Source organism: Oenanthe melanoleuca, chromosome 3 (assembly GCF_029582105.1).
Source record: "Oenanthe melanoleuca isolate GR-GAL-2019-014 chromosome 3, OMel1.0, whole genome shotgun sequence".
Classification (NCBI taxonomy): Eukaryota; Metazoa; Chordata; class Aves; order Passeriformes; family Muscicapidae; genus Oenanthe; species Oenanthe melanoleuca.
Genome location: NC_079336.1, coordinates 103,399,527 through 103,466,795, shown reverse-complemented (window position 1 = coordinate 103,466,795; position 67,269 = coordinate 103,399,527). Strand labels below are relative to the sequence as shown.

Below are 67,269 nucleotides of genomic sequence, written 5' to 3'. Positions count from 1 at the left end.
CTGAAATTATAAAGGAAGGGGGAGCAAGTGAAATACATAGAAATAAAATTTGAGTACTGTTGATTTTTTTACTCAAACACACAATTACATGTCCTAGAGGATTTTGTAGCAGACAGGTTGGTGCCAGGGTAGTCCTATTCAGTCTTCAGCCATAATAAATTTTCTTGCCTAAAGTTTCTAATAGGCTAAATCAAATTTGATACATAACCCATTTTTTGTCTTACTTTGCTCCTGTGCCTTTACAGCATGAGCCTGCAATGAGTTATTTTCAAAGGGCTCCAGCTGAGCAAGTTGTGGAAGACAGGCTTGTTACACTAAAAAAACTTGAGAGGAGATTTGAATTCAAGTGGCAGAGGTTTGGGGATGTTATTTTGTTGGTTGGTTTGGGGTTTTTTAAATTAAAACTCTTTACAGTTTTTATATTCTGTACATATGAAGACTGTTCTTTTCTGCTTGTGAATTAACCTCTGGAAATGCTGTGGCATATGGGAGATTTGAATAAATTGGAGGGAGGAGAGGACCTGATTTAGGGAAGCTGCACCATTCACCTGTAAAGGACAGCACAGAAGGTGCTGTGAAAGGAAGGAAGCCTAAAAGAATACAAAGCTGGTAATAAATCTAGGGTTGCTAAAAAGACTGGGGTAACTGCTGTTGCTACTTAAAATGTGAATTAAAATCAGAATATAGGAAAAGTAAAGGAATTGGTGGTTATGGCATTACGAGTACAATATTTCACAGTGGTATGTGGTAGTTGTGGGACTGGAAAGTCTTTGAATGATGCAGGATTAGATGGGAAGCTCTCAAGTGTGCATTTACATCCTTGTTAAAATGAAGGCTTGCAATTTAATGATTTTTCTTCCACTTGTCATGTGAGTTGTTTACTTAGAGTCAGTGAGATATATCAAGAGTTCTGTTTTCATTGCTAGCAGGATTTATCTGTTGGAAGACACTGAATTACATGGCAGTTTTTATAGTGTTGTGTGTGCAAATAACTGCATCTCTTCATTCTCAGGTTTGCCACTCTAACAGAATTTGGATCAGTGTAATTCTGGGTCACTGACATCCCACCATCTTAGCAGAGAGTCACTTTTTCATATTAAAAATGACTTAGGCAAAGAACCTGGTTTTCAGGTTAGCTTGGTGGAGAGGAGAGGGTTTAGGAGAGAATTGAAGAGTTGAAGGGGAAGTTTATTCTGTAGCTGGGTAGGGAAATAAACTCCTGTTAGCAGAGTATACAGAATAAATTTGCCAACAGGGGAGAACAGAAATCAATGGAAAGTGGTAGAGGGAAAACAGAATTATTTTGAAGGAAAAAAAGAATAAGAGGCAGTAACCAAGAAACCTGGGTTTTCAAAGAATTGATCTATCCTTACATAGGTCTTGTCTTCCAAGGGATATTTGAAGAGACAAAGTATGAACTGCTCCCTTACACTTGGTTTTCACATCAAAGACTTGTTTTGGTTTACAGCAAAGTAAAGACAAACACAGAATTTCTGTGGCTTTTAGCCTCCATGGAGTGCCAGCAGAGGTTTTGTAGATTCCTTGCAGGAGGGTTGGGAAAGGGCCACTGCCTCCTACCAGAGGCCAGATCTGCCAAGGAATGCTGAGAACCTGTAACTTGCAGGAAATTGAGATTTTTATATGGAAGCTTGTGGCAAAGGACTCCTGTAGTGTGTCTCAAGACAGCATTACTGATTAATAAAAGTTACCTCTTTATGCTCATTTTTTACAGGAAAGCTTGTGGGAGGTTTTGCTGCTGTAGGAGCCCTGTGCTTGATTATTTACTCCATTGGGAGATAACACAGAGATAAGGAGCACTTGTACACTGACTTTTATTGTTTTAGGTTCTACAGTGACACTGATTAGATTGTGCACATTCCACAAAACCTGTGGCTTAAATCCCTGTGAAGACCATTAGCATCACTTGATAGTGATTTAAACATAACAAATGTGTCTTGTTGCCCACTGCTGTGTGCCTAATGAAGCAAATAAAGTGTGTTAGCATGAGCAGCAGGTAGGGTGAGACCTGCTTTCCCTTGGCCTTGTGCCTAAACCATTGTACCCTCCCTTACCTCCAAGGTCTCAGGGATAATGTTGGATTGCAAACACCCACTAAGGCATAGAGATAGAGACCTGCTGAGCTCATCTTTCTGAAACAAAAAGCCTTTCAAAGGGAAATGCCATTTTCAGAAAGGATCACATGAAGGCAAGTGTCTGAGGTGGGATCCTGTCCCCAGTGAGGTCACTTGGAGCTCAGCCAACAGCTTCAGTGGAGCCAGGATGTCATCCTTGGAGGTATTTATCTTAGAGGACTCAAACTTTATGAGTCCCTTAATGCCAGTACTGGAGGCTTCAGAAATGAGGTGGTGTGAGATGTTTTGATGACTCATACTTATTTTTTGGATTATCTGGGAATATATGTTGGGTGTGTAGGGCTCCAGCAAGCCAAGAGGAAGAGCCAAACCACAGACTCCTCTGGGCAAATAATCTGCTGTAGCCAAGCAATGACTGTGCTAAAAGGAGCTAAAGGGCTCTCAGCACTATTTTATAGTGTACAAATTTTCCTAAGGATGATAATTTCTGCAGCCCAGGTTTCACTTCAGGTACATGGATGTGAATTTTATCAACAATCAGCCATCAGAGCACAACCTTAGGCAAGTATTTTTGTGGTACAACTCACCTGTGGCAAACCACTGTGTCCCAGGTAAATGCCTGTCTGGATTATAACATCATCTACATGTACTGTAACTGTGATAGAAATCCTACTGAACATAGTTTTTAGAATTTTCTTCCTTAAAATGTGAGTTGACTGAAAACAGCCACACAATGCAATTCTGTGCTGGAGATCTCCCGGTCCTGCTGCCTGTCAGCTTGAGATTTGGTTTAAAGTTGAGATCAAATTGTCCATGCTTGAAAATACTGCTGCTTTTTGCAGCTAAGAGTAAACTCTTTTGTCTCTGGTGTGTACTGTGGACAGGTGTCAAGGCCCTGGCTGTGAGGAGCAGGATGGATATCAAAGAGTGAGAATAAAAAAAAAATGAGACACAGCCCCAGAAGCTCTTTTAGCAGGAGAGGCTGCAGGATTTATGGATGAGAGAGTAACACTGAGCCTGGGAAGCAGGATATGGGGGAAGGTGGTGTTTTAATTTGCCTTTTTAATTTGCCTTTAATTTGCCTTTGTCTATCCTATTTTAATTAGCCATGCATTAAATTAACTTTCCCCTAGTTGAGTTTGGTTTACCCATGATGGCACCAGTATCAGTTACATCTGCAGCCACAATTCTCTTCAGGACTATAGTCAAATAGTAAAATTTTGCAGAAAATATTCTTCTGGTAGGTTAATTTTCTCTTGGGCCAGGGGGAAGATGTTTTTGGGCCCTGCAGCTTACATGACTTTGTAAAGGAAACAAAGGAATGCATGGCTGGAAGAAGGGATGGGGAAGACAGAGACTTGATTTTAGCTGATGTTAAACTGGGTATAAAATGAAGCTGCTCCTATCATCCCACTCACTGTGATTCTTCTTCTTGGATGTAGCTCTTACTGCTTTCAGTCCATCCCTGGAAGTAGCTGCTAAAATGCACCATGGATCTTGTTGGGAAAATTTGAATTTGTGGCTGATTTTATAGGCATCCATCCTAGGGAAGTACAATTCTTGATCTGATGAAAAAAATAGTTTCTAAAGTTTGGATCCAGTGAGCTCCTCTGGGGAGGAAAGAACAGACTGAGGCTTGAGGTGATTAATGGCCAGTGTTGTGCCATGATGGCCTTTGAAACTAATTGTGGGTCTGTGGAGAGGAGGGATATTGTTTCAAACCCCATTTTATTCTATCAATATGTCATTTAATGTCCAAGAAAGAAAATTTATCCAACCAAAAGACAGCACCATGGCACAGCAGAGAATGCTGTATGATAGATGAATTGCAAACTGTTGCAATCAGATGACTGCAATTCCATTAATTCCTCAGGGAAAAGGAGAAATATATAGAAAATCATTATTTTGAGTATCTTCTTTGCACATCAAAAGAATAGTTATTCCCAGATAACTTTCAAGAATCTTGACCAGCATTTGTGATTACAGAACAGCTTCATTCACAAATGAGAATCTTTTAAGCTGACGCAACAGTTTTGAATTTTTATTTCTATTTATTTTCACCAATTTTTTTGCCTATTTAATTTCTCAGATTTTTAACTTCTCAGATTTTTTACAACTGGTAAAAATAACCTGCAGAGTAATGTAGTGCCAGTCTTACACTAAATATCACCTGAAGAAGGCCCTGCAACCCTACTGGGGAGTTGGTGAAGGGGGCAAAGGAGCCATGCCTGCTTTTTGTACTTTCTGGTGAGTTTATTTTTTCTTCCCTGAAAATTCTCCATCAAAGATTTTGCTTCGTGCAGTCCTTTTGCAAAGACCAATACACTGTTCATGTAATTTTGCCATGAAAAAATCCTCTATTCATGACCTAAAAGTAGATACAGTGAGCTTGTAAGACAAAAGACCACATAAACTTTTGCATCTCCTTTGCTGAAAACCTTTCATGTGGCTGGAAAGAAGACATAAGCCCTTTTCCCTTCCTGGTAACTAATTCTCCTTATCTGAAAATAACAAAAAGGAAAAATTCTTTCAAATGAGAGCTGACATCTCCTCCTCATCCTAAATATTCTAATTATTTCTATCTCCCATTCAGATAGGCTGCAAGACCTTGTTTTTGTTAGTCATGTGCCAGTGAGGATACCAAGTACATTTTGTTTAAGTCCATCTTGTCAGGAAAAAAAAATGCACCAACTTGACAGCAGACTTTTAAGTTTATAAGTTTAGCTACACAGGATAATTTTATTTCTTAGTGAAACAATGCTGGTCTCAAATTCCCTGTCTGTGCATACAAGTCCAAAAAGGGTCACCTGCTGTTGACACTTTCCTCTTTCTGTCCTCCTGATAGCCTGTTGCTCCTGCATCCCTGTTTTCCTGGCTGCTGGTGAGCTCTGGAGTCTTCCTAGTGTGCTTGTGGCCTCGGGTTAGGGAAGAGGCCTTAGCTGAGAACTTTGATCCAACTCCAAGGAGATGATGGGTGGAAGCTCTGTGCCATGCTGTCGTGTCCAGGCTTTGAAGTCTGGGATTAGGCTGGGGGAAGGAAGAAGTCCTGCACGATATATCCTTTTGATGTGAGGCTCTGGTGAGTGGATGATGTGAGTTCAGCTCAGGACTTTGAGGCTCCAGCCTGTGCTGAAGGGCTGTGATGAGCCCTTCCTCTCTCCTGGGACAGAACATCCTCACATGAAGGGATGGAGAAATCCTGGGATTCCCCCATTCTGTGCTATAGCTTTGTTGACAGACTTATTTTTCACTCGAGCATAGTAAATAAAGTTTGTCTCCTGCTTGGAGATGATTCATCTCTCATTATGCTTAATAATTCGAATTCCATGCGCGGCTGCTGCTTCCCCTGTGCTCTGCCAAAGCGAGCGGTCTCTGCTCTGCACAGCTCCATCTGTTGGCACTGCTTTGCCATACCGGCAAAAAAAGGCTAAAAACACAATCATCCTTCTCTTCCCCCCATCTCCAACCAGAGCAGCCCTTTTGCTTGGAATGTGAAGGACATGATACCCAGGGGGCATGGGGTACCATTTGCTGGGATCTCAAACCAGTCGGGAAAGTTCCTGCATCCCTGGGCTCCCCGGCATCTTCAGCATCCTTCAAAATCAGGAGTGCCCAGTGCCTGCACAGCAGGCTGCAGACCTGGGCAGTGATGAGGACCCAGTGTCCCCACAGCATTTATTTTGCTTTTCCAGCCCAAACTCACCCCACCAGGTGCAGCAGCAGCTGCCTGCCAAGGGCTGGGAAGGGCTGTTCTTGCTGGAAGCAGAGAAAGCAGCGGTGGCTGGGGATGTGGAACGGCTGTGGGAGCTCTGAGTCCTGCCCTTGCACACAGACAGCTGGAAGGGAGCTGCAGGAGCAGCGGGATCATGAGAGAAAGGAGGCAGAAGCCATGCCTGGGAGCTGCAGAAGGGCAGCTCCACTCCTCTGGGCACAGACAGAGCAGGAGCTGCTGAGCCTGTGCCAGAGCACCTCCAGACCCTCGGGAGCTGCATCCTCACGGAGGGCTGTGCTCCAAAAACAGGGACCGGGGGGGCGTGGGGGGCATTGCTGGGCAGCAAGTGAGTGCCTTGGAGGTTGCTCTGGTAGAGCACAAGGGATGGTGGTCACTCACCTGGGGTGAGGTTTTGCGGGGCCGGGCAGTCACACGGTGAAACCTGCTGGAACACGGGCACGGGTGGTGGGTTGCCCATCCCTGGACACGTTCACGGTGAGGCTGGAGGGGCTCTGAGCAGCCTGGTGTGGTGGAAGGTGTCCCTGCTCCTGGCAGGGGGTTGGACCAGGGGGCTGTGAAGGTGCCTCCCAAACCCAGGCGCTCCCCATTCTCCAGCCGGGAGCGCACGGAGAGGAGCGCGGCAGGTGTGGGGATGCTGCTATGTCAGACCTGGCCACAGGAGGGTACCACAGGCAGGGACACGCTCGGCACTGCCGCTCACACACGGAGGGATGAGTAAAGCCGAGTAAAGCCACGTCTTGCTGCTCCACTGCCTCCCCTGCCCCGCCGCAAGTTTGGGAGCGACGCTGTGAGCGGGGCCCGTGTCCCAGCCGGGCAGAGCATCAGCCTGGGGTGGCTCCGCACAGGAACCCCTGGCAGAGCTCTGTCCCCCGAGCTCTTCGGGAATTGCAAACCTGGTTTTGGGGTGTGTCCTGGTTTGAAGGACAGGTGTCTGCCAATAAATGCAAAAGCTTCTCTTTGAAATGGGAATGTAGTCCCCCTTCCTCCAGTTATTATTATTATTATAATTTTGAAATTAAGGGGCTCTTAGGCAAAGATATGGGAATTAGGAATAACAGTTCTTTACTAGGAAAATTAAAATTGAAATACAGCATTACAAAGAACAATCCCAACCCTGCCAGAGTCAGAATCCAAGCTGACACCCATCAGTCAGTCAGGGTGTTGGCACAGTCCCATTCAATGGTGGCTGCATCCTCCTGCAGTGGCAGATGTGGTTCAGCTGGAGCAGTGCTCCTGGAGAAGGTGCAGTTTCCTCTGAAGGTCCAGGGATGATGTGGAAAGGTCTGGTTTTCCTCTGGAATCCAGTGGAAAGAAGGTTCCTTGGTGTCCAAAATCTCAGTTTTTATCTAGGCAGGAAAGGCTTGGCTCCTCCCCTGGCTGGAGCATCTCCCAGTGGGATGATGGAATTTTATCAGTCATGCAGTGGGACTGAATGGGCCAGCAGCAGATGATATCTTCCTGGAGGGAGGATGGGCTGTGGGAAAGATAAAGATGATTGCCCCAGCTGGTTTAAAGATGCCCATTAGCAGATAATATGTGCCAGGAGATAAGGGTCACTGCCCCACCCAGTTCAGCAGCTGGTGATAGAATACACATTTCTGGCCACATCCTGTATGGCAACCCAAGACAGGCTGTAAGGCAGGAGTTGGCACAGCAGCCATGGGAGAGATGCTCCTGGGGAAGAGCCGAGAGAGAAGCGCTCTGTGCGAAACCCGGGCTGAGCTCGGGCGGCTTCACTTGCCTGGAATTGTCCGAAAGGAACAATTAAAAAAATGAAGGTACAAACATGATCACAAGCAAATAGTTTTCCTTTGTATGGTTTATATGAGTCTCTGCTTAAAAAAAAAAAAAAAAAAAAATTATCTGCCCTCCTGGAAGTGTTGGCTTCTTCCAGCTACTTGTGGTGTAGGTATGAATTTGCTTTGACATCAAATACTGAATGTTTTCAGTATGGATACTTCATATGTGGCTGGTCCTGAAGCAAGAATGGGGCTTTATTATCTTTATTCTTTATATCTATATCTATATCTATATCTATATCTATATCTATATCTATATCTATATCTATATCTATATCTATATCTATATCTATATATCTGTATATCTGTATCATCTATATCTATATCTATCTATATATATCTGATATATATATTTTATCTAAATATTCATTTATCCTTTAGTCATGCTTATTATTTGATTTTATAAGAATCTTACTCTTTAAGATCCATCAGATGTTTAGAATGTCCAAAATCAGTACTCTTTATGATGAGAGTAAGTATTCTGATTTTTTGATCAAGGCTTTTTTCCCCTCCATAAAAGGAGAAAGCAATCTGCCAGCTAAATAAATGCAAACATTTTGTTTCTCATGCTATCAAAAAGGAGCACGTAATATGATCCAGCCTCATTTGTGAAGGAACAGTTCTAGTTACACAGATGAAAAATACTTATACTTAAAAGGCAAAATCAAACAGAACTGTGTAGCTTGTTTGTTTATCTTCAGCTGTGATTGTCCTTTGGAGACTGAAGCCTGGCTGAAGCTGTCATAACACAAGATAGATTGCTTCCATGGGTTTCAGTGGGAGTTTGGACTGGATAATGTGAGATTGCAAGATTATAAATGCCTCTCAGAAGGACATTAGTATAATTTAATTCATGATGGAAAAAGTGGGATATGAACATTGCAGTGACCGCTTCAGCTTCCCAGATTTCTCTGCCTAGAAAAGAAGTTCTGCAGATCCAGAGGAGGGTGTGCAGCAGGATTTGGGGTTTTCCCAAATAAGGAGACCAGCTCTGGGTGCTCCATGATCACAAAATCATGGAATGGTTTGGGTTGGAAAGACCAGCTAGTCCAAACCCCTCTGCACTACATCAGGTTGCTCAAAACCCCATCCAACCTGACCTTAAATGTTTCCAGGGATGGAGACATAGCTTCTCATGTATGTGTTTCACTGTCCCCACTGTAAAAAATTTCTTCCTAATACCTACTCTAAATCAACCCTCCTTCAGTTTAAAATATACTTTGTCCTGTTCCCAACAGGACCTGCTACAAAATTTATCCCAAACTTTTTAAAAAATCCCCTTTAGGTACTGGAAGGGGCTTGAAGGCTTCCCTGGAGCCACAAATAGCCCCAAATTCTGCTTCTTTGCTGAGCTGTCCCAACCAATTTGCAGCAGCCTTGAGATGTCTTCACTGTTTGAAGAAAAGCTGCTACCATGGCTTGGGAAATGTGAGTGAGCCTGGCTTCAGTTATGGAAAACCTACAAGGCAAAAGTATGGAAAGCTTGCTGGTAAATAATTTACAAGAAAATATCTTGCTCAGCATGGGGTTTGCAGTGAGGGGGTCATTTTAATGACCTGCTTCAAATGTTAATATAAATCATTACTTCCTCAGCAGCTAAATCACAGCTGCCTCGTGCTCTGTGTGCTCTCCCCTAGGAATGTCACTGACTCGTGGATATGGAGTTTGGAGCCACGTGGCACCCAGGGATGGACAGAAGGGCAGGGGGATGGATGCCCATCCCTGGCTCAGCTGTGCAACTCCCAGGTTTCCACACCACTGTCCACCTCTGCAAATTGCAGGAATTTTGGGAACCTTTTGACAGGCTGCTAAACTTCAGTAACCCAAATGACCCCATAGCCCTGGTGCAGAAGCAGGGACAGTGTTTAGGAGGGTATGGAAGGCAAAGTTTGGCTTTGGTTGAATGATGCCTGTGAGTTATGCAGGGAAACTTCTCTCAAACTGCATAGCAGGGCTCAGACTCACCTGGGTCAGCCAGCAGAGCTTCCCAATGGAGACACCTCAGGCAGAATCTCCACAACCTACATCAGCAAGAGGTACCTTTGGATCCTAACTTTACAAACCAAAAAATGCTGGCATACTCTTTGTCTTTGTTGCCTGTGTGAGAATGTCAGTCCTGTAGGTTTTATAATAACAATATGCAAGTGAAAGCAGTTATTGCTTTTGATGGATATGTTTAACACAATGATACTTCTACACTTTTAAAAAATCAGAAGAAAACTTTAATCTCTTAAGTACAAAAAGCAAAGTCAAAGCATACTTAAGGTGTTACCTTTTCTTAACAGAACTATCTTAGCCAAGGAGAGGAAGTAGTAGTTGGCTTCAAAGCAAATGGACAATTTTGGATTCATGGTGAAGATGGACTAAGAAGGTGTGGAATATTATGTGAATGGGAAAACAAAATCTGTAGCAGAAGCACAACTACCATAAATATAGCTGTAAGATTGCCCAGAAAGGGACTTACCCTGGCTGGGCTGTCCTAATCCCAATACAGAAACCAAGACTGGTGTTTGCCAAGTCTGTGTACATCATGTTTTCCTCAGCCTCCTTTCTTTTCCTCCTTTATGCATGAGTAAGGTTTTAATTTTAGCAGAAATTCTGCTAGGCTTTTGTGGGCAGGTTAGGGAAAGGAACCAGAGGATGATATTTTTATTTCTTCATACAAATGCAGGGAAGTTTGTCTGAGCTCTGCTGGCAAGGCCACCATCAGAGAGGTGTCACAAGTCTGGTTCACATTTGATTTCCCAGGGAAGTTATTGAGAATGTTTGAAGTCACCAGGCATGGGCAGGCACAGAGCTCAAACCATTCATACAGAGTAGTCTGCATGTCATTTTTACACTGGTAGAACCCACCCTGGCTTGTCTGACCATGCACAGAGGTTGTACAGGAGGGTGCCCAGCTCCTGCTGGGATGTGGCTCCATGCAAGCAATGCAGGTTAAGAATTATAAACTCTGCTCATACATTCTGCAGCTTTGATGGGCTGGCATCTGCCTGCTTTGTAAAGGAATCTCACTGACCAGATTAATTAATCCAGAGGCTAATATCCTCTATGCTGTGCTCCTTCAATAGCACTGCAAGGGGCTCCTCCATGAGTGGAATGATGTTTTGATGGGTCTGACCACAGGGAAACAGGAAACTGAGCTGATCTCACCAGTCCAGACAGGGACCCCAGGCACCCGTACCAGTGTCTGGTGTGAAAGCAGAGAGAAAATAGCTCAGGGTTTCTCTTCACTCCCACACCACTGACCCATGCTGGAGCCCAAAAAGCCACCCCTGCCTGCTCTGTTTATTTGTTTGTTCAGCCCTTGTACACCCCTGTTTACTCACCAGCACAAGGGACAGGGGCTCATTTGGCAGCCTCTAATGACAGCTTTAGGTTCACCACCCTGTACTAATTCTGTGTTGTTAAAAATACACTTTTTTTTTTTCCAAATGAGAAATGGCAGCAAGCAGAGGCAGGGAATGACTCTTCTCTAGTTCACAGTGTGTTTGCTTTGTCCCACACCTTTGTTTTGGGAGATGCTGTTTTTGTAGAAAATGAGTCCAGAGCTGCATAAGTCTAACTCAGCTCTTTCTAAGTATGTTTTCTGGGGATTATCATGCTGGCTGAGAAACAAGCTACTTCTCACAGCCAAAAATGTAAAATGAAAATGAGCTCAAGAGCCATTGATTGCAAGATAAGCAAAAGCCTTTCAACTGAGATTGGCCACAGTGCTGTAGGATGACTATTACTGGTTGGACACCTCCTGAAATGCAGAGATTACTAACATTTCTGTGGGGTTTTGAAAGTAATTCTTATTCTGATCCATCAGCCACTGTAACAGTGGTGATGACCAATATTTTTCCCTATTGTACCCATTGGTACAAGAGGAAATAACCAGAAGAATAGTCAATGAGCTATTTATAAAGATGTAATGCAATGCACAGTCATCTGCTTCTGATGAGTGGGTCTGGCCATCAGCAAAACCATGAGGGATTAGAGGAGAAAATGGTTTTGTGTTTCTTCCTGTACTTTTTACTGTTAATCTCCAGCATTTGGGCTGATGCTGTTCCAACATCTGAGCCTCAAAGCATTGGTGAGGTGAGACTCTCCTTGGCTGCTCTCACCTGACTGCTGAGGTGGAATGAATGGATGGAAAGGTACTGCATGACAAACTGAAAAATCACATTCCCCATGTCCACTCACAAGCAAAATATCTTTTATTTAGCAAAGGATTTTGTGTGCCATTCCCTTTAACATCCCTGCAACTGAACAGTATGCATTATTCATTTTCTGTGGGCTGCAGAAGTAGTGATCATTAATCACTAATCTCACATTTTCAGTTGATGTCTGCTCTATTGGTGGCCTTGTAACACTTCGAAAAAAAATGGGAATATTTAGTAAGTTGGTTTTTAAAAAATGGAAATCGGTATTGAATTCAGTGGGAATAGACAGCTCTTTGTGCTCTCTGAAGTGATAATCCTTTCCTATGCTAAACTAACAGGATTTGAACTCCCCTCCCTGGTTTATCCAAGACAATAATTCCATGTTGCACCCATGTTGGATAGTTCAATCTGCACCCATCTTTAAAAGTAACTCTTTTATCCATTCAGGTAGGAATTGGTTAAACCAGGTAGATGCTGCCATTGTGGTGATAAAAAAGCAGTGGGGATTTTCCTAGTGAGGGCCCTGCTGTGCTCTCTGTTTATGCACACTCAGATTTTTCAAAGAGCAATTCAAAGTGCCTTCTGGCCTTCAGGTTGTAGCATTTTTTCACGTTGGAGAGGCTTGATGGTTTTTGGGATTTGCCTGGTGCCCATAATTATCCCTGTACACAGTACAAAGCCTCATCTTGTGTCTACAATCAGGACATAACCAGGACTGCCTGTTGTCTCTGCTCTTAGGGAATGCAGGAGCAGCCCAAGCAGTTGTGATGGACACCCCAAACCAGGTCCCCCTGTCTCACCCACTCATCCTCAGCTGGGACATGGGGCTTTGCACGCTGCAGAGTGAGCAGGAGCTGCTGCTCTGGGAGGCCACTAATCATGTATGCACACATGTCAGCTCTATGGTGATCCAGATGCCCTCCTCCAGACAGCCTTCTGAACAAAATGACTTCATATAGGAAAGACGTGTTTTTCACGTCTGGCTCTTGAACATTGTTTTTCAGTTACATGGTATTTTCTGGAATTAGCAACAAAAATTCAGGCACAGGAATATAGTGTGTGTTTGTTCCATGAAGAGCTGGGACCATTTTGATATTTTGCAAAAAAAAAAAAACCCCAAAAAAATGAAAAGCTCATTTAATACCAGCCCAGCTATTTATACCTCTTGCACAAACTTAAACATAACAAAAAGTGCAACATAACTCATGAAGCAAAGGAGCGTCTCTGCCAAGCGTAATATTTGTATTTGGAAACATGGTCTATATTGTATGAAGCAGTAGCCTTCTAACTGCCTCCAAGGTTTCTTTTGGCTGGTGTTTATGCAAACAGCAGTGCTCTTCATTCATTTGGATGGCTGGGAGGGAGCTGAGTGTTTTCACTCGGTGGGACTGGCAGGGCTCAGCCTGTGCCCTGCTCCATCCCGCGCTGGCAAAGCCTCCTCTCTGCCTTGGGTCTGCCCTGTTTCCTGCAGCTCTGCCACCATGGGGTGGGTCACAGCACCCTTGTGTGAAGGAGACACTGCCCTTTGCTGTCATGGCCATGGGTGGCTTGGGCAAACCCACTGGATGTGGAGCCACCAGGGAGTCTGGAGCTGGGGAACGTCCGTGGGCTCCTGCTCTGAGCACAACAGGGCTCAGGTAGACAGCAGGAATTGTGCTCTCCTTGTGTTTTTAATTCCCCATTTTGTAATATATGGGTGCTGCAATATCTCACAGGTGAGGCTGATGTCCTTGTCATTCTTTAGAAGAGGTTCACACATTCACAAAATACTCTGAGTTGGAAGGGACCCACAAGGATCACGGGTCCAGTTCTTACTCACAACCCTCATGGCACAAACACCACGCTCCAACCAGCTGAGCTAATCTCAGGTTAGGAAATACTCCCCAGCTCTTTATTCCCCCTTTTGAGCTATTTTTAAAAAAAATAGTAATAACAATAAAATAAAAGTAACAACAACAACAACAACAATAATAATTCATCATCATCATCATCATCATTGTCCATCCATCATCATCATCATCATCATTGTAATCATCATCACAATACAGCTATCTGAACTACCAGGCTGCACTTAAGCTATGCCCCTTGGGTAAGCTGAATTAATTTAGGGACATACAGATTAAGTTAAATTTATAACTAAATGATGAAGCACAAGCTTTCCAAATCTATGCCCTGAAGAGCCCAAGACATCAGGATTTATTTCAAGAAGATTCTTAAGCACAAGGTAACAAAACTTCTGAGAAAGGTGAAGTTAGGAACAAGGTACAGTTGCTACACAAAGCAGTGGAAGCAGGGAGCAGGGAAGATGCAAGTCATTCAAATGTGAGTCAAAGGAGCTTATTAATAATGGAATATTAGGAACAAACAAAGACCAAGCCTTTTTTTTCCCTATTTTCCCCATCTGTCAGTTATATAGCACATTACCATTGCCTCACTGTTCAGAACACTATCACACCAGCCATTTTTTCATGTGGATGAGTTGTTCCTGAAAAATGCAATTGGCAAAGACCACTCTTATTTTTCACACAAGGAATGTAGGTCTTCCTGTTCCACATATTTTTCTTCAATGAGCGTAGTTATTGTTGTCACTGGGAGGAAAATCCTCTGTCTGTCTGCTAAAATACTTGAGAGGGGGAGATAAAGCATGAAATCTTTTTGTTGTGGCTGAGGATTTCCTACTGCAAGGCTCCACTTCAGTGATTCATGGCTCTTCTCCAAAAGAAATGCAAAGCTGGGATGGGTAGTAATTATGATTTGCAGTGTGGAGCTACATCCATGGTGTAACACAAATATCCACCTATGGAGGAGATTTAAGCCAGGCTGTGATCTGGAGTAAGAGATTTGGATTAAGTGCTACCTCCTTATTCTGCTCTGGGCTCAGGGATGGCTGCTGGATGCCATTGGTGCTGAGAGGCATTGCCAGGCATGGGACACAATTTGGGCCTTTCCTTTCAGGGTTTCCAGGGCAAAGCTCAAACCATTACCTGGAAAATTCTCTTCAAAAGTTACCTCCCCATCCATATCACATCATGGAGTCTGCTCCTGTGTTTTAGTGCATGAAAAGATGTGCTTTTTCCACTGATGGAATGATAATGATAAATTTTGGCAGTTTTGAAACAAGAGAATAAAGGCAAGTGTTCTGATTTTTCTCCGAAGTTAGAGCTATTGTTCATCTGGGCAATTTTTGTGTATGAAATGAAGTCAGAGATCTGTGTTTTGGGGGAGAGCCACACTGTGGATAAGTGCAAAGGAATTCTGCCACAGCTTTGCCATGAATTATATGTTGTCTGAGGGATTGAACAATATCACCAAGTTCATAGAGAACAGGAACACTCATTTTCCTATCTTTTCCTGCCAGCAAAATGAACAAGTGATCGAGCTTCCTTAAAGAAATTCCACCCAGTGGCTGTGCCAGCTCTGTCTTCCTCATGTTCGTGTGCCTTTGCTTTGTTCCCCAGCCCCAGATGGATTTCTGAGAATGGCACAGGGTTGCCAAAACGCATCTGAAGACACATATCATCAGTATGCACAAATTGTAAAGAATGCAGCCCTTGGAGCGATGGGTGATTTCATCAAAAGTGACTTTCCAGCTACGCCGAAACCTTTCATGTCTCTTGTGCAATCTGCAGCGCTAAAGCAAACAATTCCAGTGCCAGATTGCCATAAGGATATGAATACTTCAGCTTATTAAAGGGCCACAATCTTATCAAAGCAGAGAAGAAATGAAATCTCAAAGAAGGTTTAGCTGCTGTGAATGCAACCAGGTAGATGCAATTGATTTCTCTCCCTACAAATAAAATCCCCAAACACCCAAACACTTTTAAACCATTAAAGGATTTTTAGTGAAAGCACCAAGATCTACTCACCAAACCTTTGGTTTTCTGGAGCCCTTGAGCCACATTTTTGGTGCAGGGCTGTGCTTCAGGTGGTGCCAGGGGAGTTTTTCAGTGTCTCACCTGGGAGAGGGTGGGGAGATTTGGGATTTTTGATACAGCCATACCGTATTTGATTTTTTTGATTTGTTTTGTTTTGGATATGGAAATCTGTGTAGTCTTAGGCTATGGCAATAATAACAGAGGCAAATTGATTCTGAATGAGTTGTGGATAGTTTTCCAAAGGGTGGGTTGCCAGGTGTGCACTGAACCTGAAATAAGTGCAGGAGTGTGTTGGAGCTGTGGTGCATTGGGACAAAACCATGTCCACAAAAAGAAAGTCCCATGGGTTTGGGCTCCACATTTTGTGGAAAGCAAGTAAAAATGGGGAAGTGAGAAGAGAGCAAGAGAGAAAGTGCAAGGAGCTACAAGATTAAAGGCTTGGAATAGTGGATAGTGAACAGCATTCAGCTCCAGTGGATGGAGAGAGGGAAGGTGCTGCTCACTGTGTCTGTCACCTGCAGAAAAGAAGAAAGGGAAGAAGAAAGGGAAGAAGAAAGGGAGAAGGACTCTGCAAAAACTTAGTGGAGAGGAAGACAGCTTGCTGAGGCGTGGAGTAAAACCTCCATCAGTGGAAACTTGTCAAGGTATATGGAACAAACCTCTGCTAGAAACAGCATCTGACCTGCTTTAAGTCAGGATGATGACTGGACCTCCTTGTGAGGACCACTGGAGCCCAGTTGTTCTCCCACATGCAGCACTGATGCAGCCACTGACTCCTGTAGTGTCTGAAAGAAAGCAGCATCTCAGCACAGGGATTTGGATTTGGTGCCTGCATTTCCCCCACTTCTCTCATTTTCCAGGCTTTGGGAACAAATCTTAAATGCTCATCAAGTTTCAAGACAACAAATTAAGTAGGTCACGTCACAACTTTGCCAGCTGATTTATTTTAAAAGAGTAAAGCAGTGATGAATTCCATACAGCTTCTTTTGGTAAAGGCACCATCTCCTCTACCACTCAATTTACGGTGTTAGAAGGTTGGTATTTTTATGGCACTTCTCTTCAACTTAAAAGGAAATTTTTATGAAGACACTTCAATCACTTTCTTTCTTCTATTTTTTTTTTTCAAAAAACAAATTAGGAAGGTTTTTTTTTTTGTTTTTTTTTTTTGTTTTTTTTTGGTGTGTGTGTTCAAAGACACTGCTTATATTCTGGTTGGAAACTTTTTTTTCCCCTTGCTGAGGATTTCAGCTGGATCAGCTTCCTGAATTGAATTGCTGAATGAACACCAGGGTGAAAGCAAAGGCTGGTAGGAGAGAGGCAGTGAGCACATCTGGCTGGAGGCAGGGGGTAAGGAAAGGAGACAGTCTGAGTGAGGAGAACAAAAGGGATCTGACCCCTGGTTGCTTTTCTGAGGGTCTACCTACACCACCAAAGGCAGCCACAGCCGTGGGATGGGAACTTGTGAGCCATGGTGATGTAAAGGAACAGCTGGCCCTGGAGCTGATTTTAAGTTGTAGCTTTTGTTTTCCTTCCAGACCCTGTGGGGATAGAGCAGGTTCCTCTCTGAGGTCAGGACATCTCTGCCCCAGCAGCACCCGCAGGTGTTTGCTCCCCCTTTCCTCTCCCCTGCTGCTGCTCCATGAGCATCCTTGTTTTTCCCAAGCCCAGTGCAGGGGAGAGGCAGGAACCTGTCCTGGCAAGCAGCCCCCTGTCCCACTGTGGCTCCCATGGCCAGGCAGGTGTTTAATCCCAGGGAGGCTTTGGGGGTCAGGAGAGCACTGCCCAGCTGGAGCCAGGACGTGCTGCAGCCTCGCTGCCATGGGCTCTGCATCCCACTGCCAGCTCTGCTTGCAGGCTGCATCTGCAGAGGTGTCCTGTGCCAGCAGCTTCTCCTGGGGGAGCTTCAGAAGCACTCATCCCCCTTCCCCTCCCTAATTTATCTTTTGGAAGGGGCTGGAGCACAGACTGCTGTCTGGCACCGGGTGGGAGGTGATGGCTGGGGCTGTGCCCCAACCTGTGCCCATCCTAAGGACCCAAGCAATCCCCTCTGATGGAATACATGTCCTGTGTGCTTCCATCACCTGTGCTCACATATCTGCCTTTGGGACTCACCCTTTTGGCTTCTGCAATTGCATTTAGTAAACTGAAGGCTGAGGTTTCTCCCCAGAGAGAACAAAGCCCTTGTGGATGCAGGACAGTGTCATCTGTGAGTGGCATATTGCAGAGGGGCACTGAGAGCAAATCCTGTCTGCATCCACCCATTCCTAATTCTTTGAAGAATTTGTCTGTGTGCTGCTTGGAGGTGTGGACAGTGTTTAACATGGGCACATACCTGTTCTTGCCACAGCCTGGTGGCTGCTCAGTTTCTGTCTAAACCACTGGTGAATATGAGACACAATTACTGGAATCTTCAGAAATATCAGCAATAATACCACTTGTGTTTCAGTGATCTTTCATAACAGTGCCTATGATTTTACAAGTAAGATGGAGCCCTTTGGGAAAAGGGATTTGCAGTCAGGTCCCAGTTTAGCCACAGACCTTCCTCTCTGACATCAGTCAGGTTAATTCTCTTGACACCATGCATTTTCCTAATACTACTTTCAGGCTTTAAAAGCTATGGGGAAATTAGGTAAAAAATATTTGTTGAGCTGAGATCCCCAAGAGGGACTTAGCATAGAAACATTCTGAGTGTGGTTGTGATCCTGCTTAAGCCTGTCCTCTGTAGGGGCTGACTATGGATCATAAGAAGCCTTGGTAGATCACTGATTTTGGTTTTAACTTATTGAGAAAGTCTGTATTAGTAGAAAGGCCTCAACTCCTTCCCCATTTTGACTGGAAATCCTGCCAGTGGTGGAGGATATGGCTTGGTGGACATGGATTCAGCTGAAGATTGGACTTGATGATCTTGGAGATCTTTTCCAACCTTAATGATTCCAGGATTCTGTGAATGATCTCAGGAAGGGCTCTGCTCTAAGCACACAGTTAAGCCAACCCTGTAAACATGTGGCTATATTCTGATAACATAAGGAGTCTGAGTTACCATGGCCTATGGCTGCAGGCAAGTTCCTCTGCATGGAAGCACAAAAACCTCACCCATATGTGTGTGGGATCCCCAAAACCTCCTGTCTGCTCAGGCTTTGAGCCCTTTGTCTGCAGAGCTGGTCACAACTGGCTCTTGCAGCAGGGCTGCTTGTCCACAAGGATGGAACTGGGACCCTCAAATGGTCCCAGTTAGCTCTGGTCTGCTCAGCAGTGATGCCAAGGCAGCTGATGCTGTTTTCTTCCCAGGAAGAATCTGGAATCCCACAAAATGTTCTGTGTCTCCCTTCCTGTGCTCTCCTCCCTCAATGAACCCATCTCATCTTTCTTTCTGCATTTCTCTCATTGCCAGGGTGCAGTGCAGATGGGGAGCTCCAGCTCCAGGTGAGGAGGTCTGGTGGGATGTCAGCAGACATCTGCCCAAGGAGGGCACGGGATCAGGGAGCCCAGATACTGGGATGCTGCTTTGGTTTTGTTACAGCCTCCTCTGTGACCACCAACAGCTCTGCAAACTGCCCTCTATTTCCAGTTCATTGCTTCCTAAACCATCTGCTCTGCAAAAGCATTGCAGAGGTGGATTCACAGAAGTGCTCTGAGGCCTTGGCTGTGAAATCTGGTGACAAAAGAAGGCATTCCAGCTCTTTATTGCATCGCACACTTTAAATCATGGAAAATTGGACTAAAATACAGTAAATTTAGCATAAAAAGGACTGCTTTCCAGTTGCCTGTCAGGATCCCTTCAGCCTCATAATTGTTTTCGTGTGAAGCAATGAGTGTAATGCCTGTTGATAGTTGTTTGTTCCCTTGTTGTCTCGAAGTTGCTGGAAGCAATTTACAAGTTACTCTTGCCTAACGTCTAGGAAGAGAAGAGGATGGAAAATGTTTACTTGTTTCTTCTTGGTAAGGAGCTGATTCTTGAAACAACAGGCTGGGCTATGGATGATTTGAGCCTTGCTGCTGGCTTTGGGGGTGGAAGGATCTGGCCCTGAGCAGAAATATGGGTGTTCAAGTTCCCTTTGCTGTGCCTGCTGTTTCCATGCCATTTGTGCCACTCCCATCACAGAAAAGGTTGCTGTTGAAAGAAACATTACCTGAAGGACAGGTTCATTTTTTCTTTGATACCATGTGTGGGTACAGAGTGGTTTTTTTCCCCTCCAGTGTTTGGTGCAGTCCCACTCACTGGATCTGCTCTCCTGCTCATGGTGCCACTATCCCCTTACTGCCAATCCCACCGTTTTGCTCACCTTGTGCAAATTTCAAGATGATGTCCAAAGGCTTATAGATCAGCCAGGGCTGTTTTCACACCTTGTCTTCCTGCCTGCATGTTCTGGGGGTGCCATCCCTGCCCATGGCAGGAGGGGTGAGGCTGGGTCATCTCTGAAGTCCCTCCCTAACCAAACCTCCCTGTGATTCTGGGACTGAGGAATGGCATTTGGAACTGCAATGCAGTGAAAGAGTTTCTGAGGGTTTTCTAAACCACAGTGTCCCTTCACAACCTGTTCAGGGATGGCAGCTGATGCTGTGGGGAGGATGTGATCATCTCCTGGGACTGCACAGCTCCCACAGCTCTGAAAGCATCACAGTTTGTTCCCTTTGACTTCCGGCAGACGGTCTAATTATATGACAGAACATTGCTCTCCATTTGGTCAGAAGATGTATTCTGAGCTAAGTTCACCTAATGCTTTCCTGATTTGTGTGGTTTTTGCTCTTTTTTTTCTCTCTCCCTTGAGCTGGACAACAATGTGGTCTTAGTCCAGCAATCAGACATGAAAGAGAGCCCATATGTATGAAGTACCCTCCTCATGCTGGAACTCATCCAGAAGAGACAAATTGTCTTCATACAGGAGGTCTGGATTTGTCTCTCTTCCCATCAAAAAAAGAAAACTCTGGCATGAGAAGTGTCTGGGGATAGGGGCAATGCAGTGGCCATTGCCAGTGATGCAGAGCTGTGCTGCCAGACTTGAGAGCCCAGGGATGCAGTGAGACCTTTGCAAAGCCAAGGGCAAGCTCATGGTAGGAGTGGGGCTGTCACTTGTCCCCTGTGCCCCAGGTTTAGCAGCAAACATGTTGATTAGAGGAGCCTTTCAAGCCTTTTCTTTGAAGTCCACACCTGGCTTGACCTGAAAAACTGAGCCAGTGGGCAGGAAGGCTGGGAGTGCTGGTTCAAAAGGGGCCTGGCAGCTCTTGGCATTTTTGGGGGTGAAATGTCATGGTGGTGACTGAGCTACGGGGGGGTCACATTGCTGCTGTTGTTTCCCTTTTATGAACCTTTCAGGGCTGGGTTAGATGGGGCTCTGAGCAACCCAGTGCAGTGGTGGGTGGAACTAGGTGAGCTTTGAGCTCCCTCCCAACCCAAACTGGGGTTCTCTCTAGAGGGCTCTGGATTTGAAGATGTTGGAGAGCAGCTCTACATCTGCTGAAAGCTTTGTAAAGTCTTGAAGAAGGCAGTCTGTGGGAGAAATAGGTGGCTATTCTATTAAATTTGCTCCACCCTGTTCAAGCTCTGTTCAAAAGGTAGAATTGCCAGCCTGGAGGTGTCAGATGGAGCAGATGGTCCTGTGGGATTCCCTGGCCTTGCAGATCTCCTCTTCTAAAGCTGGAATTATCTGTCCTCAGTGGCTTAGACATCAGAACTGGGCTCTCTTCCCTGTGCTCCTTCAGCCCCTCTGTGGCTGCTGGGTGCTGCTCCCATCCCAGGGTGAGATTCAGATTGGCAGTGCTGGCTCCTGTACACAGCTGGATCAGAAAGCACACAGCTCTCAGGGCTGCCCACCTTCCTCCTCCCCAGAGTGCTGGGCAGCCAGACAGGCCAGGGCAGTGCTTTCCCTGTGGCTCACAGGCTGAGCTGCACAAACAGCCCTGCCTTTCCAGCCAGCCCACCCAACCCAGCACTGATGGATTGTGTTTGAGGTTGAGCCAGCTTCCTCCCCACCTCCAGCCTGTGCTGCTCCCGTGGCTTTGTGCCTCCTGGGAAGGAAGAGGAGGCCAGGTCCCCCCTTTCCTTGTGGGAAAAGAGCCCCCAGCCAGACCCCTATTGTGGTGCTGGGGCAGAACCCCAGGTGCCTGGTATGGGGCTGGGAGGAATTGGGATTGACCTCTGGAGCAGAAGCTGCACCAAATCACAGGAGCACTGAGGGCTGTGCCACTATGGGCAAGGGCAAAACACAGATATTTGTCAAGGTTAAGCAGTTACCCACTGCCATGGAGGCAGCTGGAAGCTGTGGTACAGCCACAGCCATGACCTCTCCCAGCACGTGTTATCCAGGGAAACAGCTCAGGAATTGCACCTCCCCTCACACCTGCCAGCTGTGCCTTGTAGTTTGGCTTTTCTGGGATTGTGTACCTAGTGGTGATTTAATATTTGGGGAATGGTTCTGTCAGTGGACAGCCAGGCAAGGGAAATCCTTAGCCTGCTTTGGACATAGACACTGTGTTTTCTCTGCTCAGCTCCTTTTCAGGATTTGCTTTGTTCCTTCTGACTTCCCCCTCTCTGAGACCACTCTCCTTCAGGATATCATTGCCCACACCCTGATTTACATTGGGATGACCCTTAATGAGGCCACACTTAACTCAATGCACTGTTCTTTCCTCCCCACACTGGCCAGAGGTTCTCCATTCCTGTTACTGCATCCTCTCAACCCAAAGAGACTCCTCCTGTTTCCACACTCTTTCTTGGTGTTTCCCAGGCAGGCTGGAAGATGAGGGATGTGTAGGAGAACTGATGGACTGAATTCAGGGTGTTCAGATGTGGTTACTGCTGCAGGGCAGTGGTGGCAGACCTTGATGCTTCTCCAAGTTGTCACTTGCTGTTTGTACTGGAACAGCTGGGACATTTGCACATGAGATGGAGCTGTGCTTCTGCCTCCTGGTGGGAGCTGGCTCCTGGGTGGAGCTGTCATGCCAGCTGGATCCCCTGCCCTTTTTGGGGTAACGGGAACTGCAGCAGGGCTGAACACTGCTCCAGATTTGCCCCCATGGTTTTTGGCAGTGGGACACAGGAATCCCTGTGTCTGCATGGTCCAGCTCATTTGCACTTCTGCCATTTCCTCACCCAGCTCAGGGAGCCCTACTCAGGCAGATGGGGCTTTTCCAAGGCCAGCTGTGTCCTAGTTCTGTGCTTCATGGCTGAGCAACACCCCCTCAAGAGCTGCCCCTGGCAACTGTGGAAAGGGGAATGGCAGCAGCTTGGGTTTGGGGACAAAGGAATGGGCTAAGCACAGCAAATGGGTTAAGCACAGCTGGCAGAGGCAGGAGCCAGCCTGGAATATGGTGCCTGGAGTGGAAACTGGTTCCCAAGCCTTCTCTGCTCCCCAAACTTTCTGACTCACATCCTGTATCCACCACCATGGTGTGCACATGCTGTCCCTTGCTTCAGGCACGTTTCAGAGTCTTACCAGAGTCCTCCTGAAATCCATAAGTGAAGCACTGTTCCACTTCAAGCAAAGCATTGGTCAGACCCATAATAAACAGCCAGCTCTGACATTTAACACATGTAACACTGTTTGCCCAGTTTTAAAAAGGAAATATTATCTAAGCTCTCCTCTGAAGACTAGAGCCACCCACACTTAGCTGTGTTAGGTTTGGCCAGTTTGACCTGTGCAATATTGCTATCACTTCCAGAATATAACATTCTGAACCCCCTTAAAAACTGTGCAATGTACTGAATGAAAAGTTTCTCTGTATGTTTAAACCCCCCCACCCACCCCCAGATCCTTCTTGAGATAGAGAATAAATAAGGAAAAACTTTATAACTCTGATAGAAAATTAGCAGAGTCATAAAAGGCATCTGTGGCTTCAGCAGCGCAGCTGAAAAGGAAAAATGAATAAACCTGCCACTCATAAAGTAGGAGGCAGAGCTGAAGAGTGAGTGCTGCCATTTTAGCCTCCTGGCCCTTCTCCCCCCTGGGCAAGTGCAAAAATAGCCCCATGCCTGTGCAGGAGGCAAGGAAGTGCTCTGCTGTGGGACTGTCCCTGCAGGCACTGCTTGGCAGCGAGCTGCTGTACAGCACATGACTAGAGGATATCCTAAATTAATTTACATAGGCATATAAATATGTGCATGTGTGTGTTTTCTGTATGAAATATGAAACCAGCCATTTCTTAGCCAACCCCTTAATTTGTCTGAAACAGCACAGGCATAATGGAAACTGCCCACACATTTTTCCATTAAAAGTTACAAAGGGAAAGAAGCAGGGAATTGGTGATAGAAAAACACATAGTCTCTCAGCTGGAATGCCACAGAGCCAGGTGGCAACAACTCACTCCAGCTTGCTCCATCTTTATTCTGGTGGTCTTCCTGCTGATGCTGTCCCTCCTCAGTGTGTTTGGAGGGGAGGGATGTGGCTGTGCTGGTGCCTGTGCAGGTGGATGCGGCGAACACGAAGAAATCCGAATTTGCCCGGACCTGTTCTGCAGGTTTCCTCCTCTGGGTGAGAGCCTTGCCATGCCCCTGCCCCTTGTGAGGTGCTGCATGGTGCTGTGGGTGACAGGGGAGCTGCAGAGCAGCTGTGCCTGGGTGGGCTCTGAGCAGGGACTTTCTCCAGGGATGGGCGAGCGTGTGACTCTGCTGCTGCAAGCCAAAGCCAAAGCGCTGTGAGGCACGTTGGTGTCCTGATGGAGAAGGAAGGAAGGGCACAAAGGGAAGGCCTGGGGGGCACTGGTGGCTGCTCAGAAGAGGCAGCTCCCTGGGCCATCACTCAGCTCTCCCTCACTGCCTTCCCACCTTCCAACCAGGGAGACACCACAAGTGAGACACTGCAACATTAAGGTCCCACCATTCAGGCAGGGCAGATTCTCCAATGGGAAAAGGTAAATTCCCCCTTTCCTGCCTTCAGCTGGCCTCAGATGCAATGTCAGGTGCCCCAGCAGCTCACTGCAGCCAGCCCTACAAGCTCACCTGGCTGATGGCTGTATCTGGAACAGCCCCACGAGCTCACCTGGCTGATGGCTGTATCTGGAACAGCCCCACAAGCTCAGCTGGCTGATGGCTGTATCTGGAACAGCCCCACGAGCTCACCTGGCTGATGGCTGTATCTGGAACAGCCCCACACGCTCACCTGGCTGATGGCTGTATCTGGAACAGCCCCACAAGCTCAGCTGGCTGATGGCTGTATCTGGAACAGCCCCATGAGCCCACCTGGCTGATGGCTGTATCTGGAACAGCCCTACAAGCTCACCTGGCTGATGGCTGTATCTGGAACAGCCCCATGAGCTCACCTGGCCGATGGCTGTATCTGGAACAGCCCCAGGAGCTCACCTGGCCGATGGCTGTATCTGGAACAGCCCCAGGAGCTCACCTGGCTGATGGCTGTATCTGGAACAGCCCCAGGAGCTCACCTGGCTGATGGCTGTATCTGGAACAGCCCCACAAGCTCAGCTGGCTGATGGCTGTATCTGGAACAGCCCCATGAGCCCACCTGGCTGATGGCTGTATCTGGAACAGCCCCATGAGCTCACCTGGCCGATGGCTGTATCTGGAACAGCCCCACGAGCTCAGCTGGCTGATGGCTGTATCTGGAACAGTCCCAGGAGCTCACCTGGCTGATGGCTGTATCTGGAACAGCCCCACAAGCTCAGCTGGCTGATGGCTGTATCTGGAACAGCCCCATGAGCCCACCTGGCTGATGGCTGTATCTGGAACAGCCCCACAAGCTCAGCTGGCTGATGGCTGTATCTGGAACAGCCCCAGGAGCTCACCTGGCTGATGGCTGTATCTGGAACAGCCCCATGAGCCCACCTGGCTGATGGCTGTATCTGGAACAGCCCCACAAGCTCAGCTGGCTGATGGCTGTATCTGGAACAGCCCCATGAGCCCACCTGGCTGATGGCTGTATCTGGAACAGCCCCACAAGCTCAGCTGGCTGATGGCTGTATCTGGAACAGCCCCACGAGCTCACCTGGCTGATGGCTGTATCTGGAACAGCCCCAGGAGCTCACCTGGCTGATGGCTGTATCTGGAACAGCCCCACAAGCTCAGCTGGCTGATGGCTGTATCTGGAACAGCCCCAGGAGCTCAGCTGGCTGATGGCTGTATCTGGAACAGCCCCACGAGCTCACCTGGCTGATGGCTGTATCTGGAACAGCCCCAGGAGCTCACCTGGCTGATGGCTGTATCTGGAACAGCCCCACGAGCTCAGCTGGCTGATGGCTGTATCTGGAACAGCCCCATGAGCCCACCTGGCTGATGGCTGTATCTGGAACAGCCCCACAAGCTCACCTGGCCGATGGCTGTATCTGGAACAGCCCCAGGAGCTCAGCTGGCTGATGGCTGTATCTGGAACAGCCCCACGAGCTCACCTGGCTGATGGCTGTATCTGGAACAGCCCCACAAGCTCACCTGGCTGATGGCTGTATCTGGAACAGCCCCAGGAGCTCACCAGCGTTTTCCAAAAAAATGCCTTGTGTTGACAGTGCTAACCAGCCTGCACAGCAGGAAGGGAGAAAAGCAGCTGGTAACTAATGCAGGGCTGTGGGGATTCGTGGATGTGTGCATGGTTCTGGTTTTTGCTATATTGTCCCATAACCCATATGCACCACTGTGGGTTGTGTTAGTGGAATTTTGCTGCTCAGCAGCTGTCTGGGCATTGTGAAGCCAGGCCCACTCATCCTTTTAACCATCAAAGGTACGATTCAATCCATTTATGGCTGCCTCAGGGCACTGCTCCACACATCTTTCACAGCAGCTGTGCCAGCTTAATGCATTCCCACCAGCTTGACTCAGAATCTGTATTTGTTGATTGACTGGGGGTTAAAAATAAGCTGGATGACTTGACTGGTTCCTTGTTTCAGTTTCCCTGTTCAGTTAGGCTTGTTTCAATCTTTGGTTGAGTGTTCCAATATGCCTGTTCTGTGGTAGCTTCTCCTAACCTCTGACCTGTGCCTGGGAATGGGAGCCACAAACCCTTCCCTGGGCCTTGTTCCAATATGAAGAGTTCCATACTTCAAAGATGGAGCCAAATTTGGCTGTGGTAAACTCCTGCACCTTGCTAAAGTCTACTACACAAAGTCATTTCATGTAGTTTTGGTCACTGGAAAGGAGATAAAGAAAACAGAAAATAAAATAAAATAAGCAGCCCAGCTCTGAATGGATCATAATTTATTATGAAACAGGACAGATTTTGATTTTAATAAGGACTGTTTCTTAGGAGAACAGACTATCTCAATCTGTGCTCCAGGACTCATCCCATGAAACACCTGGTAGGTCCTATCAGAAGTTATTTGGCTCCCTCAGAGTTTCCAGCTTGGCAAATTATGAGCGGTAAGACTTGAAACTTTGTGCGTCATTTCATTTATTAGAATAATTTTTCCTCCTCCCTGACACTTTATGTGCTATGTTCTGCATTAATAGTGTAGTAGCATTTCTCAATAGCACCATGATTTACTAACCCACAAAGGGCAGGGATGTGTTTTGTATTTCAAGAATTGTGACCAGCAGCCCTCTCATCTCTCTCCCAGAGAAACCTGAGAATGCTGCTCCCCCCCACATTGCTAAGTAAGAAGCAGGGCTTTCTCCCTGAAAATACCTGTCTTCCCTGTGAAGTGATCCTGGAGCTCCCCGTGCCTTTCATCCATCTGCTGTCAATTTAACTGGCTCCACGAGCTGGTGGCGCCTTCGGATGACCTTGCAGGAATTCACAAAATCTGGTTTCTATAAAAAATAAGGGGTGATCCCCATGTTTACCCTCTTGCTCAACTAACCATGTTTTGTTACTACCAGCTTGTGCTAGAACACATCCACGTCTTCCCCACCAGCTCAAGTCTGGGTCTGGGATGCTCTGGTGGCTTGGCCAAGTTTTCCAGCTGCCGAGGTGACCTCAGCAGAGCAATTGCTGGAGCAGATGTGCAGTGGCTTTTTTGGGGGGAGATGAAGCCTTGGGTTTTAGCTTTTATATTTTTCAGAATCTCTGCTGCTTAGTGTGTAACTCTGAAGCTCCATATTAGGTGCCAGTAAGTTCTCTTCACAGGGCAGTCAGACAGAACCATCCCTTCCCAGCTACAGAATCAAGGACAACTGGTACCCAAAAAGCAAAAACAACAGGGAAGGAAAGGGGGCAAGCCAGGGGGCTGAGACTTCATGGCCTGGGACTGGGGTTGGACAATTGACCCCAATATGTAGATGAACCAAAACTTACAAAAGTGTAAAACTCGTGACTGGGATCCATCTTGGATTTGATTTGGGTGTAGCTCCAGCCAGGCTCTTGCACTGCCCCAGGTGTATCCTTTCAATAAATACCTATTTTATTCCTTTTGCTCTGTCTAGTCTCTGTTCCAGGTCAGCCTTTCCAGGCACCAGTTCTGCCCAGATTGCTGTTTCTGGAGACCTGGAGCACAGTGCTGGGGCCCTGCAGAGACTGGGTGTGCACAGCCCAGGCTGCCTCTGAACCCCTGGTTTGCACCAGCTGGGCACACCAGCACAAGCCTGGCCCTGCCCAGGCCAGCAGGGCTGCTGTCCATGCATGTGTCTGTCCCTGAGCTCAGGATCAGCCAGACTCAAAATCCCGACAGAGACACAGAAAAGATTTACAGGATTCCACAGAAGGCACCTTAAATACCATCTGTGTGTGCCTGTATAGAGCAGAGGGAACTGCCCTTTGTGTCTGTGTTGAACCTTTGAGCTCAGACTGACTGATGCTGGCTGGCTTTACCACAGTGTGAGGTTCCACATGCGTGTGTCAGACCACATAACCCCAAAATATTCATTTCTCCAGTGACATTTAGCCTTCCAAATGAGCACACCGACTTGCAGCAAGGCACTCTTTCACAGGATGGAACTGTAAGTATTTATTTACCCAGGGTGTAACTCTTGTCTTTCATCAGAATGCAGATATGAGCTGCTTTATGACAGGATTATGCATGTAAACTTGCACTTTATAAAAATTTGGAAATAAAACCTTTGCCTAACAACAGTTGTGTTCTTGGAAATTGAGTTCCATCTACAGAAGCCTTTCATGTTAAAGATATATCCCACATGTGAATCATTGTTACAATTCAATAAATACTTTACAAAAATAATGCTAGCTTTTTTAAAAAATTAAGACATTTTAAGATACCAGCAGTTCCTCTCAGAAAGCTTCCCTTAAAGAACAGCTACTTCTGTAGGACACTGTGCACTCAGCATGAGAAAAATGGGGGAAAAGGGCTGGTTGCATCTTTTATTCCAGGGAACTTGTGGATTCCACTTTTCTAAAATAATGTTCTCTAAAATAGTAAGCTTCTTCCTTCTCTTAAAAGAAAGAAGCAAGCAGACCCAAACATTCTTAATGTTAAAAACTGGGAAGGAGCTACCTTTTTGGTCCTTTGACATGGATTCCTTCTCTGCCCTCACTCCTCCAAAGACCTGCAGCATGCTCAGCTCACAGGTAGCTGCTCTGGAGATGTAAGCCCCAACAGCTGCAGCTCTGTGTCAGAATCTCCAGGACGGGGCTGTTTGTAATTCTTGCAGAACCTCTGCACCAGGACATTTTCAGCTACATCTTCCTGCAAGCCTGGCCCAGCTGGACTGCAAAGACCTGAGCTAGAAGGTAAAAGGAAGAATTGCAAGAGAAAAATTGCAAGGGATTTTCTATATTCACTTTTGACTATCACCCTTGGAAAAAAAAAATCTTCCCTCCTTAGATATGACCAGTCATGAAACCAATTATAGAGAAAACTGATGCTGTAGGTGCATTAATCTTGTAAACCATTCCCATATGGAAGAGTACATTCTTCAATCCTATTGTTTATAACAACTTTTAAATATGTGCCTCCTCAGCTGGGGCCTTGGGGCCTGATGGTGATGGCAGCTACCCCCCACCCCCTTCATTATGTTACAGATGGGAAATAAAATGAAATGCACATTATTACATGAACGTTATTGCAGTACAAAATCCTATCAGGACGAGACTTATGCACGTCTGTATGCAAAAATAGGTGTGTGTGAGACAGAGAGATATGTGTTTATAAATTACACACACTGTGAAAAATACTTATGTGTTATCTTACAACTATGTACATTCATTAGAAAGGAACTGATCGACCCCTGTGGAGGAGCCAGCGCAGCAGCCACCAGCAGCTCTTTGGCATCCAGGAAACGAATGCTAGAGGAAAAAAAATCCTCTCAGTATTCCCTTGCTTCTTGAAACTGCTTGTAGTAGTCTTCATCTGAGGGGTTTTCTGTACACTTCTGCCCGTTGTTGGGGGGCCGGGCTTCGTTGTAGCGGCTCCAGTCCCCCTTGCAAATGATCCAGGGCAGGATGTCCACTTTGTAGTGCAGCTCTGCCGAGAACTCGATGCTGATCAGGTTGGGCGTGCCTGCCCCTTTGCCCCTGGTGATGAGCTGCATGCTGTCATCATAGCAGCAGTGCTGGGCTGCCAGGGTGGTGCTCTCCAGGGACAGCATGGAGCGGATGCAGTAGCGGGCCGTGGGCTTGTAGATCTCCAGCTTCTCCTTGGGGCCGCTGGCGTCCTTCCAGCGGAAGCTCTTCCTCTTGGGCCGGTCGTAGATCTCGGCCGTGCTGTAGGCAACTTCTCTGGGGTAGGAGCAGGGGCAGCTGGGCAGGTCGTTGACCACTTTGTGCATGTATTTCTTCAGGAACTCGCTCTTGCAGCTCATCCACCTCTCGCAGCTGTCAGTGTCTGTTGCAGGGCAGGAAACGGGAAATTAAGATACGTTCAGCAGCATCCCGGTTGGTGTGATCAGTGAGAAATCACTAACTTCAGTGCCTCAGGCAGTCAGAATGCAGAACCAGGCCACTGGGAACCTCTGACACTTTATCTACCTGGCAAATTCTAATTAGGCTACTGATAATCCCCATGCAGCACAAGAGACACTACCATGGGTTATGGAACAAGAGAAAAAGGGAAATCACAGCAATTTGGTGCCAGTCTCCAGTCAGTACACACTCACCAGGAAAAACAGCAGATATTGAAAGATTCAGTTTCAGAAGATGCTAGAGATTCCAAGATGGCAAGCAAGGCCTGGATTACTCTCTCTGAAGATCATTTTAGGTCCTAATTCAGTCTTTCTTTAAAAAACAAATACTTTTTTTTCTATTTGATACCCACTTTCCAAAGGGATACTTCAAGCATCTGTAGCTCAAACACGGAGACTGACATCTTAGCTGGCAAATGCAGCCAGAAGTGACCCAGGTTCTAAAAGGGCATATGTGACCATCAGAGTGGCTGTACATCAGCAGGAGTTTATGACACCAGAGCCATGATATATAGCTGGGATTATAGACATGTGTAGACCAGTAGCATATTTAATATCAGCACTTTATTATTTTGCAAGACTCTGGGGAGAATCCAGGTAAATATCTCCTACCTAAAACATCATTTAAGGTGTCTATATCATCCTATGGGCTGTCAAAACCCCCCTGCATATATTGCTCCATACTTACTGAAGAGAGAGCAGGAGAGTAACTAACTGGGATCTAAAACTCTTACAGCTCACATTCTTGCAAAATATTTACTTAGTGATCAGCGTCTTGTTTTTCTATCTCCTTAAAAAGTCTCATCCTGGCTGTCATTAACTACTGTGCTCTGCCACCATAAGAGGGAGGTGCTGGGTTACATTATTTATTCAATTAATCCAGCATCCAGTGTCTCTGAGTGGCCACACTATGGTTTCATTGAAGGGACAAAATCAGAACATTGTAGATGTTGAGTTTTAGATAGTTCAGAATCAAATCATGCCCTATAAAATTGCTTTGTGGCTACCTCCACTGCAGCACACAGAGTTATAAAAGCAATGCATGCTCATAAAAGTCATTGCCTTATTTTTTTTTTTTTTTTTAATGTGACAGCAGCATTTAAAATGCTATTACAGGGTCTTTCATTCAAGGCTATTTCAGCAAAATAATAAAGAGTGTTTGATTTTTTTCCCCCCCTCCATTAGTGTGGAGTCTTACTTACAGCTCTTTTCTGAATTAGGACAACAAATAGCCCTTTTATGATGAAACAAGCACAGGACTTGAAGGGAGAGAGATTCTATGACCAAAGCAAATGTTCAGGACACAAACATAAGCAAGATAATAAACGGCTGTAACTACTGACATTTTTCAATGCTAAACTCGATCCCACAGGACTGAGAAAATCCTAAGGAAGTCCCTTATCTGTTACTGAAGGATTGGCTGGGCTGCTTACCAACTTCAAACAGCTTGGTGGCGTTGAAGTCCTCACTCCCAGCCAGCAAACTCACTTCGGTGGCAGCTGTCCTGAAGGTGTCCTCGATCCCTACGCAAAAACAAAAGTTAGTGCTGTGCTGCTGGCACCTCCTTGCCACCCCTCATCCCCAGGCTCTGCAAGGTGCTTTGTTCTGGCAGGGAAGCATCCTGAAGTTACTGCTGCACCTTTAAAGCCATAATGACCAAGGATTCTGTGCTTCTGATAAGGTGAGCAAGTTCATCTCTCTATGTGGACAATCATTTCCCAAGGAAGAATGATGCTGTGACAACTTGTTGGTCTCTCCCAGTGCCAGGGAGTTAAAAGGTGTGAGTAGGCAAGAGATAACCAACCTCTGCAAGCAATTCCATCCCCATCACTCACAGCTTACCAGGATCTCACCATATCAGGATTTACCAGCAGCCTCCAGTTAATTGTTTGCTATCAGTTGAGAGACACAGAGATGGCCAGAAAAATGATCTTGCCAAAGTAAACATGCTTTTGTTGCTGCTTTAGCTCAGCCTATTGACCTGCCTAATGTTTCTCTGCCATGCAGATTTAACACAAATAGATTTTAGTGTTTTTTTTTTTTCTTTCCTCTTCACTGAATTAAAGACCAGAAAGATCTTTAATATGTGGTAACTATATGGTTAATAATGAAGTCTAGTCACCATCCATCTTCATGCCAATGAACTTTCTCCTGCTCTCCTGAACTGGGGCATAATAGTGGCTTGCAAAGCTTCAAAACAGCCTCAGGCCAATTTTCAATAAAATTATCATAGGGTTTTGCCTTAACTCCAGCACTAGATGTAGAATAATAGATACCCAAAAACCCATTACAAGGCAGTAATTCACTGCTGGAATTATAAACAGCAGAAGCTAAGCTTTGACCTTGTAATTTCAAAAATGTCAGCACAGCCTCAAAGAGTGAATATATTTTGCTTGCTGATCGTTGGAGGTCTGTTGTATGACATAATATATTCTTTCATGTTTGCCACTTTTTGGTGCTAGCTGGTCATAAATACTAGAGAACATAACTGGGGGTTACTCTCTTTCTTCTGGAATTAACTCCTTATTATTGAGGTTTTAGGATGTATGAGAGCATGCAGAAACATTTTTCCCCTGAACTGCCTTGCAGTTGTTGCTTTGCAATGGAGACATGAATATATCTGTGAGTGAGAACCTTCTCTCCAACCCTCTCACCAAGTCTTCTAAGTCTTCTCTTCAGCACTGCTGACATTTCACTTCCCATTAATAAATGCCTGACCTCCAGCTTAAGAATTTCTGCCTTTCTGAGTCATTAAATAAACTGAGAGTAATGCATGCCACCACAATTCGTGTTTTCACTTCTCTCTGACCTTGGGAAGTAATGAACTTGCACCTATCCCCTGCATTGTGGTAGCTACTGCATGACAAATTGTTCTAAATTCAAACACACAGCAACACTTAAAAAACAGTTTTCCACAGCAGCTTCAAATTTTCGTTATGTAGGCTCGAGTGCTCAGCCCTGATTTTGCCAAAGTGAAGACTGGGATGGTAAGGACACTTCAAATATCAAATCCTGTGAATGGGTAGGAGATAAGGCAAGGCTCCTTGGCCATATTTCCTGAATATATTCAAGCCAAAACCACACATTCCTTCTCCTCTGTTCACCATGCAGGCAATGCCATTCTAGAACAGGAGCTCACTGAGGTAACACTGAGCTGGTTTGAAATTCTAAACCAGCTCCAAATTTATTTCAAGGCACTAGATCACACCCTTTAGAACACAAAATGCCTGCGCAAAAAAATTACTGCCATGACCTAAAGAAAGCCTGTAGCTGTCTTTTAAATCCCAGGGGATGGTGGTTGCATCTAGCAGTGTTATCACTGCTATAAATTAATGGCATTGAAAATCAGTGTGTCTTTTCCCACTGGAACCCTTACCTTGCCACAGAACACCCAGGCTTTGCGTGCAGGAGGGCTCTCCCCACCCCTGCTGTAGTGGTTTTGGTTTGTTAATTTGAATTTTTTTTTTGTTGTGAGATAGGATTAGGAGGAAGGCAAAGCAGGTTTAACTTTAGATATAGGTATAAAGAAAAACTTGGTTATTAGAAACCATGAGAAAAAAAAAAGAGAAAAATAAGAACATTTCAGTTTAGAGACGGATTTTTCAAAAATTTCCACGAAACCTTTCCAAACCACTACAGCTGCCCACCCTCCCTGTCCCACAGGTCCCAGGAACAGAGCTCCACCTGGGCAGTGGGGCCGGTCGCAGGTGCGGGACTCGGTGGCCGTGCAGGCGTAGCCGCAGGACCGCGTGCGCTTCTGGGTGCCGCCGCCGCCGCAGGTGACGCTGCACAGGGACCAGGGGCTCCAGTCTCCCTCCCCGTCCACGTAATCTGCGAGAGCAAAAACGTCAGGAGGCGAAACTCCCGCTGCCCAAAACTACCGTGTGGTGGTTTTTATTAAGCAGGCAAAAGCAGAATGGAATCCAGATGTGTCTACCTGAAGGTCGGGCAGGACGCCAGGCGCGAGCCCGCCGCTTAAATGGTTTTCACACTTGGTGCTCCTCAGGGAAACGCGTGCAACATTATTTGAAAAAATATTTCCTTTCTCTTTTGACCTTTTGGCAGCTGAGAATCCTCAGCTGCAAAGCTGGGTCATGAACTAACAGTACACATCTATTCACGTCATTTCCCTGCATATAGGAATGTGTTTGTGGACCACAGACTAATCAGGCGAAGGATAAATTGCGTTTTCTTTTTCATCTTTTCGAAACACGCAACAATAGCAGAACAATACTCAGTTTCTGGGCAAGATGTGTGTTGTTGGGCTATGGGAAGCTAAGGGTCATGAGTGAAAATCACAATATTGTTTTTCAGTCCCTTGAACAGGGAACAGATATTTCAGGAATACTGCTATGAGAACAGGAAACTGCACTGCTTTTCTTGCACTGAGAACACCACGCAATCTTTAGTGTTTCACGTGAATTATTAAATAAAATCAAATCAAATCTGACTATTTACTAGAAAGAACCTTCTGAAAAAGAAACATGATTTTATTCTCTTCTGGTAGACAGCCAAAGGCACTGGATACCAGGTTTGCACCACAGAAGCTGATGCTGCTGTGAATACCTAAACTCTCCAGAACCAGCCTCCTTTGTGTGCTGTGTGAACTGCAGCACATCCCACCATGTGAAGGCCACCAAACCAAGCCCATGAACCCATCCCAGCTTTCTTGCCTTCCCAGTTGAGGGAACATTTGGCTTCATGGCTTTCCCTGCAACCTTACAGGAAAGAGCCCTACATCACTGATCCTGTGATGATGGTAACTTGCAGCTCCTCTGGGTTACACCACCACTGGGAGCAAAGCAAAACCTGCTTCAGTGGCTCTGAGGCTGCTCTGTAGCTGTAGGTAAGAGTACCCAAGCTAGAGCAAGACCCAGGGAGCATCCCTGCCTTCCCTGCCTCTGTGTTACACATGATTCCTGCTCCCCCAGGGCTGTGCTGTCTGTGGGCTTCCTGAGCTGGTTAGTAGAACACGTAACTTGATTTGTTCCATATGCAACGACTGACGACAACTCCGTGGGGTGCTATTAAACATTTATTGCCAGGACCATGGGGAGGTTATATATCTCACTCAGAGCAAGCTGCCTAGATGTGAGCTCCTCATGGCAAGGGCCTGATGTGTTTCTCCTCCTTTTCTGACATGGGGAAGCCACCACACTGGGGTCAGGAGTCCCCTGGGATGTGGGTGTGAACACGGCTGATGGTGGTTCTGGGATTCGCCAGCAGGCAGGCACCTCAACAGTCCAAAAAGGCTTCAGGTGTCTCAGAAAAATGGGATCTGCCCTCTGTGCCTGGCCCTGCTCTTCTTCCCAGCTCCTTTCCAACTCTGTTATCTCTGTGTCGTTGGTGAGGAGGAGGGCAGGTGAGCAGTGCCTGTCAAACAGCCCAGGAGCCCCAGGGAGGGCAGGGACAGGAGGAGAGAGAGACACAGGAAAGGTGTGAACATGTCAGTGGGTGCAGCACCTACACCCATCATGGGCAGGACCTGCTACTGCATTCTCCTGGACAAGGAGCATTGTAGGCTGGACAGAAGGCCAGGAGTTGTTTCCAGTTTGGTGGATGCTCTAGTGTGCAGCAGAAACCTCTAGGATAATTTTCAGACCTACTCACCTAGTGCTTACACTGCACTATGAAGCACACTATTGAACATACCATGTTAGATTTACAGCTGCAGCTCAACCTGTTCTTCCTATTTTCATATTTGTAATTCTTACTGTTTTTTCTATCATAACTGCTTGTGAAAGCTGTTTTATTTAACTTACATTAATAAATACCTAAGATGTGAATTCTTGGCAATAAACCCTGCCCACAAATAAATGTAGGTGCAAAAAGAAGGGATAGACTTTAATCTTCTGGCCACAAAATTCAATACATATGTATGTGTTTAAACACACCATTCCATAAAAACTCTCTCTTGATTTTTAAGACTCTAGTACTTCAAGATAGCCAAATCAAGGGAAAAATGTTTGTTTTACACAGGCAGTCTGCAGCATCTGGGGAGTAACAACAGAAATGCCAGGGTGAGAGTCCCGTGGCTTTGACACCTTGTTCTGACTAAAAGCTGTCTGTATTTACACACAGCTTAAATTCAAGGGGCTCTGACCTTCCTGTGAGCACAGTTTAGCTCACCTCCCTTGGGTCATTCCCATGTGGACAGCCACAGCCTGTCAGGGCAGTGAATAGCTGTAGCTCCTCTCTGTTTCTCGTTTCTGCAACTGTTTCATACAACAAGCTGAAAACAATTGTTTTCCCCGTGACACATCTGGAAGAGTATTACACACGCAAATACACAATGTTCCTGCTGCACATGCCACTCCCCACACATGCACCAACATAACTCATCCTATTTGTGCATCCACCAAATCCTACCACGTTTCAGACCTTGCTTATTTATCCAACAGTTGTATTCTGGTTCCCAAACCGCCGCACAATTCTAAATTTGTACTTACCCTAAAAATAAACACGAAACCTTGTTTCCTCTGCTTTTTAAAAAAAGCACACGTCGGACTAAAAAAAGGCTCTCTTCTGGGATAGCTGGTATGATTTTCAAGATTATAGACTTATGGTGGAATGCAGCTACCACAGGACGGCTTGTGCATCTGCACAGATCCGTGTTTGAAGAAAAGCCACGTGTTGAAAAGCCCCTGTTTTGCTTGGGCTGCTCCCAGCCATTCCCGGTTCCCGTTTCCACAATCCCGGGAATGCAAACCTACCGTACTCGGGCTGCTCCTTGGAGCCCAGTGTCCTGTGGCTGGGGACATGGCCATCCCAGCCAGGCAGGGGGTTCAGGAAGTTGCTGTCCTCGGTGGTGCTGCCGTACTTGTAGTCCTGGTCCCCGCTGCTCATGCGGGTCAGGGTGGAGGATCTCTGCCACCAGCTCCTCCAGTCGGGAGATGGGGCTGCCCAGCCGGGCTTGCTGCTCTCCTTCTCCTTGTCTGCCTCCGTGTCAGGGCCATCCACCACTTCAATGGTGACCTGTGGGGTTCAGAACGTGGAGGTACTGGTGGAAGTCAGGGAAAAAAGGCAGTTTGGGTTTTCCCAAGCTGCTCAAAGGAAAGCGGGAAAGAAAGAGTGAATAAGGAAGTGTAACACCTGGTGTTGTGGGCAGGAGGAGCATGGGAAGAACGTGATGTTTTGGTAAAAGCATGTTCACAAAAAGTGTCACCTTCCTTAGACCAATGAGCTTAATTCTGTCCTTGGTTCTGCGAGCCAGTCTATAAAGATGTGTCTCCTTCTGCAATAAATCGCTGCTTCTGCTTTCTGCATGAAGCCTGTGTTGCTGGATTTTTTCACTGCTTGCTAACCTTACAGCAACAAGAACACACCAGCCTCACTGTCAGTGCCCCCTCCCTGTCAGGGGGAGCTCTCCATGCAGCAAAGACAAGGTGCTGCCTGGCAAAGGGGCTGTGCAATGTTGTAAAGCCATCTGTGGACTCCTGAGCCCAGATTCATGAGTGATTCCTCCTGCTACCTCTGCTGAATCAGACCTTGGAACCAGGGCTAGGAAAAACCCTGCCCAAAACAGCAACCCATTCTGTGCCTAAAGCCTTTGCAGCAGACTTCTCTGCCTTGTGGGGAAAATGTGTTTAGAGCCTAACATATTTGAGCAGGAAAAAGAAAACCAAACCTGTACTCTATGCTGAGGCTGAATTTGAGGCAAGCATGAAGCACAGCCCTGTGCAGAGCCTGTTCCAAGGGCTTGGGCTGACTCAAGCAAGGCCAGGAGTGTGAAGGCCAAGATGCAGAGCCCAGGTATCTCTGGGGTTGCATCTGTCCTGCCCCTCTGGCAGCAGCCCAGCTGTTACTGCTGCAGGAAACCACACTTGGTGGCAGTGATGGAGCCAGCAGCTCCTCTGACCATTGCTGAGTAAGCCACTTGCTGCAAAGCCCTCTGAAGTAGGTCCTTTTCTCATGCTGGAAGAGTATAATGACCTGTTATGGTCAACCTGTTTATGGCTTCTAACAGAAGCCCAGAACCAAAATTCAAAGTTTGCTGCCCAATTCCCTCGCAGACATCACAAATGTCAATATCATTCTGCATAGGAGCAACCCTTGATTATTGCTTTCTGTGTTGAACAATGTGAAATTGTAAAACTCTTGGATAAATACTATGTGTATTATATAGGTGGCTATTTAGGTAGAAGCAGAGACTAGCCATCAGAAGCTTGGCTCTGTGAGTCATGCAAACATTGCCTGGCCACAGACAGATCATAAAATGCTCTGATGTTTCATGCTAATGTGGTTCAGTGATCACACTGGACTGGCTAAACAACCAGAAGTGACTGTCAGATGTGTCTATAATGTTTGATAGGTATGGAGGCATTCCCAGCCTTTCAAGATGGTACACAATGAAAATCAGGTTGTATAAAATAGAAATTGTCACATCCTGAGGTGTCTCCTTAGACCTGAGATCACCTCTGGTGGACATGCAGGTGGTTTGGAACCCAGCTCTTTCCAATGCCCGCCGATGAGAGACTGCAGGAGGCTGTTCTTAGAGGTTTTCATGGTTGTTTATTGTTTCTTATCTCAGGAATGCTTGGTCCAGCGAACAGCAGTCTGCTCGCCAGACGTCCAGGGCAGAATCTGCCTGGCAGAGGCAGGACTTATCTTTTATAGTCTAAACTACGTACTAGGTATTTACAAATGACCCCCAATACAATACAATCTTGTTACATGGTCCAGATCTGTTCTCATCCAATCTAAAAGTGCCAGCGTGTCACCCAGCATGGATGACACGGAGAAGAAGGAGGAAGAATATCCACACCCCCAATTCTCCATGTTGGCCACGTGTCCCTTATCACAAACATTTTAGAAATCTGCTAATTCTACATTCTAACAGTCTAATTTACACTCTATTTATTTTTGTGGCTTGCATTTCTTCTCTCAATGTTGGCAAACTGCTCCAAGGAGCCAAATCCAGCCCCCGAGACACCTGGGTCTCATTCAAGGGTCTTTGGGGACCCCGCCAGGGGGGTCTTAAACCTTCCAAGGAAGCCAGAGGAATACTCTGGACTCCCACAAGAAATAATATACTATTATGCTAAAAGTAATTTACACAGCTCTGTGGACGTGCATTGTGCATAAAAGATTAGTTTTATACAATTGAAAAAGAAAGAAAAGGTCACAGCTGCCTGTGATACAGAGTGTGACATAGTAAGCAAAGCAGAACTGTATCTTCAGAGCTGCAAACACAAACAATGCCCACACATCCTTTCTTTGGAGATAAGAGATTTTGAATCTATTTCATTCTTTGCATTTTAGCATAGACCAGGCCATTGAAATGAAAAAAACTTGCAGGCTACAACGAAGCTCCACTGGGAAAAAGAGCAAGAGCAAGGCAAAGTGCAGCTGTCAGCCTAACAGCATCTTTACACAAGGGGTACTTCACTCCCAGCCTAAATATGGAATTGGAACAATTACTTCATTAAACCTCTACAGACCAAGAATTAAAGTGGATTTCACAAGCTTGAAAACATCAGAGTCAGTTCAGGGATTCAAAACTGCTACCTCTATCCAAGCAAAACAGAGTTTTCACAATAAATGAGAGGAAACTGCCTTACTGAGCAGCAAACACTGCCAGTGGTGGGGCTTTAGCACTCCCCACCTGGAAATCAGTACAATTCTACTACTTCAGCAGCAAGTATTTTTAGGACCACCCTAACTCTCTGAGCAATGACTCAGCAAGTGAAAAATAACAAATATTCTGATTAAAAAAGACCCAAAACAGATAATTGCTCCATTTGCTTTGACAATCTGTAGCTGTGTGAAAGGCAATCAGCATGAACTGGCATTATTTCAGCCAGGGACAATCTGAAGAACCACCTGATTTTAAATAATGGTTGATGATGCCAAGTCAGCCTAAGGAAAAGAGGGTTTGCAAGGACAGGGAAACATCTGCTGAGCTTGGTGCTACACTGGTGAGGAAAGGTGTGCAATCAGCTCCTTCAGTCTGTTTTTAGCTCTGAGGAAGCTTATTATTATTAGCAAGGACTCTAAAATGAGTTTTCCAACACACAGCCAGTTTTAAAACCAAAACCAGCAGAAGCAGAACCCAGTGTGGTGGTCTGACACATACCCCTCTCCACTGCTTTGAGCTTTGATTACCAAGGTGTTTATTGTGGCATAAAAACCATACAGTGGAAGAAATTCTGTAAAGAATCCTGGGATTGTCTGAACTGCCACACTTGGAAATGAGGAGCCAGCTTCCATTGACTGGTGTTTTCAGATTTTGGCTTAATGGACCTTCCAGAGGCAGGGAGGAAATCAGTGCATAATCCTTGTAATCCCTCCTCCACTCTGTGACCCAGAAGTTAGGGCAGAAGTTTGAGAAGAGGCTGCTGTTTCAGGTGAGCAATTGCTCCCTTATCCCAGTCTAAAATTTTGAAAAATGAGCTTTCACTGAGTTCTTCCCAGTACTTACAGACTGACAGTGTTAGCCCATGACTGCACTTACACATATACTTGTACACATACATGGCACTACAACATGTAATTTGCTCAATCAGTTTCTGTAGTGGGGGCTGTTTATAAAAAGGAATAAAGAAATCAAGAACTAGGGAGTAAAGATCAAGAACTAGAGTAATAAAAACCAGGCATTTAGAGAAGCTCTGGAAAAGCTTTCATGCTGTATAAGTATTCCAACAAAAACATGTTCTCTTAAAAATTAAAAAATAAATCTGGTTTAGCAATTCTATCTTGGAGACCATTTTAGAGGCTGATTTCTTCTTCCAGTGATTATCAAAACTGTAAAGATTCTTTTTTTTCCCTCAAGCTTCCCAAAATGTCTGTGGTAACGCAGTTCTTGTATAAATCCACAATCATCCCCAGAAGTATTCAAACCTAAAATAAAGCCACTTCTTTTATGGATGTACAAGCTAGGAATAAGGACATTCCTCTGAAAACTGTTAAAAGCTATTGGCATAGGCACATTAAAACAGCAGATTTGCAGTCAATTTCTAATGAAACAAGTGTATCACGCACAGATGTCTTCAGACACCAACATCCAATTTTCTCCTGGCCAAAAATATACAGAAGATAAATATTATCCCAGCCTGCTGGAGTGCACAAAAAGTTCTGCGTCCTGTTTACTGAGACAATGTTTCTGAATTCACTTTACTGGTGTAAACATGGCCCTAAGTGACTGGAAGATTATGTTTCAGGAAGAACTATGTTTGTGATATTGTGCAAGCAGAGGATCCCACAACATTTCTATCCTGTTTCTTTCATGCAGTCGATGAAAATTTTCTATACTTGCCATTCTGGATATGTGCATGTTAGCAATGAGGTAAATGCAACAGGAGAAGAGAAACAAGCACTCTTGAGTCTTCTGTGACAATACCAAGAGGGTGTTGCTATCCAATGCAATGACCAGCAGCTTCGGGTGACAAATATAAATGACAACTAAAAAGTACATCTAATAAAATGTTGCATTTTGGCTACAGGAGCAGTGGAAAGGATAATGCAACATAGTTCTTCATGTAATGGAGGAACAAAAAGAGAGCTTTATTTAAAGAAACACTACACTTATATAGAGTAGTTAGTGCAAAACAAAATAGAAAAGACTCATTGGTCCAAGAAGGCAACACCTCTTTGAAAACATGCTTTCTGCAAAACATCACATCTCTCATGTGTATCCAGCAGGTGTTTAATCATTGTTATAATTTCTTGTCCTTGAGCAGTCTAAGGAACCCAAGGCTTCAAGGCTGCTTTTTCCCTGGTTCCCAGCAGTACTCGATGACAATAAAATGTGTGAAAAGTGACATTATGATGCAGGTGGAGGTGAGGGAAATGGCCATGGGTGAACCTGGAGAAGAGCTGAGGTCTGCAGCCCTTTTTTCAAAGCAGATCACACAGCCTTGTTTCCCTGAAGTTGTGTATGTTCCCAGAGTGGGTGGTTTTGTGTAGATGTGTTTCTAAGAGAAGGCAGTAACCCAGTAGGCACCAAAGAGAGAAAATAGGTAACAGGTAGATAACAAAGCTAACACAGCAGCTCTGGAGTGTGGGACTGGTGGATATGGACTTGTGGCAAAGAGCAAAGACCAAGCAGGCAAGAACTTCTGGTTTAAAACCACTCCTATCAATTGACATGGTTATCAACATGGTTTTAAACTGGAATCCCACCTGTTTCTGTGCAGCTTTCACCCAGAACATGTCATCTCATCAAAATGTTTAGCAGATACAACTGGAGCTCACCCAGCTCTATTGGACATGAAGCTTGATCTAAGGTCAAGATCTAAGTTCAGTGAAGAGCATTAATATCAACAAAATGCCCTTACTGCCCAAAGAGGTTGTGAACTCCCTGTCCCTGGAGGTGTGACAAGGCTGGACAGGGCTCTGAATAACCTGATCTAGAGGAAGGTGTCCCTGCCCATGGCAGGGGGACTTGAACTAGATGATCTTGAAGGTTCTTTCCAACAAAAATCTCTCTATGGTTCTATGAGTTTTCCCTTTTCTGCTCATTTGCCATGGTAGCAGCACACTCCCTGTCCCTGTTACAGTACACAAACCTGGGAAACCAGCAGTAAAAAGAAAAGGTGAGGGACAAGAGCAAGAGCTCAGCTGCAGGTTGAAACATCTGGCTCCAAACAGAGGGTTGGCTGCAAAGAGTAGAAAGGTTGTGGAAGGCTGCTTGGAATAGACAAGAAAAACGCATTAGAAATGGAAAACAGGCAGGTTCCTGTACACCTGCCATGTGACTTCATTCTGCTGCTCAGGGAAAGAACAATTCTGTCTTTGAATAACAACCCTGACCAATTATAGGGTCTGCACAGGCATCCCTTGGCTGGTCTGTCAAACAAGTGCAAACCTAGAGAGCAGGGATTTTCCACTTGTGAAATAAAAAAAAAAAAAAAAAAAAAAGGGTAATCAGCTTTTGTAATCACCTTCTCATCTAGAAGTCTTCCAGGCATTGACAGAATTGTTAAAATGATAAAAAAAAAAAAAATACCCCAAACCAAGCAGCCAGTCTGTGCTCAACAGCAGCAACTGTGGTTACTCTCAACAACCAGTGTGGAAGCACAGCTGAAGAAGAAAATGCCACTTTAAAAGATGGGAGATTTTACAAGGCTAGAACATCACAGGAAGGCCAGCAAGGGTTGTCCTGGTCTTGTATGCAAAGGGTCATATTAATTTGGATTACTGCAGCTCTGACTGTTGCTTCTGAGGGTTTTCTAGAGACAAAAGAGATGATTTCTAGAGAAGAGTATACATTATCATCTAATAATTACCATACATATAGTATTTATAAATATATACATATGTATTTATATATAAATACATATCATCTAATAAATATGGCGATACCCAGAGTAATCTGAATTTCTCTAATGTATTCTGACATTCACCAGTTCACCATAGCAGGGCATGATACAGCAAGAGCCATCTCACAGGAGCCAGAGAAGGCATGGCCCTAAAGAGAACTCACAGGAGTTCTTTTTCCACCTGCTTTTTTGGGAAGAATTTTATGCCCTCCTTCACAGATTTTAAATTCCTAGGTATCATTTCCATTAAAAAAATGTTATTCTTGGTCTATGCAGTAGAAGGAAAAAGAGGTTTTGAGTCTTTGAGAAGAAAATGTGGCCATTGTGCTATCTTGAAACAGAGGTTGTTTCCTCCTATCCAACCTCTCAGTCCTAGAAGGACTCTTTAAACCAACACTCCCAGGACTGTAACTTACAGATCTGGGAGCCATTGTGCAAAAAGAAAAATAAGCATCAATTCTGTTTTCACCTGTCAAATAGCTGATGAGAAATTTGCAAGTCAACAAGTGTCACTATTTCTGTTCAGGTCAGTATAATACTGTTTAACAAGGAAGAATTCACTATAATCCTGGTTTTTTTTTTCATAAAAGAGTAGGCCAACTTTTACAACTTTTAGGCAGAAAAAAAAACCTTTCCCTGATTCTGTAACGAATTAATGTGAGTTTTATCTCCATGAGGCTTGATCAGCTGTAAGACTGTGTCCTGGGTTACAATGTAAAGATATGCCCAAAGGGATGTATTCTATCACCATCTGCTGAAACCAGGTGGGGCAGTGATCCTTATCTCTGTGGGAGATATCCTCTGCTAATGGGCCATCTGTTAAAACCAGGTGGGGCAGTCATCTTTATCTTTTCCACAACACACCCTTCCTCCAGGAAGATATCAGCTGTTAATGGGCCATTCAGTCCCACTGCATGACTGATAAATTTACATCATCCCACTGGGAGATGCTCCAGCCAGGGGGAGGAGCCAAGCCTTTCCTACCTAGATAAAAACTGAGATTTGGAACACCAGAGCAGTCCTTACCCACTGGTTTACAGGGGATAAGAACTACCAGACCTTTCTACAGGATCACTACTTCAACAGGACCACTCCATCCAGACTGCTACCACCACCCTAACTAGTGGGGTGTCAGGTTGTATTCTGACTCTGTCACTGGATTTTCTTTTGTACTACTGCATGTATTTTATTTTTCCCTTTTTTTCCAATTAAATTGTACTTCTGACTTGGAGTGTCTCACTGGTTTTGATTTCAAAAGCCTTACAGACTGTCAACCAAGAATTTTGTATAATCCCTATTTATGCACCTAAGCAAGCAGAGTAAATTCAGAGTAAATAAAATGCAGAACTTAGGGAGCCTGTTTCTGAAAGGGCTCATCCTTGTGCACAAGAGCTCTGGGATCAGTGTTGCCCCTTTCCAGTTTACAGAACCAGTCTTCCCAGTTCTCAGTCCAGCCAAACTTCTGACATAGCTTCTGACAAATTTCCAAGATAAGGTGGTGGAAAAAGAGATCATAGCAGCAGCAGGGAACTGTTCCCATCTCCTTCATCCCTGTATCTAAACACTGTATGCTGTTACCACTCAGGGAAGGGTTTTTATTCCTCCAGGCACACCTTCCCCTATCCCAGGTTGCTCAGAGCCCCAACCAGCCTGGCCTTGAACACTTTCAGAGATGGGGCAACCTGTGCCAGAGCCTCAACACCCTGAGAGTAAAGAATTTCTTCTTAAACTACTTCCTAAAACAAGTGAACTTACCCTCTGCCAGTTTGAAGCCATTCTCTCTTGTCCTATCACTCCATGCCCTTGTTAAAAGCCCCTCTCCAGCTCTCTTGGAGCCCCTTTAGCACTGGAAGGTGCCCTAAGGTCTCCCCTGAGCCTTCTTTCCTCCAGGCTGAAGCCCCAGCCCTTTCAGCCTGTCTCCAGAGCAGAGGTGCTCCAGCCCTCTAGAGCATGCTGGCCTCTCACCAGCAGATCTATTTCATCTTTACATACATACTTCTTAGACACAGCAAAAGGATGGTAATTTTGTGGGCTGGGGAACTATAAAAAGCCAGGAATTAATTTAACCAGAAAACCAGATCTATTAGTGCATTGTTTTTATAAGCACATCTTAGGCAGAACAGCATTTGAATTTATTGTTTTGGTTAAAAAAGACTGCTTATTAATGCCAATTTTGCTTTAAGGCTCTGAATTAAAAACAAATCACTCATTTTTTCCTCTTTCCAATCCTTCAAGTTTGAAGATGCAAGTGGCTTGTAAGAGGCTGTTCCAAACCCAAGCACAGTTTGAGGAATTACGTATAACAAAGTTTCTTGCAGACAACTATTTTTTATACTACAAGCAGCTGCTGCAGAAATTAAACCTAAGTCTCACTTCCATACAGAAGAATGCATTTTGAGCTGAAAGACTTGCTCTCTGTCAGCCTTTGGGGATGGTTGCATTTTATAATAGCAGACAAAAAGCAAATCAGTTCAGAAACAAATTTTACAACAAGTAAAGTGAAGGCAGAAACTCAAACACCTGTTTATTTTCAATGAAGGTAATATGCTTCAAAATGGCAATCACAAAGATTTGGTTTAGTATCATGAACAGGACTACACTGATCTCCACACTTATGCAATCAACACTATCCAAGGAGAAATTCAGAAAATATTTGGAATATGTGCATTAACTTAACAGAGTATGTATTGTATATATTTTATATATAATTCTCTATTACATTATATTGTACTGTATACATTCTCTGTGGGTAGAGATGGATTGTTCTGGCTAAAAGTCGTTTTGGCTCAGTAAATTAACTTTGTGCAAACTATAAAAAAGTCAGATGTTAACATAAATTTGTACCTGAATGTTGGGATTCTGCCCATTGATATCTGCTTTTGACAGGTCAGGGAAGTTTGGGAGGTCCAGGAGGAAAGACCTGGGTCCATCTCTCTGCAGGGATGTGTGCCCGCTCTCCTGCCTGAACTGCTCCTTGGGGAATGGCCGGTGGGCAGCCTGCAGATCAGGGAATTCCCGCTGCTCCTCGGGGTTCAGGGTGAGGCTGTCTTCAGGAGAAAGCTCCTCTGCAGTCAGTGTGTTCTGGGGAAGAAAACAGAGCCCAGTAATGACAGCTGAGAGCGTGCAGTCCTGCCTGTGTCCCCCGTCCCCCTGATGGCTGCAGCCTTACAGCACCCAGAGCCACAGCTCACTACTGAAACTCAGATCTGTAACCAGCTGACACAAGATAAAACTGAGCCAGGCTGGGGGACTCAGCTCTTCCAGGCTCCTGAACCAGCCTAGCCTTGTGGGGAGTACCTACACATGAACAAAACCATCAGACTTAGACCTAGAAACATGAGGCTCTGAAGTAACTCCTGGGAAATCACATCAAACCACATTAAACATGTCCCTAAAAATGCTGAAGGGCACCCATCTTATAAATCATTTTAGTTTGCTTTGTTCCAAAGTGAAGCAAAAACACTGACTGCTAAGGCCATGTTGAAATTTATGGTATTAAAAGATTCTACCACTGAGCTGGCAACCTCCCCTCCTCTCCCCTCAGTCTGCAACAACTTCCCTCTCCTCTGTGTGTTCCTCACCCAACTTCTCTGGTCTTGAACATCTGAACCTTCCTTCCTCTGGGACCTCATTTTCATGTTTGCCTAATGGTGGGATTGGATTTCAGGGAGCTGTGGGTCAGTGGTTAATGCTTCTGTTATTGTTGAGCGTGCTTTTGGGTTCTGTAGTGCATTACAGCAGGCTGCCTCTGAACCAGTAGCACTGCTGCCACTGCCTTTGACCTCACCAAGGAGACACATTTAGCATCAAAACACAGTCCTCCCTGGGTTAGGGCTGGTCTGGGGACTTGGGGGAAAAACAGCAGAGAAGTACAATCTTCATATGGCTGCAAAAAATGAAAAAAAAAAAAAGAAGAAGAAGAAGAAGAAAAAAGCATGGGGCAGATTCAGCACAGGTTTGGGGTTTGACTCAGCTGAAAAAATTTCAGCTTGAGGTCTTAGTATGACTGCCTGGGGAGTTTTTATTTTCAGTTCATAAAGAGACAGCAAGCATGGAGAGGGTAAATGTTAAAGACCTATCTTTTAAAACAAGCACAATTAAAGTGGAATGGCCACATGTGGTTCTGGCTCTACTGAAGCATATTTTTGCCAGCATTTCTGGTTAAATGCAATCTCCATCCAGCTCCCCTGGTTCAAATTAAGCCACAGCATACCTTTAGCTAAGCTCTCAGATAGATAACAGCTCCAATGCCTTTTCTTTTATTTTGTGTTTATTTGCTTAGAAGGTTCTAAATTGACCTTTAAAGAGATGTTACAGTATAACCTGTGCACACTACAGAAAAATATTCAGTGAGTTAAACTAAGCTTGAAGAATTAATCTCAGACTAAGTGAAACTGTCTCAAGTAAAAATGAAGGTATCCTCCTCACTGCACTCTATTTGTAAAGAGCAATATCAATTTAGCAGTATTGTCATGCCCAGAATGAAAATGCCAAAAGGGTAATTTTATACATTTATCTACAGCACAGATACAAATTCTGAGTTTCTGTATGTGTGCAGTGCCAAAAATGTGTGTTCTCCTGACAGCCTGCTTTGCTTGAAGGCTAAACCAGGCTTTTCTCTTTGCTGGGGACCAGGAAGGACTCAGATGTCTTTGGTGGCCCACCCATTATTCAGTATAAACTGAGTATTCAGTATTCAGTATAAAGAAAGCAGATCACACAGCAGCAAGCTCTGGCAAATGAATTTAGCTAACTTTAGGTTTCTTTTTCCTATTCCAGTGCTTTCACTTAACACTCTTCAGATAGAATTTAACATGCTTGGTGCACAAGAGTAAAATGGCTTTTCAGTTATGCCTGACTAACAGGGTGTAATAGTGCTGTGATTAAATTACTTTAGTTAGGAACAAAAAAAAAAAAAAAAGATACTTAAGTATTTTTACCAGTGTATCACGCCCATAATCTTATCTTTATTAAAAATAAAGTAAGATTTTATTAAAAATTAATAAAACTCTCACATAAAATTCCATACTTTCCCTATCTGTCTGCCCCTTCAGGAGCATCCTGACCCTCCCCATGAACATACCAAGCAGGCAGAGCTGGCCAAGGCCTCTGGAGACCCACATTTAACTCTCTGACAAGGCTTTGTGTGTGATCCTGGCAGGTCAGGCTCTGCCCATGCCTTGCTGGGGACAAGAGCACTTCCCTTCCTCACTGTGATGTTTGTGGGGAGCTCAGCAACTACAATAACAAGGGCTATATAAAAAGTTTTTAATAGTGTGGAGCAGATGGAATATCACATGGAGTTAGTTAGGGAATTGTCATGGTGAAGTAATGACATCAGGCTGATGGAGCTGCTTGGGGCAGGGACTGTCATTAATTACAGAGCATTGGGAGGGGAAACAGAGGGAGGACAAGGTAAACCTCTCTGCTTGCCCAGGGTGGCCACAACCCAGCAGTGACACAGCAGGTACCACGAGTGACAGGACATTTGCTTCCAGTCAATAAAATGCAGAGAATGTCCATTTTTTTTAGGAAGATGCTTCTTGGTGGCACACCTAAGCTGACCTGTATTATTATTATTAAAAATGTGCATTTCTGGTAAAAATGTTAAGGAGGCTGTCACAAATAGAAGTGAGCTTGAACTGCATGTGAAGACTGTGCTCACCCTTTAGCTCTGCCAAAGCTCTTCCAAGACCCATCTAGCAGGAAAAAGTTTGTCCCTCTTGCAATGCCAGCATCCCTTCTCAAGAAAATAGGGTTTGTGTTCCAAAGCTAATAGATGAAATTTAAATGTTTTTGGGGGGGATAGTCTTCTTATTTTTACATTATTTCCCATGTTTATATTTCACACTTCTTTTAGGTGCACATAATTTTATTACTGATGCTTTTGGGAAAGCAGTGTTGCTTGCCTTCCTTTAAAAGCCATGTCACTTTATTCAGAACTACTGACTCAGTTTCTTTGAAGTTATGACATTTCTAATTCAGGCACACTGGTTTCTTACTCAAATGATGCATCTGCTCTAAATATTTTAAGATAAAACACTTTTTCCCCCTTCATTTAAAAGGATTATTCACAATGTTTAGACTTTCCATTAAGAGGATTTTAAGAGGTTACTCATACTGGCTGTAAGCTACAGATCTGCCAACCCCATGGCATCAGAAAATTACAGAAGTTTCTACTACAAAAACAGCTTAGGATTTTTGAGTTTTCCAAGTGTGGACAGTCTGTAAGGGCAGCAACATATAACCCATAGCTGTGTGACAAGGCAATAAAATAAACCCTTGAGAGAGAATCTGGCACACTGTTTGTATTACAGAATAACACACCTTGCAAAAAAGGGAGGGCAGTAGGTCAGTACACATCAATGTCTTTGTGTCCATCTATAAACCACAAAATAAGAGCAATTCAGAGGGATTTTGTGGGGATAATTTTCAGTGCTGGTGATCCAGGTGGGACCTGCACTATAGCAGGGTTTAAGGCCCCAAGAGAATCCTGCACTCAGGAAAAATGTTCTGCCTGATGTTGCAGGTTAACTCTCCAGTAATCAGAATTTTAACACCCTCCTTGGCTTTGCCAGGATGTTTCTCCCTCTGTCACGACAGACATGAGCTGCAGGGAAATGTTTCTCTTCCCCACAAAGAAGCTAAACAGAAATGGGAACTTGTAAAAATACCAAACTAGGGGAAAAGGGAATTTCTCTGAAATTTTGGCAAGCAAGGAGTCCATCTCCCTCCTCTCTTCCTTATTTTAATACCATTTCCACTTCTGGAAAAAAACAACCAAGGCACAGAATAAGTGAGGAATGACTGTAGCTACAGAAAACATTCTGAAGCAGTTGCTCTTTCTCTGCCCTTCATGTTTATTACTTTCCTTGACTCCCCACTTGCCACAGTAAGGGCACATTTGCAAGCACTGCTAATTATGGAGTGGAGAGGATTTTGGAAAACTGATACAACTTACATTCTAATAGCTCCCAGGCAGCAAGGGAATCTATTACTAATCCCTGCTGCAGCTACACTGCTTTCTTATTTCTTGTATACTCCTTTGAAATATCTTGTAAAGTGATCTTGACAAGAGGGCTTGAATTGAAAACTGAGGGTCTGTCACTGCACTTTCATGATGCACCTGTACAGCATCTTCAACCACTAGCAACAAGGACCTTTTATTTACTAGGAAACTTCACAGATGCTATAAAACATTATATTGCTATCAGAGACAAAATGAGGCCTGGGGCCTTCACAGAAAACCATTCCAGCATTAGGACTGGTTTCATTTCCCACCTGCCCAAACAGATTGTTTTCATTTTGAAGGCTGTCGTGGGTTTTCAGGTTAGTGCTAAATGATCACTTTAAAATTAACCAGTCTTGGGAGGCTAAATAGCACACCAGGGCACCACATGAGACTCCCACCTCCACAGATCCAAGAAGTAAGGAACTTGGGTGATCTAATTCCTGCAGTTTATTTATGTTTTTTCATCTATCATGAGTATGAGCAGCATGGGACCTATCAGGGTGAGGAAACAGGACAGTGTTAGAGAAACAGGCAGTGAGAACAGCTGAGAAACATTATCAGAGATACACAGAGCAAGATTTCTTTTGTGATTAATGCCACAGACATCCAGGCAGTCAGACAAAGTCAGACCAGAGGGGTGTCACATCAACCCTTCTGCTACTAAAATATTCTCATTTTTCCTTAAAATCAGCTTGTCCCTCACATACAGCAGTGAAGTGAAAAGCCTTACTCATCTTTAGAAAACTGCACAAACCAATAGTTCCAATAATAAAGAGTGCATCTCAGATAATCACTGCTAATAAACAATTTAAACCAGATGGCATTGGCTTGTAGGTACACAATTGTTTTCACCAAGCAGGTCCAAAATAGAGCATCTACTTTAAACATGGTGCAAATAAAAGATGATAACCCTGATAATAACTGATAATGATAATAATGATAATAATGATGATGATGATAATGATAATAATAATAATTTCTGTTAATCATGGTCCATATTTTAACAGTTTATTGACCTGCAGTCATCAAGCTTTGGTCCATCCTTCGTTCAGATCCTGCTTGGGAATTTTGCTCACCGAGCTCCTCGTCTCCCCCACACCCTGGCAAACTGTGGGTCCACATCTGAATGGTCCTGGCAGACAAGATTTTTAACTCTGAGCTCAAGGAGAAATCCAGCCATACTATACTCAGACCTGGCAACCTTTTGCAACATGTTGTGGACACACATTTCACATCACAGCTATTTGTTATGCTCTGTTGTTTGCTTGTATTTCATGTTTTCATTCAGCTGGAAAATACAAACAGTATGGTTCAGCTTGGAGGTGAAGAACTGCCAGTTTGTATAAACACTTTGATAATAGAAACTTGGTGGTGATTACAGCTCAATGTCTGCTGGAAAAAAAACACAGAGGGCCTTCAGCAAATTCTCTAACGTAGCACAACACTGGTGCTTTGTTCTTCAGCAGATACTCAGCCATCCAGGGGACGGCCAAGCACACAGAATTAAATTGTGTAGGACTCTGACAGATGCTCAGTGCCAAGTTTTGCCTGCAGTTAACAGATATTTTCAGTTGCCTAAGCTGCTGGTAAACATTTAGTTATTCTTCATGACTCTAAAGATCTTCCCTGTAATCACTGCCTGGCTGAGCTCTCCATACAGGACACAGTGATTTAGTGGCTGAGCAGCCAAAGGTACAGCTGAAGAGTAGCCCAAGTATTCTAAGCCAATAACCTGTGGTGCCAAAATGCAAACTCTTTGAAAGTTCTAATTCTTTTTAGGCCTCATTAAAGACTTGCATAAAATCAGTAGTAAAATAAAGCTTTAAAATAAATTGCTAAATTTAATTAAACTAGTTTAATCTCACCCATCATGGGAAATCTGCATCATGATTTATACCTTAGGTTCTAACAGAATGGGAAAAGCTGCCTTAAACTGCAATCAAAACTGCAAAGGAAATCCAGAATATTAATACTTTTGTACACAACCCTTTGGTCAGGCTTTGCAGGTCAGCACACACAACGTCAGTGTAAATGAAAGAGAACAAACATACATCTTAAGTTATTTTCCTGGGTTTTAAACGATGTCCTTTTGCAAGTTTATTCCACTAAATCACTACAGCTAGGATTTCACTAGGTGACCCAGCTTTAATAAGTGAAGTTTTCATCTCTCCCTAGCTAAAAGAGTAACCTTACTTGAAGCCTTTTCAATTTCCAAAGTTGCCTTCAGCTGTTAGCATCCAAGAAACAGCTATTCCCAGCCTGTGTGTCTCCCTCTCATATGCCACTGAATATCCACCCTGTGCTTACAAAAGTGTCTATGACTCTGGCTGTGTTAACTGGCAGATGTTTTTAGAGACTAGAAAGTGTTTAGTCCCTGTGGACTAAAAGTTACATGATGACTTCATCACACAAGCAAAAGCTAATAACGGGAAAGCAAGAAAGCAGACAAGTGTTATATTCCAAAAACATGATGTTTCCTGTGCTTCTGGCAAAGCTACTCCTGTGCCTGAAAAAAGGCAAATCACTTGAGTCTTGGTGCTCAAAACACACACACACACCATCGAATGGCTGTAGATAATTTATGTGCCTCTCTAGCTGCCTTCCCCACCAAACTCCCTTTCCTTTGGATGGAAGAGAGAGGGTGAAGGCAGAGGAAAGGCAGTGTTTGTTTACCTTCAATATCTGTGCACCAGCTCTGTGCCTCACAACACTCTCTGGAAGAGGGTTACTACACCCAGGAGTTTACAGCTAAACAGCAGCAGAAATCTGAGCAGCTGCCTTGGGACCATGCACCTCAGCTCCTGCAGGGAAATGCTCTTTCTTGAGGATTGAAAACTTTGGAGACTGCTCCAGGAGCAACTGGGAGTAATTAGAACAAATGGCATCTGCATCAGAGGCAATGCTTGCTGTGGTTTTGTGCCAAGCCATCAGCAGTGGACATCACGCCCTCGCCCTCCACCTCCCTGAGTGAAGGATCCAGAGGATGTGGATTCCAGGAGAAAGGCTTCCCCCCAGTGACACGATGGGGAAGAAGATCAAGTGAGTAGAGAGGCAGCCCAGCATGGAAGACTCTGTGAGGACCCTTCTCTGTCTCAGATGGGAGGAAGGATCTGCCCTGGAGAGAAGTGTGGGATTTCTGCATTACCAGTTCAATGGATGGATATAGACATTTTCCTAGAACAGTAAGGGAGGGGGCTATTTCCTAGAGCTGATTAAAGAAGCATGACTCGATTTTCAATTTCAAACGACTCGGGGGGCATTCCAATCGACTGCAGGCAGGAAATGAATCCCATACATGCACTGAGCTAGGCAGATGCTTTTCAATCTGACACTTACGTGAAATGAAAATATCTTCATTTCTGTCTCCCTTCCACCCCATGATCTCCAGTCAGTTCTGAGCTATTTTTAGGATAAACGGTTTTCTTTTTCAAACTTGTTATAGTCTTAGCATGTGCCTGAAGCCACCCAGATGCCACTGACAATAAAGTGTATGGGAGCAGGCAAAAAGCATCTTTAGATGAGTCCCAGCAGCCCAATACAGCAGCAAGGTAAGAGAGGAAAGATAAGAAGCTCAGTTTTGTGTCTCCTCATCTCCTCTGGTGGGGAACAGAGATGGGACCCTTGTGGATAAGCCAGATCCAGGCAGGGAGAACAGCTCTATACAAAGAGAATCCCAAAGCAGAAACAGCAGAGACACTGAAGGCTATGGCTCAGAACTCACTTCCAGCTACCTAACTGTAAGAGATACATATATAAAATAAATAAATATATCAAATAAATAAAGATATAAATTTTTTCCTCATGCAGCTCTCACAAGCAAACTTCAATAATTGCCATGGTTTTTTGTTACAGGTTTTATAACCCAATATTACAATGTAATTGTGGCTCCTTTTATCAATGGCAGTAGTGCATTTCAGGGAATTGGCATATGCAGCTCTTTTCCCCCACTTAGTCCATATGTGTGCAAACACATGATTTCAGCTGCATACTCCTCTTGTATTTTATTGTAGGAATAGGATAAAGGAAGAAAAAAAAAAAAACCCAGAGAGGTGGTATTAATCTGGCCCTTACTCTGATGTTATGCAAATAATGAGTTCATTTTATCTTGATGTTAAGACAGCCAAAGCTGTATTCCTAAGAAGATGAAAAAATGATCCTCTTAGGAGACAGAAGAAGAAAGAGGGATGGGTAGGTGAGAAAGGCAGCTTTGATTTGCATTATTCAAAATGCCATGAATGCCAGATCAAAGAAGAGCAGGAATCAAATTCACATCCACAGAAGGATTTCAGCAGCTTTTTCAGAGCTATAGATCTCCCAAGGGCAAACCCTTTTAAACACCAGGTGATGCCTCTAACTAGCCAGAACTCCCACCTTATGCTGGCTGAGCCTCATGTAGCTTGCTTTCAGCTTTCAGCAGCTGAGGAAAGCAGAAACAAGGCTGTGTCTGGTTGGATGAAGGACACCCAGAGCTGAGCACTGAAATGGAAGGTGTGCATTTTCTGCAGAAATGGCCATCATGGTAGATGTTAACTGAAATTCAGATTCCCCACTGACAAGCCATGTGTTTGGTGACCATGGAGTGCTTGGTCTGAGGACAGGGTGCTGTCACCCTGATGAGAGCTCTGGGCAGGGTTTGTTTGCTCAGTGCTGACTAAAAATACAAAATCACCTCATATTCTGTGCAGGATGAAGGTGCAATAAGACATCTAAGGAGCTACTGCAGCTCAGCTGGCATGCAGTGACTTGTTCATGAGTTTGGACTCACCGTCCAATCTGAACCTAGAAGGCACAGGATCCAACCCTAAATCAAGTGCTGAACTGTCAAATGCACCAGGGATTGGCATCCTCCCCCCACCCCTTCCCTTCCTTGGGACAGGTGCCTTTGGAGTCTGGCAGACAAGCTTCCAGGTGTTCTGCCTTGTCAGTGGACCTCAGGATCATGCCTTAAGCAAGAGCCACTGGAGTTGGGTGCAGTAAAGCAATTTACCCTGATGCAGCCCCAGCTGGTTTCCTAAAAGCTGCCTTTGGGCTTCTGGTGTGGATTCCCTTGCAGCAGGCTCACTGCTGCTGCCATCACCACACCCCTGGGAATACACATGGCTGCAACAGCACATCATGGATTATTTGTCCCTTTCCAAGCTCTGCTCACATTTTGAAGCCGATCTGCTCCCACCAGCACTCAGCACACCTTGGTACCTTGAACACTTTCAGGAAATGGATGGCCCTTTTCCTCCTGCTTGTTTGGGTTGAGAGCTAGTGCTGCCACCATTTCAATACACATTAGTATCTCCAGGACTCTGCCAGGCTAAACAGCTCCTTTGAAACCTCTGGCATTATTCTTTTGACACTGAAGTCACAGGCAGTGTGGCTGCCCTGGGTCCCATTTAAGATACACATTCACAAATGTTAGATACACACATATCAAGTTCCCTATTCTTTCCCAATAAAAGCCTGGAGTTTAAAGCAGAAGGTGAGGGATAGATACTCCATTGGCCAGCTGCAGTGAGCCTTTCACACACAACTATCAACCCACATAATGGAAAATGATGCTCCAGAAGCTCTGTCCTGACAAACATCTGTTTTCCTATTGCAGAAAGGAATAACAAGATAGGAGAGGTTAAATGCTGGATGCCTAAACAAACTGAATTAAGAGGAGATGGCTGGAGTAATGATGGATGAATTGTGAGCCACCTGCAAATGTTAAAGTTGCTGCACTCTTCTGCACAACATTAAGCCTATACTGCAAACCTCCAATAGACAGGGACTGTGCTCTATAAAAATCATGATGAATGCAGGCTTGTTTTTATATTATGGAGGTCCTAATCCTCCTCCTCCTCTGCCTTTGCTCTATTGTTACAACATCAAAGACCAACTGCTGGCCAAGATACAGTCAATATGAAAAGGGCAACCAGCAAATTTACTGCTTGACTTCATTCCCTTTAAATGGAATAGGCACCATGGCCCTTTTTCAAAGTCCAATCACAGACATAGATCTTTTTTATTGGACATCATGTACAATAAAGTGAAGCTGTAACTTGGAAAAAAAATAGAACACCTTAAAAAAATCCCATGAGGTGAACATTCCTTTATAAAAATATCACTGTGGTTACATGTTTTGAAAAACTCTGGGCACTTCACAGGGCAAAAGGCATGGACTGGCTAGGTTATAGTTTAGCTAAGATGCATATCCATGCCTAGTATTGAGCTGGTTTCAAAAAAATACCCCAACCAACTAACAAAAAGAGATATATGTAAGACAGAATGCCAGTGCCATTCAAATAAACTGAAATGGCAGCATTCATGTCAGGAGAACCATTAACTGCTTTGTTATAGCCTGTTCTGTGCAGTGAGCCTTCACAGGCTTCAGTCCAGAGAATTTTAAAATCAGGAGCACAAAATGCTGAGATTCAGACTGCATCCTAAACTCCAGTCTGATTACTGAGGTCACTTCCAGAGGCACTTTCAGATGAGAGCTGTATCAGCAGGCATTAAAGACAGCAGCAGTTTTATTGCTCTCATGTTGCTAAATAGAAGATAAATAACTTCTGGCTATGAAATTAAATGGCACATAAACAATTTACATGATGGAGGAGGCAAGTACAGCAGGGTGTTGCAGAATCTATGCTAGACAGCTATGGTTTTCATTTTCTGTTTTAAACCATCAATCCTTTTTGTTTCTTTGGGTAGCTTGTGCACACAGACATTAGTAGATATCTGGTTACTAATGCCCTATCGAGACTGATTTTAAAATCCTGCACTGACACATATGGCAGGTAAAACCAGGCAAATTTATGTTTTACCTTTATAAACTTTGGCAGCTGCTTCCAGTGGAGTAATGATGGTTTTTCAGGCAAGAACTGCTGCTGCTGAGTTACTTCTAAGGCAATAAAGATACCAAAGCTGTGTAACTAATTTTTGAAGCACTAGCTTAAAATAAAATAGTTGTCTTATCACAAGGCTCTCTTCTGTCAGTCACCTTCTTCCATCACAGCTCTTCCAGTGCAAGGACTTCACCTCCTGCCCAGCACTCCTGGGCATTCCTCTGTTAAATGAAGTGTTTCAGCTTCAGTACCTGAGCACCCAACTCAATGGGAATACAAAGACAAGGTGCAAGGACCATTTGGGAAGTTAAACCTGTCCCATGGATGACATGGATCCAGTGAGTGCCCCTTAGAAGAGGAGGAATCCACTTTTCCTAGAGTGGCCCTAGTGGCAGAAACAGATGGGGCTTTTATAGATGCTTCCACAGAACTCACTGGTTTTGTCACCAGAACTGACCTCAACAGCAAAGAGGAAATGTTCAATCTTCCCAAGGAAGAAGGACTACAGTGGAACAAACAGTGCTGGGCTCCCCAGCGCAGTGAAAGGTAACAGATGGAAATTAATTTGTGCAACATGAAGAAAGGCACATGCCAGGGCCCAGCTCATCCTTATGGATGGAGGTCCCCATGACATGTGCTATGTGCTTATCAGCTCTGTAAAAAACTGAGCTGTGAAAGATCTGTATTCAAGAGGATCTTGGCTCTGCAGCTGGCACAAATCATTGACTTGCCTTGCTGTGTGGAAGTCAGTGGAACAAGGTCAATTTACACACACTGAGAAAGCAGATCTAGCACATAAAAGCCCAGGGATGTGTGAACTCCTCCTGCCTTTCAACGTGCACTGACTCCACCAAGAGTGTGAGAGGAAGATTTCATCTCTGATTTCCCCCTCTCATCTTCAGGAGCACCTCCCTTTACATGAAAGGCATAGAGATGAACAACTCCAGGCCTGCTTTTGTCCAGCTAGACTGCCAGAAGAGAGGAATAAAAAAATATATGACCCATGGCTGTGAGTTCTCCAAGCACTTGCAAAACAAGGAAAAAAGGATGAAGGAACTCTTACCAGTACCACCCACATCAGCTCCTCTAACCAAGCCTGAAGTGACCACTGTGGCCAGCCATCCCTCATTACAATAATAAGTTACATTTCACTTTGTTTTCTTTCTTTTTCTGGTATTTCAAATCGAAAGTACATGGAAATACCAACACTGGAAACATTCTGCTCTTGCTGATGTACCAGTGAGCTCACGACGCTGTTTCTTGGAAATGTTATTCATCTCTATGCTTTGGACTATGAATTTAGCCTGGCATTTACTGTCTTTAAAACTTGTAAAATAGGCACAATGGTCTTAAAGTGCAACCACTGCATCACTGAGTGCTTCCTTCTGCCTTTTACTGAAGCACTTTGTATTTCTGGCTTTAAAGTTACACTTCATTATTCATTTCTGACAGTGCCTCCATTCAGGCTGGACACCCATTGCACTGCACATTGCTCACAAGCTACACCACAACACTGGACCTCAACCTCCACAAGCTTGGGCTGAGATTTGAAAAGTAAAATAAGAAAAAAAAAGACAAAAAAATGAAAAAATAATACTTTAAAAAAATGTAATCTTTCTGATAACTGAACATTATTCAGTCATCTCAAAGGGCTTTTATGCAGTGTAGTCTTAAAGCAGACAGCAAGATAAGAGTCCTAACAAAAGGACCAAATAAGCACTAACCAGCACTGTGAAGAGAACAAATGAGGCAGAACTGGGTACTGCCACACCTGATTGCAAGGAACACTGGCAAAACACACAGAAGAGCAAAAAGCAACCACCCCTGACAGTTAAACCTGCCAAAGCTGCTAAATCAGGATGTAAGCACAAAACAAAACTACATTGCTTCAATTTTTTCAGGTTTATGCTTGTGTACGGAAACATCTCAGCTGTCTGTCTATATATTTGAAATATTAGTGTATTTCAAGATTTTAAAGTGATGCAGAAGAATGTTAGCATAAGAGAAGTATGGCAAAATAATTTCCTAGCATTACTTGCACTCTGTGCACTTCTACATAATAAAGGAAAACAAAGGAGAAATTCTTAAGTATGAATGTTCACAAATCAGTGCATCTTAGAAAACAAGAGATCTGAAAACCGATTTTTTTTCTTCCCACGGGATCAATGACTGGGTTTTCAGAAGTCATTTCTATTACATATGATTTCAGAAAGCTTTTTGAACATACACATTATGTTGGCAGGCCAAGCCTGTGCTGTCTGCATCATTACCAGCACTACTGCCCTCTGCACTTCACTTTCTGTCAAGTTTCCAGATGCTGTGACATAACACAGCCAAAGTCTCTACACCTTACTGACAGTTCTTTCATTGTTCTCTTTGATGGTGTTTTCCACTATTTTGGAACAATTCAGCATTGATTGCTGATATGGAGATGCAGATATGAGCAGAGACAGAAGGACAATGCTGAATTCAAACCACAGCTCCCAGTTTACATCCAACATAACCTGTACTGGTTAAACAGGTGTCTCCTCAGCAAAGGAATTCTGCAGCAGAGCAAGGTGTCACACAGCTCAGGATGCTGAACCTCTAAGTTCTGGGGCTTTGTCACCTACCTGCCACTGTGCAGCCACTGTGTTTTGTGTTTGATTCCAGGACCATGGGAATGGACATGAGCACAGTGTGATGCCCATAATGAATTTAGAACAACACACACTCTGCTTTCTTCTTACAAATAGCCCAATACTATAAAGAGCTACAAAACAATCCTAAATCTTGCCCAAAACAGAAATAAATAACTCAAAGAGACTCTTCAGTATGAAGCACCAGGAAGAAAACTGCTCTGATCTATAGCTACACAGACAAAACAGAGAGGCACCTTGTGATTTAATGCCAGGTATTTATCAGTGATGATCCAAGATAAGCAGTGCTGTAACTGTTAACTGTTGAGCTGAAGAGATGTTTAGCAAAATATGCCTCATCCAAACATCTTGGTAAGATTTACCTCAGGAAGTTACATTCATACCTGCCTAATATTGCTCCTTGCAGCCATAACTTAGTAAACTATTCTTGGATATCTGTTCTGAATTATTGCAATAGTCTAAGATACTAAAAACCTTGCCACATCCTACCCTGAAGGTGTAGTAGCTCTTTTCCACCAAAGTTTAGTTTGCTAGGAAATTAATCAAAGAGTTAGGTATGAAGAGAAGTTTAATTAATGCCTTCTGGAGATTTCTGGGATCTGGGTTTGAAAGGTGAAAGGATCTCTCCTGGGAGCAATGGGTGCCAGAAACTGACCCTCTGCTCAGTGCAGCACTTTCAGTCCTTCACCCTTGTTTCCCATTTTATCCTTTGCTTCCATGCATCACACATAAAGCTAATCACCCTTCCTTCCCCCTGGATCCTGGAACAAGCCACAGCCCAACAGCAAAACCACTAAAGAGCACACATAATTCCCTCCCTTGGGAGATGAGAGAATGAAGTGCACATGGTCTAAGCCATTGCTAAATCTCAGTGCACAGCAGGAGGAGCACATGCCAAGGGGTGAGCCTTAGCTAAGAACCTACACAGAAAAGCTGAGAACAGGCAGGTTTCACTGTCACTGCCAAAAAGCACAAAACAGCAAAGAGGAACCACCCACCAAAAGAGACTTGGGGCTGCAGAGAATCAGCCTGCCCAATTCACAAGCCACCTGCTCTGAAAGCTACCCATGTAATGGATAAACCTCTCTCAAGGCAGAGAAGGATTTAGTGTTCATAGTAAATACATGATGTACATCCACTGACTGGCACCTTACACAGGCTAAAGGCAGCCTGGAAAACAAGAAGGCAGAATGTGGAATTGACAGGTTTTCAAAAATGACTTAGACCACAGAGCAAACTGAATGTAAAGCTCCAGAGCTCAAATTAGCTTCAAAAAACCCTTCAAAAAACGCTCCCAAAGTAAACATCTTGAGTCCTACTTAACTGAGGAAGCCAGAAAGCTGAAATATGCCACTGCATCCGACTGGAGATCGTTTTGCAAATTGCCTGGATGCAGTACAAGGGTCAGCAAGAACACACGAGCCTTGAAAGGACCGAAATGCACCCCAGCAAGGGTAGCAGACAGCACACCATTGCTAAACTACTCATGGCATTGAGCTGGGGGATCTGGGGAGAAAATGACGAGCTCAGCCCTGTAAAGGGCTCCTCATGCAGCCTGAAGAGTGACTCTTGTGCATCCACTTGTAAGCAGCAGAGTATCTTTTTACTGGGAGGGCTCAGAGAGCGTTTCCGACACGCTGCAATTGCTTGCACGCTTATTGAAGAGGGGGGCAAGGGCAGGAGCAGGGCCATTAAAAGAAAAAGATAATTAAAAAAAAAAATCTGTTTACATCATTGTGCTGCTTTTCAAATTATGTTTTCTTACAGGGCTCCAGTTTTAAGCACAACTACCAGGTTCCAGGCTAATGTAATTCTGCTGCAAGTATCGCAGTGGAGAATCTGACTTCATGTGCTATGGCATATATTGTTGGTGGCTCTGTTACTGCATTTTACAAGGTCATTTTTCTTGGTGTGGGAACACTGTTTTTCTTGGTGTGCAAGGCCTGCTATGGAAAAATTAGAAGTGATGGGGATAAACTTCACGATGAAATATTTTCTCTCAGAATGAAAGCATCGTAAAGTATTAAAAATGTCTTCCAAAATTTATGTTCGAGCCTTCCCTTGGTTTTAGAACTATGTAAAAAGATAAAAACATACCCAAGCTGCTTTTTTCCATCTCTTAATATAGCTTTGTTTGCTCTTCTTCAGAAAAGAAAGTTTGTACTTCTTTATTTCATAAATATGCTCCAGAACAGCTTCTGGATGATAATTAAATTAGATCTAGTAGAATTCTCAGCAGAAAAAAAATTCCCCCCTCCCCAGTTCTCCATATTTTTCCCCCCAATGGAAGAGATGGAAGGAGGGGAATAAAATCTGACTGAGAAACACGAGGCTGGTTCCCTCTCCAAAGTCAAGGCTGTGAGCTGTTCTGCAGCTCCAGTGTGGATTTCCCACTCTGTGCTCTCTCTCCCTGCCACAAGCCAGCTCTGACAGCAGCAGAAACCACAGCCCTCCCGAGGTCCAGCAGCCAGGGCTGCACACAGAGCCAAGGCAGCCTGAGCTCCCACCTCACCCATCCCAAAGGGGATGCACACCGGGGTTTTCTCCCCACTGCTGCTCCTCCACAGCCAGTCACACAGCCACAAGGCAATCCCAGACATCTGGAATCTCTGGAGGGAGACACACACGGCGTGGGGAAGGGCACCAAAGGGGGAAAAAACAAGAGGGAGGAAAAAAATAACTTGCCTAATTTTAGGATGGAAGGTTTTTGTTTTTTTTTTTTTCTATATTTCTTTCATCTCCCAGTCTAATTAATTGCAGGGGTTAACCCAACTGAAAGACCAAAAGAAATCAAAACCTATCCTACAAAATCCTTCCTTCATTTGAAGGACCAAGGGATGGGAGGAAGAGAAGCTCTTCATCCCTTGCTGAATCACACTTCAAATGCTTACAAGTATTTTAGACTACTGAAATCTCCAACAACATCTTAAGATTACTAAGGATTCTTCCTGAATATGTTTTATGTAAAAAGGACCCAATTCTGGCTACCTCATTTGAGCAAACAGACTGCCTAACACCAAATCCTCCATTTGATAATTGCCAGGGGCTTTTGAGACAAATCTGCCATGTCGACAGACATCTACAGAACATTTGTTGCAAAGATTACTCTTTCCTGGATTTTCCACACTCCTTCAAGTGAAATTTCATCAAATGTAACACTTCTCACAATTGCTCCTCTCCACAGATGCACCAAGACAGAAAAACCCAGAGAGATGTCTAAGTGCTTGTATCAACAAGTCTGAGTTTTGCAGTTTTGATTCCCACACTGACTGTCACTGTGAGTGCAGTGCAGTAGGATTTTGCATTTCACTTCTGCACGTGCCATGGTACAGACCAAAACCTGCCAAAATCAGAAGATCCCAGTGCAAACTTCCCATTGACATCTATATTGTGATGCTCTGAGTGGAAGCATCTGCCTGCTTAAATGCAACTTTCTAAAGCACTAAGATCCAGCTAGCAGTCGAATCCCTGGAAATTATAAAACCAGAAAATTGATAGACTTCCATCTGTTTAACCAATTACCTTAATCAATATCCTTTCCCCCCATAATGATTTGTACAGACACAGTCTCTCAAATACATAACTGCAGAATCAATTGAGTTGGGAAGTATATAAAAAAATTTCAATTCTACAAACGGCAAAACATTATGAAAATATGAACTGCTAAAGCTATCACAGTGCTTAAAGGCACAGAGTTTATTAAGGTAATCTGCAAAACATCACTGGACAGAAAAAATTCTTGGAAGTCAACCATGTACAGGTTTTCAGGAGACAACCAACTACAGTGATAATAATCCTGGATAATTATCTGAAGGTGCTTTTCCTCTTGTTTCACCCTAACCTTACAACAGTGCTCTAAAAGGAGCTCCTCAGGGAAATGGAATCACCCAGAGTTCCCACTTGCCCAGATGTTTCTCTCATTATGCTACAAGCCTGTCAAGTAAAGGCAAATTCAGGGTTATTCTAATGATAGCAAACACCTCATAAAAAACCTCTCCAAATTTACTTTTCCAAGGAACATCATTTTAAAAGGCATTCCCAGTGCCCATGAGGAAAGAAAGCATCATTTATAAAACAATATTACCAGAAATCTTGCAGATATTTAAAAAAACCCCAACCATCCTGGAATGTCAAGCTGGTGATAAAACTGCAGAGAGAGCAGTGCAGGGCTCAGCACTCCCAAGCAGGACTCCCAGCAAGTTCAGCAGGAGGGTTTCTGAGTTAGGAGGACCTGACTCCAGGCTGTGACCGGGATGTTGAGCCTTCCCTGCTGTGGCTAGTGGGTTCATTTTGTGGACCACCAGCTGCACGGTCCCCATGCATACAGTGACCAGCCTGCACTCTCCTTGCCTTTCCTTGGCTTTTATACCCTGCTGGTGCTATGATTCTTACCCAGATGATGGACAGTTTACATAAATTTACGGTGATAATAATTAGACATTTTTCTGTCACTTTATCACATGACTTTGATTTTACTTTACCATTTGGATACAGGGGAAGAGAGCTGGCCAGCACACAAGCAACTGACCAGAGATTTACAAGCTTTGTCTGGGGATGTTGGTGATGCTGCAGCTTTGATCACTGTCTCCGACCATTACAAATGAATGGAAGCAAGTGATACTGGGTAAAAAGCACGACCTGCAAGACTACCAAAACTGAACAATAATACTAAAACTGAACAAAAATACCAAAACCGAACTTTACCTCTGTCGGACACAACACACAGTTTGGTTTCATGAAGCCCTTTAAAAGCCTGGAACGGGCTAGCTGAGTCACAAGCGCTGTCCTTCACACCACAAGCACTTATCACCCTGTTTCAGGACCGAAAGCCAGCCCGCCTAGCGATGCTTCCCGAGGAAAGCCACACTCTTAGCTCCAGTATTTCCCGGCACCGCGCACACCTGTCCGTTCCCCCCTCTCTGCCGGGAATGCTGTGCCCGCACGAAGCCTGGGGACACGGCACCGTGCCCTCCCTCGCACGGAGCCGCGGGGCCGGGGCAGGTGCAGCGCTCGGGCGGCCCGGCAGGGCGGAGGGCGGGCGGGCGGCACTCACCTGCCGCTGGCTGTGGTTGCCCGCGGGGGCGGGGGGCTCGGCGCCGCCGCGCAGCACGGTGATGTGCAGGGTGAGCAGCAGCAGCCCCAGCAGCAGCAGCAGCTCGGCCGCCAGCCGCACCATCCTCTTGAGCCGGGCGGCTTTAGGGCCCCGCGGCGGCGGCCGCGGAGGAGGCGGAGGAGGAGGAGGAGCCGCCGCCGCCGCCGCCGCCGCACCCGGGGCCGCCGGCGGAGCGGCCCCGGCCCCGGCCCCGGGAGGCGCAGGACGGGCGGCGGGGAGCGCGGCGCTCTCGGCGTCGGCGGGGCGGGAGGGGCAGCGCCGGCAGCAGCAGCAGCAGCAGCAGCAGCAGCAGCGGGGGCCGCCGCACCACGGCGGAGCCACGTCGGGGCGGGATGCCGCGGCGGCGGCCAGAGTCCCGGCGCTGCCCCGAGGCGGGCCGCAGGTACCCGCGGCCGGCGGCGTCTCTGCGGGCAGCCCTGCGAGGCAGAGGCAGCGCGGGCCGTCGGAGGCAGGGAGCGGGCGGCCGCAGCCCCGCGGCTCGGTGGCGGAGAGCGGCGAGCACGGGGGGAGCCGGGAGCGGGTGTGCGGAGCGGAGGGAGGAGGGAGGCAGAGCCGGGCGGGGGGGACGAGTCTCACATGGCGGGGAAGCCGGGACGCTCCGAGGGGAGGAGAGAGCTCGGGGCTATCGCCTCCCTCCGCGCGCGGGGATGGGGGTGGCCCCTGGACCAGCTCCCCCCGCCGTGTCCTCGCCCGCCCCTCCCGACGCCCGTCGAGGCGGCACCCTGCCCTGCCCTGCCCTGCCCTGCCCTGCCCCAGCCCCGCCGGCTCCCGGCCCTCGACGGGGGAAAAAACGGGGGCAGGTTGCAGCTTCCCTCTCCCGACCCCCTTCCTCCTCCTCCTCCTCCTCCTCCTCCTCTCTACCCCCCGGCTCGGCCGTGGGGAATGGGAAACGAGGGGCTGCGAGAAGCCTCAGCTGCCCGCTGCCCTCCCGGGGAGCTGGATACCTGGCTCCATCTCTCCTCTCTTCCCCGCAGTGCCCTAGGGCTGGCAGGGGCAGCGCCGCACTCTCTCCTGCCACCGTGTGTGCGCGTTTGCGAGCGGTGCCGCTGCTCCTGCCCGCTCCTTCTGCCCGCTCCTCCTGCCCGCTGCTGCTGCTGCTGCCGCTGCCAGACCCACTTTCTCGCCCCCTCGCTCTGTGTCGGGAGAGGTACGTGTCGGATGCTTTTATACTGCCCTGCCTCCTTCCCCTGCTGTCCTCCCTCCCTGCTCCCCCCCTTTTCCTTCGCCCTCTCTGCAGCTCCAGCTCCAGCCCAGCGTGTCCCCCTCTGCCCTGCTCCTCTGCTCTCCTCTCCAAGCCCTGCTTTGCCAGGACACCCCGCTGCTGCGGCCGCACCCCATCCCACACACGGCTGCACCTTGCGTCCCCACTGCCGCCCCTGCCCTGGAGTGACACATCCCTTTCTGCTGGTCTGTGCATCCCTGGTGGGACTCCAGCGGGGTTTGGCACTCCTTTCTCTTCCTGTTGCTTGCTGACCTGTGTGAGTACTGTGGAAAAAGCTTTCTCAGATGGGAGCCCCTCAAATTTAAAAGTAATGTGAGAATGAGGGTTGATTATCACTTGCTATAAGTCAGTATCTCAGTGTCCAGTCTGAAGGAGCTGGACCTCTTTTTGAGTGCTCAAGGCGCAGCTCAGTGTAACAAGACCAAACACAGCTCAAATCAACTTGAAGCATAAATAAAGCCACCTAACAAAAAGCGGGAGTTTTGTAATCTTCATTGTTCTTGCACGACTGGGGACGTTATGTGTAAAAGTGAGGATACAAACAATCTGTAAGTATGTGACAGCTGGGAGGCTGAATTGGTTTAAAATGTCTAAATTGGGGAAAAGTATCCCCCAATCTGAAACATTTTCATTTGGAGACCAGTGTCCTCCATATGGTTTCCTGCAAGGTAGAGCTGAGATGTTCTTCCAGCTTGCAGTGCCAGCCCTGCACTGTGCCCGACCTGGAAAAGTGGCACTTTTGGGGCAGGGGGAGAATCAGAGTTCGTGGGAGGTTTCTTGCAGGTCTTGGAGCATCTGAAGGCTGTGGTTGGGAGTGAGTCAGAGTG

General features: G+C 45.3%; 1 protein-coding gene across 1 annotated transcript; it reads right to left on the bottom strand.

The window, feature by feature from the left end:
- Positions 1-26,768: 26,768 nt before the first annotated feature.
- ISM1 (isthmin 1) lies at positions 26,769-66,116 on the bottom strand. Its single transcript, XM_056488604.1, has 6 exons — positions 65,161-66,116; positions 46,480-46,716; positions 37,090-37,351; positions 34,061-34,207; positions 31,810-31,899; positions 26,769-30,300 (listed from the first exon to the last, which is right to left on the bottom strand). The coding sequence occupies exons 1-6, from the start codon at positions 65,281-65,283 to the stop codon at positions 29,783-29,785; spliced, it is 1,377 nt and encodes a 458-aa protein (XP_056344579.1). The 5' UTR covers positions 65,284-66,116; the 3' UTR covers positions 26,769-29,782.
- Positions 66,117-67,269: the final 1,153 nt, after the last annotated feature.

Coding starts and splice junctions, on each gene's coding strand:
- ISM1 (XM_056488604.1), bottom strand. CDS start 65,283: ATGGTGCGGCTGGCGGCCGAGCTGCTGCTGCTGCTGGGGCTGCTGCTG. Junction 34,208..37,089: donor CAAGGAGCAGCCCGAGTACG/GTAGGTTTGCAT, acceptor TTGCTCTCGCAG/ATTACGTGGACGGGGAGGGA. Junction 31,900..34,060: donor CGACCGGCCCCACTGCCCAG/GTGGAGCTCTGT, acceptor GTTTTTGCGTAG/GGATCGAGGACACCTTCAGG.